This window comes from Pecten maximus, chromosome 9, assembly GCF_902652985.1.
Source record: "Pecten maximus chromosome 9, xPecMax1.1, whole genome shotgun sequence".
NCBI classification, from domain to species: Eukaryota; Metazoa; Mollusca; class Bivalvia; order Pectinida; family Pectinidae; genus Pecten; species Pecten maximus.
The window spans coordinates 33,867,446-33,939,534 of NC_047023.1; the positions used below are offsets into that span (position 1 = coordinate 33,867,446).

The following is a 72,089-nucleotide window of genomic DNA, read 5'->3' on the forward strand; positions in this document are numbered from 1 at the left end:
TTTTGTAAGGTTATCCCAAACAATGTTCCCATATTCAAAAATAGGTCGGATAAGAGTAAAATACAGAGTTTGAAGGGACGTACGATCTAAAGTGAATTTGAATCTGCGTAAAATATTCAATTTTGGTGAAACCTTGGATATGATCAAGTTGATATGATCAGTCCAACCGCCATTGTTGGACAGAGTCAAACCGAGATGCCTATGTGAACTTACCTCAGAAAGCAAAATATTGTTCATATGTAGAGGGGGATGAATTGGGGAATTAGTCTTTTTGGATATTAATAAGGTTTCTGTTTTAGTAGGATTGAAGTTAACCAATCAATTCACCGACCATTCATGAATTTTACGAAGATCGAAATTCAAATCGACTGCACTTATCCTAGGTGAGTCGATAATGACATACAAAGAGGTGTCATCTGCGAATAATTTTATATTAGCTCGTATGTCTTTCACAATGTCATTTATAAATAAAAGAAACAAAAGGGGGCCCAGTATCGAGCCTTGGGGAACCCCGGCCTTAATTTCAGACCAATTAGAAAATTTTCCGTTGATAACAACTCTTTGTTTACGATTGTAGAGATAATTTTCGAACCATTTTAGAAGTGAACCCCGAATTCCAAAACCTGAAAGCTTACTTAGTAGTCCCTTATGCCAAACGCGGTCAAAAGCTTTGCTAATATCACAAAAGACCATTCGTATTTCTTTACCATGGTCTAAAGCAGAGTAAATATCATGAGTTATAGCAAGAAGTTGATTAACGGGTGAGTCGCCGTGTCTAAATCCAGATTGGTGAGGAGAAAGTAGCGAGTGGGCATGCAAAAAATTGTGAACATATTTAAAAATGCATCGTTCCATTAATTTTCCAACAATAGATAATAAGGATATCGGTCTATAGTTTGTTAAGATAGACTTATTTTCTTTTTTATGTACAGGGGTTACATTAGCAGATTTCCATTCTGTTGGGAAAATACCAGATGTTAGAGATAGGTTAAACAGTGTGCTTAAGGGCTTACATATAATATCAACAGATTCTTTAAGCAATCGAGGATTCACAAGGTCGGGGCCAATGGCTTTAGAACAGTCTAGATTTAATACAGCGTCTTTTACATCAGTAGCAGTGATATGTATATTAGAAAGAGTGTGGTTACATTCGTAATTAATGTTTGGAAGTTCAGCGTTTGAGTCATCAATAGTTGACTGGGCACAGAAAAAATCGTTGAACAAGGAAGCTTTTTCGAAATCACCTGAAACTACAGTGTCATTGTGAAGAAGTGGTGGTATCGGGGATTTTCTATAATTTGGCAATAATGAATACAGTTTTCCACCACTTCCTCACATTGAGATTAGATGGTTTCTTGAGTGTACCACAGAGATCGTTAATGTATGCGGTTTTTGCATGTTTAATAGTGTTAATGCATTTATTACGAATGAGACGGAATTTAGCCCAATGATCATTGATAAGTGTACGTTTGGCTCTTTTGTGTGCACGTTTCCGTTTTCTAATTAGTCTTCGAATTTCATTAGACATCCACGGAGGCTCGTTAGATTTGACAGTAATATTTTTATTGGGGATACAAGTTTTTGCGATGTCAAGCAATGTGTCTGTAAAATTCTTAACCGAAACATTTATATCGTTAACATTAATCAATGCGTTCCAATTAATATGTTTCAGTTTATCTTTAAATACATTGTAATCACCATGATCAAAGAGCCAAACGTTACGCTTAAAAGTGTGCTTCGCCGGCTTCGTTACGTTAAAAGTACCGTAAGTAGGACAATGATATCTGACAGGTTGGTCAAGAAAACTTTCTCCAACTATGCATTTATTAATAACATTGATATCACTGGCACAAACTATATCTAACAGTGAAGACGAAGCTTCAGTATAAAATGTTGCGGATTCTACTAGTTGTGACAAGTTAAATAAAATAAGCATATCACGTAAGTGAGAAGACTGGTTTTCAACTAGTAAGTTAGCATTAAAATCGCCCGTAATTACAATATTAGATAAACCAGTGTTAAAAGCATATTCAATAGACTGAGAGATATAGGTCCAAGTGATAACAGGAGAATTTGGAGGTCTGTAGAAAGTGCCATATAAAAATTTCTCTGAACCAAGAACTATTTCTATCCATATACATTCTATAGTTCGCAGCTCTAGGTCATGCCTTCTTTTCGCAGATATATAATCTTTAACATATACAGATATACCACCACCAATACGATCGGGCCTACAATAACAGAATGGGTCAGAATAACCAGGCATGCTAAGTTCCGGGGAAATATCATTTTCATTTAACCAAGTCTGGGTGAAGGATAATATAGTAAATTTGTTTAGTTCAGTATACAGCACATCAAGCTTTTGTTTGAGACTTTGAACATTAAGATGGACAAATGAATAGTTACTGTCAGAAACAGACAGATCACTAATATTTGAAATCAAGGATGAATCTGATGAACTAATGGAAGAAGGACCAGGATTTGATTCAATGTCACCAGATAATGATAAGAGCCAGTGAATCAGAACAAAATATATAGAAATAACACTCAGAACGTCTACTGAAAAATAGAAAATGTGATAAGATGATTTATAATTGCAGCATTTATAAAGTGAAGATGTGCAAAGACTGACATAAGATAATAACAGGTATATAAATAGTAGTAATAGCCTTACACATAGTATGTCAAGGACGGTCACAAAAATCGCATAGTTTGCAGACTGTACACAGTTGTTAAAGACACCAGTTCGAGCACGATATATCGCTAAACTAATAGGCATTATGTTATGCCAAAACAAACAATGAATAAATAAGGACGATGTGCAGGAACTGGTACATCAGCACGAGGTAAAGTCAATGGCATAGTAAACAACAGAGTAGAGAGCTGGGAAAAGAAAAAGAACAGAAAATAAACCAGAAACAATGATTGAAAGAAGAACATCAGAGTGATATGGAATCAGAGCAGACCATACTAAATAGGGATTTAAAAGATTTACCTTAATTTCTCCTATTGGGCCCCACCCCTCCAGCCTCAGAGGAGCCACACCCTCCATTTTTGTTCAATGTAAGATCTCCTTGGAACAATAATGCTCCAGACCAAATTTCATCAAAATTCATTCATGCATTCAAGAGTAGTAGGGATTTAAAGGATTTGCATCAATTTCCCCTATTTGGCCTCACACTCTCCATTTGTATGTTAGATTTCTTTTACCAAATAATGCTCCAGCCCGAATTTCATCAAAATCCATTCAGGTGTTCAGGTCTAGTTGGGATTTATAAGATCTACCTCAATTTCCCCTATAAGGCCCTCCCCTCCGGCCCGAGAGGAGCCACACCTACCATTTATACAAATGTTAGATCTCCTTCGCCCGCTAATGCTCCAGAACAAATTTCATCAAAATCCATGTAGGCGTGTCAGAACCAATATTCATACCCTGCCTACACTGCCCATCTGTCAGAAATTGTCCGTCCGTCGTCCAGAGCTACATTATCGCAGCTAGGCTTATGTATGTTGGCATATCAAAGACTGGAACAACTCCAAAGTGATGGAAAATGAGGAAAAACTGGAAAATCAGAATATTAAAGAATCCATACAGAGACGAAGGGGGCCACCAGTTGAGACATGTCTAGGACCATATTTTAACATCCAATAAGGGGCAAAATGGATAGACATCTTCCCCGTCCCTCTGCCTACCTACAGTATCAGAGTGCATTTGGATGTTTACAAACTGTGACAGCTGACTTCGCTAGCTCGGCCTATTTTGTGTAGTGAGCTGATTTTAGCGGTCAAAACATTGACACTCGGCTATTGAACTCTTTGCTTGACAAAGGAAACAGATGTTCTTGAAATCTCGCAAATAAAGTTTTCAATTTCTGTCTGTGTACAAAACAAACATGTTATATATATAACACTGTAAGTTACTGTTGAATAATTCATATTTTCAAACTTGTCCAAGATCTTGTCGATATATTGGCTGCATACAAAATTTCATCAAACTTGGTTGATATATACTTCAGTTACTGTGCTCACAAGGTCCAATAATAATATTACAATGTCAATACCTCTGTAAGTTACAGTCAAATAATTCCCATTTTCAAACTCACCCCGAGATCTTGTTAATATCTGGCTGCATGCAAAGTTTCATCAAGCTTTGTTGATATTTACTCAAGTTATTGAGCTCACAACGTTATTGTTGACGGACTGACGGATGCCCTATGGCATGGTATGGTATAAGCTCACCTTAGTCCTCTGGACCAAGTGAGCCAATAATAAAATTTAAGACATTCCATCGTAATAAATAATTACAAAAGACATTCCATCATATTAAATACTGTTTATTCATAGCTAATATGTGGTATATCTACCCAAAACATTGATTTCTGTCAAATCCAAAACAAATATTACATACACATGCAAAACGAGTGTTTTAAATATATTTGACTGATGCACATCTTTTTATTCCAGCTTTCATATACATTTTACTTATTTTTTTGTCATTCGAAATACATGAAAAATATATGATTAAAATTAAACCAGGAAAGTCCATATTTTTGTAAAGAATTGTTTTCCTTTCATTTCTTCTTCAATGATTTGTCCAAGCCTATGCATCAACCAAATATACTAAAATTATAATGAAACGCATAGAAGCACCTTGATTCTCAAGTTTTTCAATTTATTCATATTTGAACAGCTATTTAATATTTCCTTATGTAACAATACCAAAATAGTATATATGCTGTACGTAAACTTTGAGAAAGTTTTAATCAGGCAAACTGTGACCATAATTCTTTGATAATTCTCGTATTTTGCATTATCTTTAAATCAAACTTGTTTTTAAGGATTTTTTTTTTAAAAACACTGGAATAGATCATATTATACACAGAAGCATTTACTATATATTAACACTGAAATACACTATAATCACAATACATTTATATATAAGTATAATTAAAAATAAATCAAAAAACAAAATAAAAAGTGTCAAATGTAAATAGAAGGAATTGCACCACAAATTTGGAGCTGTTTTACAATGAAGTTGGTGCATTATACCATGTATGTTTTCACTGTGGTATTTCACTCTGACATTTAATATCCAAACATTTTTTACTAGTATAATGTAGATACATTAACATTTTTTTTCATAATTGAATATCTTTCATTTATATTTTAATAATCAAAACGTCCCCACACAAAACAATTTAAATCTTTAAAGAAATTACTTGCTTTGGAATGCCTCCACTATTAACTGGGAAAGGTACTAAAGATTTAATCTAAACATATTTTTGTATCAATTTAAATGTCAGATTTTTATCAATGAATTATAAAACAAGAATGTTAGTAAATAAGGATTGTGTAAGTATCAATCTCCATCCAGAGTTATCATTCCTTAAACTTACTAAGCATAAGAAGTAACAACTCTAGATCGGAGTAGAACCACACCGACTTATGTACACCAACTGTACTGTTGGAGATTGCCCAGACTAATAACTGGACAGAGGTTGGTGTATGTATGTGTATATATGTGTGTGTTGTGTCAATCTCTATCAAGTTATTTCCATACTGTAACTTTTTTGAGGATGTACAGCTAAGCAATAACAACTCAAGAGCAGAATTCATTCTAAGTGTGTGGTGTGTACCGGTATGTGTGTATACGTGTCATGTTAATATGTGGTGTGTATGTGTGTCATGTTAATATGTGGTGTGTACCTGTATGTGTGTATACGTGTCATGTTAATATGTGGTGTGTATACGTGTCATGTTAATATGTGGTGTGTATGTGTGTTGTGTTAATATGTGGTGTGTATGTGTGTTGTGTTAATATGTGGTGTGTATGTGTGTTGTGTTAATATGTGGTGTGTACCGGTATGTGTGTATACGTGTCATGTTAATATGTGGTGTGTATGTGTGTTGTGTTAATATGTGGTGTGTATGTGTGTTGTGTTAATATGTGGTGTGTATGTGTGTTGTGTTAATATGTGGTGTGTATGTGTGTTGTGTTAATATGTGGTGTGTATGTGTGTTGTGTTAATATGTGGTGTGTATGTGTGTTGTGTTAATATGTGGTGTGTATGTGTGTTGTGTTAATATGTGGTGTGTATGTGTGTTGTGTTAATATGTGGTGTGCTCTTTGTTTCATTTACATCAAATGAATCTCAGGAGCAAGATCGCATTATGTTAAAAGTATTAATTTTCTATGGTTACTGATAAAACACAATTAAACTGCATCATTTTTGTTTTCATAAAAGCCCATATTCTTTATGGCAAGTACTTTTATATATGTATAATCTTGTCAACATTTCCAAAAGACATAATTCCCTTTTTGATCAAATAAGACTTATTATTATCATTTATCTTTTAACAACATTTATTTGTGGTTTTCATTCAGTTTTTAATGCAAGAGAAATAACTCTTATAAACGTAATGGCCATTTTAGTCAAACAAATAGAAATGTTTAAGGTGAAATGGCCAGTAGGTTTATAGCCAGATGTTCCTGGCAATTTTGTTTTAAAACACACGATTGTGATAAAAATGTTTCATCAATTCCCTTGCATCTTGATGAAACATATTTTACACATGTTCTTAAAAAGAAAAGATATGCCAATAAATAGTTTAAATAAAATTCAAACGTAAAATCATTGTTTCTTTAAAATTTCAGTTAAAACTATAAAGTTGTGAAAATTCTCAAAAATTTATAATATGTGTCACACTCGAAGGATTTATCAGACTGAAACATTTGTACCAGATAAGATTTTTTTTATTGGCATAAATTTTACTTGAAAATTCTCTCCATCTCTATTCCAAACAATAGAAAAATGAATTGTTTTTGAAAATTCTCTTTCCATCCCTATTCCTAACAATAGAATAATCAATTGTTTTGGACGAATCTATTGTATAAAAACAGGCATTACAAGTTGATACTCAGCAGTGATTTTAACCTGGTTTCTTCTCTACTGAGTATTAACTTTGGGACATAGTTATCTTCAAACATTTGTAAAGATCACATATCATTTGTCTTCCACTCACGGGATCAAGCACAACATAAAAGTTTCTCAGCCATACTAAACACACCTAGGTATCACTCTCTATAATGCCTGTTCAATTGTTTACAACAAACTTAACAAAAGTAATATTTCATTAATGTTACTACTGTTACACACATCAAAATGTCTTTTTTGGATCCAGATTCCTAATATTTCTTTGTGCAGTCTTGTACATTAATTTAAGTAATTTAAGCAACATACATTTTCTTAAGTTACCAGGTAATCATAAATCATTATCATGTATTGGCTGAAATGTTTAACTTTGGCTCAAACCAAGTCTAAATTATCTATTTTTGATGGGTTTTTTTAAAACAATACATCAATATTCTTCAGAGGAATCATCTTGCTCTCTCTCCTGGTTGAGCACCATTAATGTTATAACATATTAGTAAATCCTATCATCACTATCACACCAATAACCAAATATAAAATCATATCAACTGTAGTCACTATCTATAAAACACATAGAAGAAATTCACTGATTTAGTGTATTCAACCATACAAAGTTTGCATAGATTGAAACTAGTTAAGTACATATATCCTCTCTCTAGTTTAACATACAGTAATTCAGGTAGAATCATTACTCTAGGTCTTCATTTAATTACAATTCTTATTTATTTTTCACATTTTCTTTGCCATAATAGAACATAATATACACTTTGGACCCATAAAAAGATGTACTCACAAAATCTGGGCCTTTATTCATAAAACTGTCCTCAAGCTCATGTTTGTTCTTTAAATGGGAAAAAGACCTTTTAAGATTCTATATCATTTGATATTTTGTGGGTACTAATTATAATTTAGTTTAAACTTGTAATCAGAGACAGTTTTAAAATGTAAGACGTATTTCATCAGGAAAATAGTTTTATAAATATCAGCCCTAATCAGTCGCCAAAGTATCAACCATATATGGCGACATTTTAGAATCAATACGAATATTAACACAAATGGAATGAGTTATTTTGATTTTCCTGATTCGTAGACATTTTATCAAACTTTCGTAACTTACAGAATGTTTTCTCCATAGAACTCTATAGTGTTAAAAGCTTTCATCATCTATTCATGACAACAGTTTCATATCTTTTAAGTCAACTCCTCACACATATCAACTATCTTACAAACCGGGATACATTGTCCCACATCTTGATACATTTGCACATTGACACAGTCTCCATTTTAAAATTTGAAATCTTTCTTATCCAGGCAAAATAAGATCAGTACACTCATATGAACATCCATCGTCTGATACCCATGGTTGAATGCACTACGCTACGCTAGTGCATAGTGTAGTGAAATCAACCATAGCTATCCAATGAAGATGAACATCTCAGAAAAAAAAACGGAATAAAGGACAGCAGTTAAATTTTCTGCCGACTCTGGTATTAAATTGAGAGTACCATACCACGAAAATCCATTAACGGTTTAAACAATATAACAGATTTAACATTAATATTCTATTTCAAGTTTCACATATGATTTCCATTTAAATGCGTTTCAACTGAGAATGAAATTGTAACATTTTATTATTTTTATATTACAGTTATTGGTCTTTTAATTCATAGCACAATATAGTACTCAATATGCACATGCAAGAAACTGGTCAACAAAACCATTTCTGGATAAATCAACTTTGCCACCATTGCTAGAAAAAATACAAGTACAGTCTTACGCTTCAGTTTCCAAATGATGTCTGCCAAGAAAGCCCTAGTATAACTTACCTAGTATAACTTATATTACACAATTCCCATGTTTAGACAGGCAAATTTGAGCAATGATCTTTGTTACAGATCTAAATGTCTGTCGGGATGTGTAAATTGGCAAAGTTAAGAGCATTCCTGTCTCATATACAAGTTGTACACAAAGCACATCTCTGGTTTATATACATTGTATTGTCTTACAATCTCAATATTGGTTCTACCTTTATGAACTGATAACCAGTACTATGCAAAAATGATCTTTGACAAGACTAGCGCACACATCCCAACTTCAAGACATATCCGGTGTTCTCAAAACTCTACTGTTAATGTATACTGTAATGTACTAAGTTTAAAGCGCAAATTAGAAGTATTGATATACATGTATTAGCATTTTACATTATTTCAATGTATTCATTAATGGAAAAATGTGAATTGTAACAAAAGGCAAATTGGATGATAAAATAAACACTACAATAAACAAAAGGCACACCAATATCACGCTGTCCTGCGTAAAATCTCAAATCCTTCTTTGTGACACAAAAATATTAAAAGTAAATAAAAATAGTTCAAAGATATACAGGTTTGGTCATGATTTTTTATGATCAAATTTCTTTCTTTTTTTTTGTATTCAATAAAGGGTTTTTACTTTTTTCAACTTAGACATTTTAATGGTAAATAATTTTAAGTGTTATATTTTAATCAAATTATGCAATTTATCAGAAATACTTTTTTATTTTTTGTTTTAACTACATATTGTATCATCTCTTCTTATAGAAAAATAACAGATCTATCAAGCCATATACATATATACTGTACATATCATTGTGTCACTAGATGTGCTAAGAATTTCTATAACAAAAACTTTGATAAGGTAAAATTTAACTGCTTCAATACATGTAAATACATAGAATTTCTCTTCATATACTTTACTATTGTCACATTACGTAATGTATATCGTAAAATATGTCGCACACATCAAACGAAGGCATGTATTACCATATGTCACATACAGACACACTACCATTAACATAAAACACATCACTTTTGGACACAATTACTCTACATCCAGCCACACATATACTTTAACATTTTATTAACTCTCCACCAACTGTTTCAATGTCAATAATGCCCATTCTATACATTACGGCATTCAGTTGAACACACTATAATTCTCTTAACAAATATTTAAAATGTTAACATGGTTTAAAATATTATCACAGATGGCAAGCCCTTATTTAAAATGTGTGGATTCTTTCTTAAGTAAAATCAAGGTGAGTAAGATGATAAATAATAAAACAGTGGGATAGCTAATATGTCAAGGCGTAACAAAATTTGTTGAATCTTATTTTCTGTCAATTCCTATTGAAATGCCTCCCTGCTTTATATTACGACATCATCAGCTTATATTCATTATGTTATAGGTCAGCTTGGTGGCTTTCTGAACAAGAGAATTACATAACCACAGCTAGATATATAAAACTATGATATGTTACCGACATTAAAAACCACCTGCTCTTTAAGGGCTACTTTAATGATACTACAACTTAACCATATATACCATTACATCCAACTTCCTAACCTCTCCGACAAAATTGGCTGGAAGTGGAAATATATTGCTAACCATATTGCATCATTTCCAAACACAAACAAAAGTACATAATATGTTAAGAGACAATTTTTGTAGTGCTATGGTATTTCATACAAATAAGTCCAGTTTATATTTTGCTGGAATGATGTTCATGATTATGAAACCAAGCTGAATTTCATTTTAAATCTGGGATGTAGACAGTATACAACTTTCATCATAGACATCTCTAACATAATTGGTATCGGTAAAGATCAGCATACAAGTATCCGAAGGAAACTGTCCCAAAACCAGACTTGGATTTTCATCTATCTAGTTTGGTGTCTACCAATTGCAGTATAATCCTGATACTTTTAATGCCAACTATTGATGGAACAGGCCAAATGTTTATAAATACCACAACATAACTAAACACTGTTTACCATGACAACTCAACAATATTGACGACCTGCCCATATCAGACACCTCCTTTTCTGACTAACAGTACCAAGCAAGAACCAAACTACAAATGTACTGAAGCCCAATTTCTCATTATTTACCAAACCCATGTTAGGTAATACAAGCCCTACCCATCCTGAGGTCAAGTATCCATATGCATAATGGGTTCCAAAATTATCATTTCTCCCAACTGCTTATGTATACATCTGATCACTAACTGAATCCCTAAGAACCCTTCCCTGGATTCTTCAGCTCCACAATGACCACTCCTTGGTATTCTTTAGCTCCACAATAACCCCTCATAACTGAATTCCTAGATCCATAATGATCCTTCCCCTCAAATCCCTAGTGCCACAAAGACACCTCCCTTGAATCCCTCAACAGCAATGGATTCCTTGATAACTCCAAAATGATCCCTCCCCTTGAAACTCTTACCTCAAAAATTACCCTTCCCTGGATCCCTGAATAGCTCTGCAATGACCTCTCACCTAGAATCCAGTGCCATTATATCCCCTCCCCCTGGATCCCTCAGCTCCACAATGAACCCTCCCCTGGAACCTTAACACATATTTATATAACAACCCCTCCCCTCAATAATTCAGTCTCAGCTCTGCAATGAACCCTCCTCTGGATCTTAAAGTTTCCCAATCATCTCTCCCATGAATTCCTTGGCTCTTCAATGAACCCTCCCCTGGATCCCAGTTTCACTTTCACAATAATCTCTTCCCTGGTTTCAAACAATGAATCCTCGCCTCGATCGCATAATTTCACAATCATCTCCTTCCTGGACTCCTCTGCCAAACAATTAACCCTCCCCTGAACCTCATATTTTCACAATCATCTCTCCCCTGCATACCTCTGCTCAACAATGAACCCTCCCCTGGATCCTTTGCCTTTGTAGTCTCCCTTCCCTATTAGGATTCATCTTCCGTAACTGATGAATCCTACCTCTGAAGGATCTCTAAACATGACATACAGTCATCACTCATTACTTACAATCATTGTCATCAGCTTTAACTAAATCCTTAAAATCTGTAAATATGTTCATATTATTTATGCGTCTTCAGGAAACATGTATACAAATTATAACAAAAAACAGTATCTTGACAAACCGACATGACAGTCCTCAATGATAAGAATTTATGGAAGAACAATTACAGTGGAAACATGTTCCTACAATACTACCTATAATCTATCGACTTCAATAATCATCATATTACATCATATCAAAGACTGTGTGAAAATAAAAATTAATTCACAAATTTTCTCAAAGGAATCTCATGGTGATTGACATACACCAACATGGAAAATAAATTCATGAACTGGAACATATTTTACATTAGTTACTTTTGCCATATAATCAGTCAAAAGATTTAGTTTTTTGAGTTTAATATTACTAACTGGGAATCTGTACCATAGATATTGTTAAGGTCAATGTTATCAAAGTCTGATCCAAAAATAATATCAAAATCTATACCACACACAAAGCAGATTTTCTGGAGCATGATAAAACTGTTAATTAGATAATGGTAATGAGATGGCACATTTCTATTGGAATTTTACAAACAACAGCATTGTACACAAGAAAAAAAATGAAAACATTAATAACGGTACACAATGACTTGACCTTGAGAGTGAAGTGAGCTATATACTGCCAAAGTTTTATACAAGGCGACACTGTACCCTTACACAACCACATGTACACTGGACACGACTAGACTGGCATTATTTAGTCCCCTTTTCCACAGGAATATGTCAGCAGACCTATGTAAAATCTAAGACTTTGAACGTTAATCAAATAGCGTGAGTATGCTATATATTATACATAGGATCAATCAAATATCAATCATTTAAAACCAAACAACCAATCAAACAACACATTTAAGAGCAGTCAACCAATCAAACAGCATGACACATATACACGACATGGACTCATAAGGCAGAAATTCAAGGAAAACTCTAGTTATGATATATAATCTGAAAACAAATATAACCAGCCAATTAAACCACAGGAAACAACAGCCAACTGTATCATGTTACATTAGCACTCTTTGGTTTTGCTTGGTTTTTAATGTAATTTAACAATAAAGATATGGAATGCATTTAATTTATGTGAATACGCTCATATTCACATAGTGGTGATGCCGATATCACATACAGTGGATATGCTGATATCACATACAGTGGTGATGCCGATATCACATACAGTGGATATGCTGATATCACAAAGTGGATATGGTGATAAAGACATCAGTCAATATATTGTTATTCAACTTTGAGTTTATGTCGACACAACCAGATTGTCATACAATTTTTCTGATATTTGACCAAATTGGGTAAAACTACATAATTGATTAAGTGGTGTTGTTAACCGAAAGCTTAGAGACTCAATCTGAAATAGAGCATTGTATGTACTTACATGTGGGTGAAACATTAAGTTATGAGTACACCCTGTTCAACCATGAAAGTCATCAACACAAACAAATTTATATAATTATCATTATACCTCAGTAGAATTAAAAACAAATTTACCAGTTTGATTTCCAGTAGCATTTGTTAAAACAAAATTTAAAAGCAGCAAAAAAGAAGATTTTATGTCTCAGTTTGAGCAGTTACTAGGAGTGTATATCTTGACAAAAGATATACATATTTTTGTGATTTTTTGTGTGATATTAAATGAAAAAATATTTGGCACAAAATGGTTGATTCTATCTCCATAATTAGTATATATATGGTGTCTTAATTGCTATGGGTGTTAATGGAATTACAATGGAGGACGCTGCATGTACGTAGTTACAATCTATAGGAGCACCAAAAATATGCACATATTACATGAGTTGACTGACACATAATAAACAAAACATATTAAATGATATTTCGAGACAAATATCACTTAGTATACATATATAACAATATTAGTTTTTCAAGCCAATATATACATAAATTGATGAACAATTTCCTTAAACCCTTTAAAATAAATCTAGATTTTAATTGAACATTAGAAGTTTAGATCTTAAAAACATGGAACATAGCTATATAGGTTGATGGATGGTAATCGTGGATTTAGTTTCCAGGATGAAATGATTAGAAATGATAAATTTGTTAAACACTGGCCAAGATCTGATGCAAGAATGCTGTCTAGCAATGTCACATTATGTAACATTGTTATAATAACAATTCTGTTCTAGCAGCTAATTATTGTATATTAATGAGTTTCTAAGATAGTTGATAGTAATTCAAGTTTTCTGTACAGATAGGGACAAAACAATATCCTAATTAATATGCACCAGGAAAAAAGCATGGCCAACCCAACAACAAAAACATTTTTTATGGAGAAATGAAAAAGAAAATTTTGACCAAAAGATTGACTAGTCATGCTGATTAATTTTTCTACCCGATACATAGATGATTCAGTCATAGTGCAATATGTTCATCAAAGTACAAAGACATATATAGGGGTCACACCCATTACAGTGATTTTAAAACATGCCTGTTCCAGGCTATAACGCTGAGTCTTTGATTTTGATAATTGTTTCTTTCCAGCAGCATAATAGTTTCCAAATAATCATAATTTCTATGAAAACAAAACCTACACTTTTATACAAAGCAAATAATGAAAGTCCAACATATTTCATCACATCTGTTCTCTTTGGAATTACTTTAAAATAATAAAATAATATGAATTATTAATTAAAGTTTGTCCCCAACAGATTAATAGGTTGAATTTACAGTAGTAGGTTTGATAGCAAAATGATTTAGAATTCTATATCAGATAGGTGTGGAGATAATATATATATACCCTGAAGTATAGCTGAGGCTACCCACACTTAACATAATTACCACAAACATTGTTATAACCTCTCATTCTACTCTACCACACATATATAGCTTCTGTATTTTACATGCCAGCTTCGCATGGTTATATTGAATATCATATTACATACATGGTCTTGGTATATTATAATTTCCTATGTGAATGAAATTTTGAGATTGTTAAGAAGGGACTTTATCAATGTTACCCTTAAACAGTATCTTGTCTTTCTAATACTGATATAGGAATATAATCCTTAAGTCTTGAAGGCTGTCAGTAGATTGTATGGATAAGATTTATATTCACCATTACAAATAGAGTGATGGAACAAGGTTAAGTCCCATCTTAACTTACATCTGATACCTACTTCTGAATTGCTTATTAATTTATTGCAGATTTCTGAATTTATCACTGAATATACTGTACATTTGTGTTTAATCAGTACAAAGCACTGATGTTGGATTTTCTGACATTGATCATCAAAATAGTCAATATTAATTGCAAATTTCTATTACAAGCAACAATATAATACATACTGCACAATTTAAATATAGATAATTTGAATATTTCCTTTCTCTCACATTTTTTTCTGCCCTGAGACACTCATGAATTGTACAGATTTGTGATGGAAATGAAAACGGACATTGAACATGAAACATCTATTTAACAGGTTTCCTACTATACAACAGCAGCCAGGATTCATTCCCTATCATGGAGATCAAGAATATATTAAACATGATAACAAAAGAATAAATAGCATTTGACAATACTGGAGACAAACCAAATCCATATCCAAATTTTAATATTGGAGTCGGCTTTGAAATCATCAGAGACAAAAGAAAAAGTTCAAATCAAAATCCATGAACGGAATCAATCCCTTCATTGTAGTTAGCCTATGATTCCTAGGATAAAGGAGATTCGGGTGAATGATTGGTTTAAAACAATGTACAAAAACAATATGACATCCGTAATGAAAACAGGGTTGTCCACTAAAAGCAAGATGCAGTACAAATAAAGAAAAAAAATTCATAATACAGTGAACAGACAAAAACCAACATGGTTACACTCCCAACGGTAATAAGTCAACCATATTCTAGTGTCTGAATACAGTCACTCAACCACTATCAAAAGAAGGTGAGAATGCAAACCACAAATTATATATTCTCTTAGCATTTTGTACAGGTGAAATTACAATACAAGTGATCCTGGTGATCCTGGTGCCTCACCTATAAATTCCCAATACAAAATACCTGATCATCTTAAAATACCTGGCATATATGTTGATTCATAAGATGTAACCAATGCTTAAAGATGTCCTAGACTAGGAGTTTATATACAAACAAAATAGGAAACTATGTACAAACTTTGTACAGCCCTATACATAATGTATTCGGACAATTACGACTAGGATTAACATGGAACAAATAAACCTCTTTCAAATTTTAGAAAAATAGGCTTTCTAGTCTTATCTGACAATTTTTTTCCTTGTGAAAACAGTTAATTGTGACAAGTATGCTGCTGAATTGAATAATACATCTATAAGTGGGAATCATAATGATACTAATTTAAAACATTATTGCCCTATATTCCAATTCTGACTGGGAAAAGGTGTTAATAACAAAAATTCAAATGAAGGAAATCCCTATTTTTACTCTGAATACTGATCATGAGTTACACAATCATTACTAAGAAAAAATTACATTTGTTTCATGATAATTTCTTTTATCAAAGAAACTTGAGGATGGAATAAAATTGAAACCTATACTGCAATATTCTTAAAACAACACATTTTTTACGAAAAAACTTGAAACCGATTAAGTAATTCCTGGTTTAGGTATATTAAGGAACTTGACTCATGAAATATTCACAAATTTGTAGATACTGTTTTGTTTGCTCACTTCTTGAATATATCATATGTATACAGCGAGTAGAGTAAGACTGGTTGAAATCTACTCCTATATGAAGTGTTGTCTTGTAACTAACACTTACTGAATGGATATAATATAAAGAAAATGAAAAAAATAGTCAATGATGTGTTGTCACAATATAAGGGGATATTACGTGAACCAAAATACTATATACACTATTTTAAGCAACATCTGTACAAATTACTTTGCTATATTTTGACATGGTGTGAATATTTACAAAAAAAAAAAATTTAATGTGGGTGAACATTTCAAAAGAAAATACTACAGTAATTTTCAACAAAATTGGACATTATTTACAAAAAAACAGTTCCCCTTCCTCTTATTAACTGGAATTACATTGGTAAAATACAGAACAATTTGTACAAGCATGATGTAATATTGATTTAATCTGTTCATCCAAGTAAGACCGTCAAGTTGAGCTTGACTTAATGAAAACAAGCTAAAGGTCATTTTATAAGAAATCACTGGATGAAAGAATTTTAACAATGGGTGATATTTGGCAGTTTCTTTCTATTCATGAAGCACTTCCCTCAACAATGGCATATTCAAAGTGTACATATTGGAACACATTTAATATATTCACAAAGCATCAAGGTAAATTTTATCACAGAACATTTAACATTAAAATCCTATTCATTTTAACACTATTTTGTGTCTCTACACTTCCGTTGTTTAAAATTGTTTCAAAGAATGTTTAACCAACCTTTGAATTTCTTTGCTGTTTTCAAATGTCCCCATAAACCTATCATATCCTAATATACAATGTTGCTTTTCAACACAATAATATCTACATATTTTTCCATAAACATGTCTTCGACTTGATCAAGTAGTGAAAACATCTTGAATTGGATCGATGCAGTACTGTCTGTATCTCTAATCATTTAATATCTATGTCTTTAATTCTGTTTAAGAAACAGACGTGAATATTTTAAATACCTGAGCAGTTCCTATACTTATCAATTTGGTAAAATTGGCCTTCTAAAAATTGGAACAGTCTTTCAATATGCAACCCTATAATCCAATTTTAAAATTATGACAACTTAAAAGTAATTATTTAGAACTGACACTGTAATAGAATACAAAAATGACCAGATACGTCGACACCTTACTTAATCAGTATTCACAATAAGCTGAACAATTCAGGTTGACAATTGAACATTATCATTAAAACCATCAAAATTTTAAATCACAATTTTTCCTCAAATCACAGAAAATCCCTAACACTGGATAACAGATTTTAATGATACATGAATCAGAGTGGTATTCATGCAGAAATATCAAGAAAATAAAATCTAATCAATATCAAATGAACTGAAGGTGTGCTTTAGCACCTGATTACTGTTCTCTCCAGATCAGTCTAATCACTAGTTTTGAGGAAACAGGAACTTGATTTCTTCCTTCCACTTCGCAGGGGAATCTTCTTATTAAAATCATCCTGAATAATTAAAATGACTTATGGCTATTTAACAAATGAAATTCAGGTCATATAGAGATATATTATCAATGAATGTCATCATCTGCATTATGGACCAAGAATGGTCTCTTCGTTATTGGAAGCTGCCTTTAGCCCAACACATAGGTATCGGGCTGCAATTGTTCTCACTCCATGATAAAACAACATGATGTATTGCACATTCTCCAATGAAATCTGTGAGATCAATTCATTGTCTTTTCAAACATTACACATGGAACAAAAATAAACACCTTATTACCAAACAATCCAAAAAATAGGCTCTACTACCTTTTTAATTCGAGCCCAACATAGATGGCTTGAATGGAATTTAGGTCAGAAAAAATAAAATCATTAGGGGATGAGAAGGCTTACAATTGTCATATCGCACTCAGCCACATACCATTTATCCCTACCTTTAGCAAATGGACTTAACTTCCTTTTGATATGAGTTCAACAGATTATGCAATGTAGGGATGAAAACTTTCAGTACTTTTGATATGTTCCACCACACCCGTCATGATCTACACAACATGCACTTCAGTGACAAAACCCAAGTCTATACAGTTTCTTGGTAAAAATATCACATCTCCTCTTTTTGTTGCAAAAAGTCATCCATTCTACAAAGTTGTCTCTATAAGAGAAGGTTAATATCACGACTCTCTATTATGTCAATTAGTTATCAGAAGTTTCAAGCATTTTGATTTCATTTTGAATTAATTGAAATTTTTTTTTTTTCAGATCTGAAATTGCGAAATACTTTTTTTATTTATTTTACATTAAATGCAATTCTGTTTTGAATTCCGTGTTTCATATAAATTTAACTTCTTGACAAAATGTTTAGCCACTGTATTAGAACTTCAAATCGGAATACTGACAGTTCATGGCAAGTATTAAGCCAAACATAGCTACATTATTCCCCATTATTTCAACGATATCTGTCATATGTCAAAATGTAGACACATTAAAAAAACACTGAATCCATTTCTAAACCTTATGGCCGGACACATTCAACCTTATGACCTGAGGTGTAGTGGGACGACAAATTTGTGGCTGAATGGTGAGATGTAGCGAATTCCGACTTCATTGAAGACTTTCTTTGGAAATCCAAGGTCGCAGAGGTAGACCTGAGCACAGTTTCCAAGTAAAGGGAGTGGGAGTGAAATGCTGAGACACCACTTAAAGGTGACGGCGCCACAGTTGACAGGCGGGTCCAGTGCCAGCACCGGCGCCCTGTTCTGTCCCACCCAACATTCAAGTAGTTTGTACCAGGCCTGATCCCGCAGGCTGGTCTGTTCGTGGCTGTCCATGGCATTGATTATCATATCTACAGAACCAACTGGAAGATCTGTAGAAAACATAAGATTTCTAATTTAATAGGAAGATCTGCAGAAAACATAAGATTTCCAATAAGTAACTGTGTAGGCCAGCCAATAGAATTACATATAGTTTCTATTAAAATCTTGTTCACTAGTACTTTTATGTATGTAAGTAGTTGCACATGCCCCGAAATGAGTAATTCTGTTAAGGTTTATATCAATAAATGTACAGTCAAAACTGTAAATTCTAAATGAAATACTAAGTACATGTTGGAGATCCTACACAAAGTTACCTGAAGGACTAGAGGTCCTTTTGGCATCGCACAAGGCGAATAGCGACAATTCATCCTCCATGGCACGGATCATCTGGACACAGCTGGGTACAAATAGATGTACCTTAACGTTGTGATTGGATAACTGGCGGGCACAGCTAACTCCCTGGGCACCCTGGATGTGAGGACCACACAGCACTACCACAGTGGGAAGCTGATGACCATTCTTAGGGTTTAACCTAGCAACAAAAGGATTGTACTATAGTATAGTATGAATATATCAAGTCTAATAGTAGTCTTTTTAGGAATATATTTAATTCAGTTTTTAGGGCTACATATAGTGGAAGTAGACTACATTGTTCATATAAAACATAAGATTCAAAACTTTGTTTGTTACAAGGTGGTTTGTTATGTTATTAAATAATGAGTACATGGAAAAATTAACAGATAGCAACTGACTTATATTCAATACCTGCGTATTTCATGAAAACCCTTAGTTTCAATTCATATTCATTTTAACCAGATGTCTTGTGAATATTTACCTGGTAGACCCACCAAGCAACTGAAGTACCATCTCACTAGCAGAACGTCCTACCATCTCTACTTGACGGTCTGTCTTAAATCCATATTTCTCTGCCGTCGCAAAAAGACGACTTCTCAATTCATAGGAGATACTAGGTACCACCAACCCTTCATCTGATCAAAATATCAGACATTATTTTAAAAGCAGTATGAACAAGAATAAATGTTTTGTAGTACATACACTGCAATAATGAAACAAACTGAAACATTTTCTCTACAGAATGCATTAATTATATTGTTGTAAAAGGCAATGCAACTTTAAGCAAAATGAAAAATTTCAATACATAATTTGAAAATGCTTGGAAAAGTCTGAAAATTCTTACCTCTAAACATTCATCACTTTCTAAATTGCATCTTCTTCAATATTATTATAAGTAAAGATCAGCAGAATGCCACAAAAACTTAAATATAATATTGTTGAAAGATAATATTGATTTTTATTTTTTCTATATCAATTATTTTAAATCTTTTCAATAATTGAAGTAAATTATCCTTCCAAAGGGAATTGATCTATTATCAGCCACAGATGTACTATGTTTATCTCACCAGTAACAAACTGTTTGGCGTTGCTGTGACCTGTGGGCACTTTAATCTGTTGTAGCACTACTGGTTCTGATGCAAGAACATTCTCATCACATCTATATTTAAGTGGCTTCTTGGGTTCCGATAGGTTCACAGTCTTTGGCTGTGTGTTCTCTATCTCCTCAAACACAGCCTTCTTATCAAATAGAGCCAGATTAGACTCAAAGTCAAATTCCTGTAGCACTGAGTCACTGGGACAGCTAAAACAGTCTTCCCTCGACATCCCTTGCTTCTTGTTATTGCGACCCTCAATTTTCCTTGGTGTGGTGGACTTTTTGCGGACATCTGAAGCTGCAATAACAACCAAAATATTAGTAGTATATAAATGAGTCAACTTGTCAGATATATCTACTGATAATGAGTTAATGATGGAAAAAATATTACATATATAGACTTTGTAACTGCAGACAATCTAGTCATTCAACAGAGCTGTCCTCTATTTGACGATTTATAAAACATACAGGGCTTTTTCTGGGGCCATTAATGGGCCCCATTCCCAATTGAAATTATTTCATATTGAAGCCAAACTCCCAAAATTTTCAGTTTACAAAATCCTTCCCAATGTACCAATTTTCTTCCCAAACTGAGACAGAAAGGTTGTTCCCAAATCAGTGAGAAAAAGCCCTGACATATGAGAGTGATCATTTTATAATTAATTGCAGAAATCCCAGAAAATCATGGACAGATGTACATGTAGGGCAAACAATTCAAATAAACAAAGATGCAGCACTTCTTACCAGAATTCCTCCTAGGCCTCATCTGGGAATCTTCCTTGGTTGGTGTAAAACGTACATTTCTACCCTCATTTGTTGGAGTGTACCTGTGTCCTCCTGTCTGTCCATTAGTGTAGCCATTACCATTAGTCAGTGCACTTGGTGAATGTCTCTGACTAGCCCCATTGGCTTGCTGACAGTACCTTGGACTATATCTACCACCACTACTATAGTTTTTATAACAATTACTATTAACGTCCCTGGCTGAACCAGGCCGCTGAGTGTAGCCATTTTGACCACTGTGTCCGTTGGTGTAAGGAAGCTCACACACCTTGACTGGGGATGGACATCCCTCCCCATCACTGTTTTCAGGGGAAAGTTTAGAGGGTGTAGCCTCTTTCGATACAATAGCTACAGCCTCAGTAGGTGACTGCAGAATTTTAAGCTCTTTGATGTCTGAAGCACTAGAGAAATAAACATAAATTATTTAGCCAACAATTTTCATTTTAATGACTTTGATATTAATATATATGTCATTATGATTCTTGAATACAATATATATATACATTTAATAATTTTATAAACTCTTCATCGACACTCAACAATGAATGAACACTTAACTAATAAAGAAGTTAATAAACGATACATGCTAATTGTACAATACAAATTCAGATTCCAAACAAATAATTTCCATGTTTATAATTTATTCTAATGTAACTTAAACAGTCAATTAACATTCATGACAATATATATAGACTGTAAAAATAAACCACACTTACTTGAGAGTAATATTCTGTACCTCACACTTCAGTCCATTTCTGTAAGCTTTAAATATAGTGAGTGTTTGTGCTCTATTATTGACAGACTTCAACTGACCCTGGTAGGTCCCAAGGGGATCACCACAATCCAGAGACACAATACTTCCTATGAAATCTGATCCCATTTTCAATTTTTACCTGCAATATCATTAACGTCATTGATTATCATTTCAACATAATAAACAATACACATACATAAATAATATACATAAAAAGCTAAAACAGCAACTCCAATTTAAATCCAAAGCACCAACATTTTTCAATAAATAAATGCCTTTCCAACCTCTAGAAGTCAACGATATCTGGTCTGGAGTTGGTTTTTATAATCAGATCATGGTCAGTTTCAAAACATTCCAGAACTTTTACATACACGTACAGTCAATGATCATATGACAGAAAGTTGTGCAATCTATACATTCCTTATACACAGCTGGCATTGCATGATATATCTTATATATAATATTCATTATAAATATAAATATTATATATATTCTGTAATTTCATATTATACGAGACCAATAAAACCTTAGGCCTGCTTGCTTTACACATAGATACTGAGTTTAAAAATAACTGCAACATTTAAGAATACTAGATATGACGAGTTTAAAAATAACTGCATGAATATATTAATGCTCATTGTTCATTAATTAAATCTAAAATAGCGATTATAACGTTGATAAGACAGCGAGTTGATTTTAATTATCTGTAGCTTAACTTTTATGAGTGGTAATATAAATGCAGACATAGGCTATATATTTATCAACAACGCAACGACTGACCTACTTTGAAATTCCTAAGTCTGAATAAAACGGTCGTCTGGCGCAACATACGGGACAGTTTTAAAACAGAACCGCAATGTCATTTTCATGAATGCAAAGCTAAATGTATATAACAAGCAAATTCCAATTATTTCGTTTCAGAAATTCAACGAAATTCAGGTTATATTCGAAACATATTGGACTTTGTTTTGGTGTCTTTGTCTTGGCAATGGCTGCGGTTGTTTATCAACAGCAGAAAAATTTCGAGAAACAAAAATGTGACAGAGAGCAAGAGTTTCAATAGCATAAATATATGTTCGGAAACATGAATCAAAATACTTACCTAATCAAAAAATATTTTTTTAAATCAATTACTTTTCATACCCCAACAAAAAGAAAAATTTCGTCGCTTTTTCAATCTCTCTCTCAAATTTTCAACATGGCCTCCAATAAAAATGTCAGGACCGCTTACAACTTACACAATTTAGGTCATTAAATGTTAATTTAAATAAGCATTGCTTTTATTTAAAATACAATAAAATCACAATGTGTGAATATTCAACCAAAACGTAAATATCATAATCTAATGCATTGTTATGAAACTAACATTATTACGAAATTTATCTTAATTTATTTTTATGATCGCAAGGGACATATCCCATTTTCCCATCAGAAAGGTTACCTAACTGCACGAATATGTTGTCGAGATGCAGCAGCAGATCGCGGTTTTTGTACCAAGCGGTAAGAAAAATATCCAGAATAAGTTAATCTTAATAATGACAGTTTATTTCATGTAATTAAGAGTTTAATTTGCAATACAACTGCTCAAGAAACACTGATGACTTTGATTCTACACCAGGGATCACAGTCCACTCAAATCATCGTGAGTAAGCTGGGTGACAAGTAATAACTATGGGCTATGATGTTCGTACCAGATAAAACTGAAGCAATTCAACATAAATAAATATATACAAACGAATAAAATAATACAAACATAATTATGGGCCTAGGTAATTATATAATCACAAAGCTAGTGATCTGAAAATTATCTGCTGAGATATCAATCTAATTAAAATCTAGATGGATAATTTTCACTACGTTACATAAACATCTAATGACATCGCATAAGGGGTCACGTCGGGATGACCTTTGTTATCTCAATGTTTCACTTTCAGGCCGAATTATCAATTTTTTGATGTCATCGATCTCGCCCATTCATCACGTTGTACAATTGAAGCTAACCATTTTGGTACAGTATGTGGAATTCTCTTGACACCATTTGATGTCGCAAAGATTTTGGTGCAAACATAATAAAGTCCAGTGTGACATAACTCCTACCTTATATATATATATATATATATATGGATAGATGAGATATTTATTTACCCCAAAACATTAAGTTAGTCCCATATCAGTGTTATATTTTGTCCGTATAGACCCTCACTTTATGCTGGTCAACTGCACCCAATGATCTGTAAGAGGAAGCATCAGCTGAAACACAGAGGCAACATTTAACACTATGTATACATGTACATATGTCTGCTTCTTTTACACAACTCTGCCGTTTATCTTGAGATTTCTTAAATCTCAACAGAGACTCTCCATAGCACAACCCAAACATGTGACATTAGCATGGAAGATGCATTATATGTCTGCTAAGTGGCCCAACACCTCAGACAGATTGATAATCCATGCCTGTATTGTTTCCAACCCAATAAACATCACTTCTTTATAACATATTCAAGATCTGTCAGCTCTCCCAACTAGTAGTAACTATGTAGATATACCTTAAACTAAAATTAATATTGAACACCCCAGAACCATATATCTCTGAATACAATTTATATCAGTCACATCTGAATGATTTTATTTTGACAGAACTGCATGTTCCAAAGAAATGGAAGCACACTGGTGATTGCAGAACACGACAATGAAAAACTAACACCAGTCACTCTCAACACCATCACAGCTGCAAAGAAGTTGGGTGATGTGTCTTGTCTTGTAGCTGGCACACAGTGTGCCAAGGTAATTAATAAACTTGTTATTATCTATATAACCACTTCTGGTAGCAGTGTACAGTAAAAATGCCCCATTCTGAAAAATAAGGCACATGTTTAAGATATGTAAACATAGCCAGTTATATGAATACCGTGGTAATGACTTCAATAAAACCTTAAAAAAAATGTAAAATATCATATTTGACCCAAAATGACACAATTCTCTACACAATTTTTTTTCTGAAACCTATTTGAAATTAAATATCTCTATCTCAAAGATAGAATTAATCTTGTGTTGACATACGTTAACGTTGTACATTAAGTTTTCCTGCAATCTTTAATTACCTTCACTATGATGCATCATTTTTCGCTGTAGGCAAAAGTAAATTTCTCGGTGTAAACACACTGACGGAAAATCAAAAATCCGGAACCAATTTATTTAGTTAACAGTACACTACTGGCCCAATCTTGTCCCAACATAGTTTCTGCTTTTTTCATAAATAAATACCCATACCAATTACCAGGTTATGCTAAAACGATACATGGATTTTAGTGCAACTCTTTAGCATTTATAATCCATGTTAGATGATTCTGTTTTTTTAGAATGGAAAAACAATAGTTTTTCTTATTTCACAAGATATTACAGGCTATTGAGGAGAGTGTTTAAGCGGTTTATTTATTGTTTAATATACACTGTTCAGGTGATATAGTAGGCTGGTGTAAACAATAGTAAGACTACAATTGTCTACAAACAGGTAGCTGAGGAAGTGAGCAAAGTGGATGGTGTACAGAAGGTACTACTGGCTGACAATGAAGCATTCAAGGGATTTCTGCCAGGTAGACCAGACCAGATAGAGAAAAATAACTTATGAAGGGGAGATCACTTTCAATTGATTTTGAGCAAGTTTGATCTGATTTTGGTGTTTATTGAAGGAGCTATTACTCCCTTTGGTTAGATATAATGTGCATATGTAGAGAAATATGCACATGTCTGGTCAACTATGGCTTGACCAACAGATCTGCCATTGCATCCATATTCGGAAGCATGCAGTAGTTGTTTGTTCACAAATGTAATTGCATTCCTTAAATGAAACAGCCTAACTATAGTAAGTGGTTGTCGATTAAACTTGCACCCTAAATGAAATATTGAAGCTTTCTTGGATTAAATAATACTTTTTAATTTCATTTAATTACTCTTCTTTTAAATTTGCAGATAAACTACTACTGTTGTTTATAGTATATCTATACTTGATACATTTGTTTTAAGTAACTCTACATGACATTAATTTGGATTTGTGAAACCTGTCAGAATATCTATATGATATTTACTTTATAGAGTCACTAACTCCACTCCTCATGGCCACCCAAGAACAGTTTAAATTCTCACACATATTAGCTGGAGCAACAGCATTTGGCAAGGTAGGTATCACACTAAGAATGGAAGTCAGTACAGTTTGAATGTTGTTATCTAAGATCACTTTTATTTCACATGATTTATTTTGTTCAATAATTTATTAATCTTTTATAAATTCATGATATAAACAGAATAATTAAATCTTTCACCCCCTTGGTGAGACGGGAATCTCAAGGCAAAGGGAGAGATTCTTAAGTTGCCAAGTACATGGCTTGCCAAGTGTTTGGCAGCTTAAGTATCTTACTCCAAGGGTTGAGATTCCAGCTCACTTCCATGAGGGTGAATGATTATTTTTTCTCTTACCCTGTTTACCCTCTTATGTATCTAATATGGACATTACATCAATGCAAGGAAATGTTAACATGACATGAATGAATTGTTGATGTGACGATAATGTATTGTCACCGTGACGTCATATGGCATTGTTGACATGACAACATATAATTGTTGAGAACAGAGCTCATGTAGCTTGTCTCAACCCTAGGATGAGATAAGAAATTTTCTCACCCTGGACAGGGATATCTGCAGTTTTACGGGGATGAGATTTTCTTATCTCACCCTAGGGAAAAGACAAGCTACACATGCTCTTTGAACGTGTTCTTGTTCTCGATAGGGTGACGTCACTATGACCTGACCAGGAATGTTTGAATGCTAAATATCAATATTATTCACCAAAGAAATTAAAATAAGTATTAATTACCAGAGTTAACTGAGTGTTTGGTGTTCTTTTTGACAAGTTAATCAGAACTAAATTTTGTATGAAATCAACACCGTAAGGTGTAAAGCATCTGCTGCAGCCTTATCACAACTGTCATCTGCCGTCAACGTGTTGTTGTTTACACATACGTTTGGATTTGGTTTACACTTCGATTGGAAAACAAGGTAAGAGAAAAAAAATAATCATTAACCCCTTTTTGGGATGAGATAGGGGGATCTCAGCCCTCAGAGGGAGATTATTAAGTTCCCAAACACTCAGCAAGCCTCGTGTTTGGGAATTTGACAATCTCCTTCCTCGGGTTGAGATCCCCCAATCTCATCCCAAAAAGGAGTGAATGATTATTTTTCTCTCACCCCGGTAAAACTGTGGATATCCAGGTCCAGGGTAAGAGAATATTAATTCCCACACATTGATGTTTTGTATTAGAATTAATATCAACATATAATTAATAAGTCAGTTATACTGTTGTTACATTCACAGAATTAAGTATTCTTTATATATTTTCACTCTCAAATAGAGATTTGATAACAGAGACATACCCGGTAAGTACAGGAAGTAATTTTCACCGTCTATGATTATATAGAGGATATCTAACAGTGTCTTCAGTAATACCAAATATATTTCACAAGTGGGGCTAATATTTTGATATTTTTCACGAGTGCGCAGCACGAGTGAAAAATATCAAAATATTAGCCAGACGAGTGAAATATATTTAGTATTACTGAAGACACTGTTAGATATTCTGTTTATTACATTTTTTATCAACGAAAAACCCACCCCTTATGCTAACTAGGCCTACAGTTCCCTAAAAAAAGTAGTTCCCCCTGTCCAGGTGCTGACATATATGTCGGGCTTTCTGATTGGTCAATTATTTTGATATTTTCTAATCATTAATTTGATTGGTCAAATCAGCAAAAGTGATATTTTTATAGAATGAATAATTTTTGATATTTCACTGGTAAAAATGTAATAAACCTACCTATTTCACAGTCCATGTGAGGATTCTGTTTCAGAAAGTTCACTCGTCCTCCCCATTGGGTAAATTTACAGATACAGTATGTAATTGTGAATTAGTAACATTTAACTAATTACTTATGATATATGTTTGTTTGTCTAATTCATTCACTTTACATAGATAAAATTGATCCCTTTAAATGCTTTGCCCTGTTTTGTCATTGTAGAGTTTGATCCCAAGAGTGGCAGCCAAACTTGACGTCTCCCCTATTTCTGATATCATTGGGATTAAAAGTGAAGACACATTTATCAGGACCATTTACGCTGGTAAACAAAATCAGTTACAATATTGTTCACAATCTAATCTTATTCAAATGAACCCTTGAACAGATTCAGTTCATAATCACACCATGGTATCCTGATCACTTTCTTGTGTTCATTGGTCAAAGTTAAAGGGTCAAAGGTCCAATTCTATATTGTAGCGGATCATGGAGGAGTGGAAATTACAAATCTAATTTTTAATCTGAGACACAAACTATTTACAGTTCTGACTTCTTCTCTGAAATTGTGAATTATATAGTCCTAACCCCCATAAGGCCTGAGGGATGGGACAAAAAGGAGTCAAATTGACAGAAATTTCAAAAAAAGATTCTTTTCATGACCTAGATGAAGTAAAATCATATACTCTTCATTGATGGAAAGGTCTTAAATTGCTTTACTAAAATTTGAAATTCATTACCCTGTGGTCGCACGTTTCCTCTTTGGTAAACTTTAATATGGCTTATATAGGATAATATTTTTGAGCAATGTTTGTCTTTTCAATTTGTTTGGGACTTATTGTTTTTACCCCAATTCTTATTATTATGATTCTTCTATCCTCCTCTTCTTCTTCTGATCGATGGTAAGTCCTTTCTAATGTTTGTTAATTTTGGCTTTAAAGGAGTTCAAAGTTTTGGCACACACCACTTTATTTAGTAAGGCATTCCAGTTATTGACAACTCTCCCACTTTGGAATCTCTAGAGGGTGGCAACCAGGATGTATTTGTAATGCCTAGGATTGAGTTATTAGCCTTCTGTTGTAGTTGAAAGCTGTAGGCTTTTGTGCATATCTCATTTCAAGTACTGATCATGTATCAGTAGGTGTAGGTAGTTGAAGGGAATACTTACCGTTAATAAAATAAAATTTTCATTTCATTTATACAGTTTACATAACACATAGAAAAAATAAATACATTGTATAGGCAAGTTGCTTTGTTAAAGATCAATTTTGATCCAACTAAGCATTATTTGAATTTATATGTGCAGACCTGTAGGAAAAGTAAGTACATTGTATATGTATATATTTGTCATATCATGTTTATGAGATACTCGGGTAGTTTATTTTTAGATACAATGAAAGCTATATCATCAACAACAATTTTTGTGTTGCTTTGCACAGGAAATGCAGTACAGACAGTTAAGTCTAAGGACAATGTTAAGCTGGTGTCAGTGAGAGGGACAGCTTTTGAAGCAGCAGAGACGGAAGGAGGGAGTGCTACATCAGAAAATGGTATATTCATTAGGATTCATGTTGTCATCTCCATTCTTACAATGTTCTAGTATTAATTGTTTTGTCATATTTTACACCTTATTTGATTACTTTGATACTTTGCAGAATGATTTATCTTTTAATTTAAACTTTTTAATTAATACATAAAAATCAGTGACGATAGTTTTATTCTGTTTTAAGTATAATATAAAAAGAAGCAGATACCATTAAGGAATGTTACAAGTTGTGATATTTCGGTGCTTTTTACCTTTAATATTTAAAATGGTTTAAATTTTGTGTTTTTCAGTTATGACAGGTTTTAGGTGGTTTTCCATTGTGACATGATCAAATTTAGGTTTTACTCTTACAATGTTGAGATAAGTTATAAATTCAAATCATTTTAATGATTCAAAGAAATTGTTAAAAGTGAACAGAGATGTGTACCTCACAAGTTTATACTACACAGCCAGTTGTCTACTCATTGAAAAATATACTGACTTACGAGTAAATTTTAATTTGTTTTTATGTGTAGTATTGCGAGCCATGGTGAAAAGTTTTATAAAAATCTTTTATGAAATAAAAACAAATTTATGATCCTTAGAATTTGACATGGTTTTTAAGTCAAAATGTGGAGGACTGAATCAAATGGAGACAGCCATTTTGTTATGCCACTCACAATCATGATGTCACGTCATTGCCCAAATTTTGATGTCACAATGGGGTTTTGACTGGCATATCTAATAAAAATAACCTTGGGTATATTATAATAGTGACATGTATAAAGATATTACATTGGCAAATTCACTTAATAATAGGCCAATTTTATGATAACATGTAATGGTATTTACTGTTTGATAAATGCCAGTTGTATCAGATTAATATAAATATACATGTTATTTTTATTAACATGATTTAAATAAACTCATTAAGTGATTTCCTGACAGCTCCAACAGCTGACGTCAATAACACCATATCGGAGTTTGTTGGTCAGGAACTAAGTAAAAGTGATCGTCCCGAATTGACCAGCGCTGGAACAGTCATCTCTGGAGGTACAGTACACACTTGAAGTTGTCTCCTTTACTTCTCTTAATTTTCAATGGATGTTTATTTGACAAATGCATAACTATCTGTATAGAATGTTTACCAAGTCAGTATTGTAATACATGTATCATATTTCAAGATATTCTTCTATAATCAATAAAATAAATTATGTCTGACATTGTAAATACTCAATTCAATTTTCTGGATTGTATACATCTGCTTAATTTTCTGAAATTGAATTTAATAAGAAATTAACAGTCTCACATTTGGTGTGTATGTCTTGAAAAGGGATAATATATCCTCCTGAAGGACTGCAAAATGTGGCTTGTTACAAGTATATGGTACAGTTTCAATTAAATAACTTTTTTAGGTGGTCTGTGTTTGACAATCCCGATGTCTTCCATACTTGCCAACTTTTAAAAATTCTCATGGGGGAGAAAGTGTGTGAGCGATATTTTTGACCAGAAAACACATTTCACGCGCGACACATTTAGCAAACAAAAACTAAGGGGAGATCATTTGCTACTCCCTTACTTAAAAAAAAAGGGGGGGGGGGGGGGGGGGGGGGGATTATTTCAAGCTTGGCCAATGACCTTTTTTATTCAAGTTTGGAAAGATAAATATATAAGCAACAAGTTACAAAAAAAAATAGATGCAAAATTACATTATTTTTAATTATTTCTGGAAATTATTTAACTCACTGCTCTCTCTAAATAAAAATATTTACTTAAATATGTTCTGAAAAGTATGTTGTAAGATAGATGTCAGTCAGTGAATGCAAATTATCACAAGGATATCACTTTCTAGCAAGCTTTCTGTCAGTAAACTTCAAAAGAAAATACCTAAAATGTCACAATAAATATCTAGAGTACAATATAATTTCTGAATGAAGTTTCAAATATTTCTTTTGGTTTAAAACCAAAGACAATAATACAAACAATTAAAAAGGGCTGTACTAGCAGTTGTACTCACTACAACTCAATGCTTTGTAGGTGGGGACTGATACTTAAATTCTTAGTTTTAACATGACAGTATTTAGTTTAAGAAAGTGGGTATTTGTGGACATGTTTTTTGTCTTTCAAAATGTGAATTTGGAAAGTTTCTGCCGAAAAAGTCTCTGCTAATTGACACTAGGTATGCTGATGATACGGTGATTAACTACATGTTAGACTACCTACCAGCAACCAGGCCTTCGGTCTATATGGTCGTTATTGTGAATTTATTTCCTTGTGCTAATTATTTAAAGATCAGCCAATGTTTAAATGTAGTTAACATTTCAATAAGTTATCTGTCACATTAGATACTCGGTTGATAACATTGCCAGTGTTGTTTTCACTTTTTCTGTCCAAGATATCTAACGTGTCTGTTTATTGTCAAGTAGAGTTTACTGTCAAGAAGAGGTTGTTTATGCGCTTGACATCAAAGGCAGTATACGAAGCCATTTGCAAGGTGAAGCGTTTAATCAACCATCATCGACCTGCTACGAAACCATCACCATGGGTCCTCAGCTTAATCGGTTTTAATTAATTGTTTATTTATCGGGGTACTGTCAACCTTGTAGTCAATGAAGTGTCAGAATTTCGTTACGGTCTGTGAGCAGGCCAGTTAACTGACCAATGCCCCACACATATGTCTTTCACCAGCCAGCAAGCGTTACCTGTCATAGGCCTAAGTGAAACTAACAAGATGAATAGGGGCTCCATACGGGGTTATCAAGACATATTCTCCAAAATCGGGAGAATACCCTATGTTTTATCAATACGATCGGGAGATGGGTCAGGGATTTTTGAAATTTTTGAATTTTAACCAATCTTTATACAGGCAGAGGAATGAAAAATGGTGAGAATTTCAAGCTTCTGTATGACCTTGCTGACAACATGAATGCCGCAGTAGGAGCATCCCGTGCTGCTGTAGATGCTGGGTTTGTTCCTAACGACATGCAGATCGGACAGACCGGGAAAATTGTTGCTCCAGTAAGGTTATATGTAGTGTCTGTGATTTCAAACATTAGGGTGCTGCTGCACTTTAGCTATAAAGACTTGTGTAGGTGATAATTGTTTTTACTGTGAATTATTGTTGGAAAGGTATGTATAGTATTCCATATCCTGTGTAAATACTTGACTGGCTGTATGTTATTGATATTTGAGATCTATATATAGGCATTACAAGTCGATGTGTCATGTATATTATATATATGTTGAGTGGATTCTCTCTATACTGGACACTGTTAAGACCAGTTTGGTCATCGTGAAGAGACAATTGGGATACACAAAGGATTTTCTAGGCCTAATGTTTGGTCAGAGAATAGAAAGAGAGTTTATTGTAGCCTAGAGTTGATATGGAGATGCTTACCTTAGTGTTTACATGACTGTTGATGCTTGTTAAACCTTACATTGACTGTTGATGTTTGTAGAACCTTACATTGACTGTTAATGTTTGTAGAACCTTACATTGACTGTTGATGTTTGTTAAACCTTACATTGATTGTTGATGTTTGTAGAACCTTACATTGACTGTTGATGTTTGTAGAACCTTACATTGACTGTTGATGTTTGTAGAACCTTACATTGACTGTTGATGTTTGTAGAACCTTACATTGACTGTTGATGTTTGTAGAACCTTACATTGACTGTTGATGCTTGTTAAACCTTACATTGATTGTTGATGTTTGTAAAACCTTACATTGACTGTTGATGTTTGTAGAACCTTACATTGACTGTTGATGTTTGTAGAACCTTACATTGATGTTTGTAGAACCTTACATTGACTGTTGATGTTGTAGAACCTTACATTGACTGTTGATGTTTGTAGAACCTTACATTGATTGTTGATGTTTGTAGAACCTTACATTGACTGTTGATGTTTGTAGAACCTTACATTGATGTTTGTAGAACCTTACATTGATGTTTGTAGAACCTTACATTGACTATTGATGCTTATTGAACCTTACATTGATTGTTGATGTTTGTAGAACCTTACATTGACTGTTGATGTTTGTAGAACCTTACATTGATGTTTGTAGAACCTTACATTGATGTTTGTAGAACCTTACATTGACTGTTGATGTTTGTAGAACCTTACATTGACTGTTGATGTTTGTAGAACCTTACATTGACTGTTGTTTGTAGAACCTTACATTGACTGTTGATGTTTGTAGAACCTTACATTGACTATTGATGTTTGTAGAACCTTACATTGATGTTTGTAGAACCTTACATTGACTGTTGATGTTTGTAGAACCTTACATTGACTGTTGATGTTTGTAGAACCTTACATTGATGTTTGTAGAACCTTACATTGACTGTTGATGCTTGTAGAACCTTACATTGACTGTTGTTTGTAGAACCTTACATTGACTGTTGATGTTTGTAGAACCTTACATTGATGTTTGTAGAACCTAACATTGACTATTGATGTTTGTAGAACCTTACATTGATGTTTATAGAACATTACATTGGTATTTGTAGAACCTTACATTGATGTTTGTAGAACCTTACATTGACTGTTGATGTTTGTAGAACCTTACATTGACTGTTGATGTTTGTAGAACCTTACATTGACTGTTGATGTTTGTAGAACCTTACATTGATTGTTGATGTTTGTAGAACCTTACATTGACTGTTGATGTTTGTAGAACCTTACATTGACTGTTGATGTTTGTAGAACCTTACATTGACTGTTGATGTTTGTAGAACCTTACATTGACTGTTGATGTTTGTAGAACCTTACATTGACTGTTGATGTTTGTAGAACCTTACATTGATGTTTGTAGAACCTTACATTGACTGTTGATGTTTGTAGAACCTTACATTGATTGTTGATGTTTGTAGAACCTTACATTGATTGTTGATGTTTGTAGAACCTTACATTGACTGTTGATGTTTGTAGAACCTTACATTGATGTTTGTAGAACCTTACATTGACTGTTGATGTTTATAGAACCTTACATTGACTGTTGATGTTTGTAGAACCTTACATTGACTGTTGATGTTTGTAGAACCTTACATTGACTGTTGATGTTTGTAGAACCTTACATTGACTGTTGATGTTTGTAGAACCTTACATTGACTGTTGATGTTTGTAGAACCTTACATTGACTGATGGTGTTTGTAGAACCTTACATTGACTGTTGATGTTTGTAGAACCTTACATTGATTGTTGATGTTTGTAGAACCTTACATTGACTGTTGATGTTTGTAGAACCTTACATTGACTGTTGATGTTTGTAGAACCTTACATTGACTGTTGGTGTTTGTTGAACCTTACATTGACCTGATGTTTGTAGAACCTTACATTGACCTGATGTTTGTAGAACCTTACATTGACTGTTGATGTTTGTAAAACTTTACATTGACTGTTGATGTTTGTAGAACCTTACATTGACTGTTGATGTTTGTAGAACCTTACATTGACTGTTGATGTTTGTAAAACCTTACATTGACTGTTGATGTTTGTAGAACCTTACATTGATGTTTGTAGAACCTTACATTGATGTTTGTAGAACCTTACATTGATGTTTGTAGAACCTTACATTGACTGTTGATGTTCGTAGAACCTTACATTGATGTTTGTAGAACCTTACATTGACTGTTGATGTTTGTAGAACCTTACATTGATGTTTGTAGAACCTTACATTGACTGTTGATGTTCGTAGAACCTTACATTGATGTTTGTAGAACCTTACATCGACTGTTGATGTTTGTAGAACCTTACATTGATGTTTGTAGAACCTTACATTGACTGTTGATGTTTGTAGAACCTTACATTGACTGTTGATGTTTGTAGAACCTTACATTGACTGTTGATGTTCGTAGAACCATACATTGACTGTTGATGTTTGTAGAACCTTACATTGACTGTTGATGTTGTAGAACCTTACATTGACTGTTGATGTTTGTAGAACCTTACATTGACTGTTGATGTTTGTAGAACCTTACATTGATGTTTTTAGAACCTTACATTGACTGTTGATGTTTGTAGAACCTTACATTGATGTTTGTAGAACCTTACATTGATGTTTGTAGAACCTTACATTGATGTTTTTAGAACCTTACATTGACTGTTGATGTTTGTAGAACCTTACATTGACTGTTGATGTTTGTAGAACCTTACATTGACTGTTGATGTTTGTAGAACCTTACATTGACTGTTGATGTTTGTAGAACCTTACACTGTTGGTGTTTGTAGAACCTTACATTGACTGTTGATGTTTGTAGAACCTTACATTGACTGTTGATGTTTGTAGAACCTTACATTGACTGTTGATGTTTGTAGAACCTTACATTGACTGTTGATGTTTGTAGAACCTTACATTGATGTTTGTAGAACCTTACATTGACTGTTGATGTTTGTAGAACCTTACACTGTTGATGTTTGTAGAACCTTACATTGACTGATGGTGTTTGTAGAACCTTACATTGACTGTTGATGTTTGTAGAACCTTACATTGACTGTTGATGTTTGTAGAACCTTACATTGACTGTTGATGTTTGTAGAACCTTACACTGTTGATGTTTGTAGAACCTTACATTGACTGTTGATGTTTGTAGGACCTGTACATAGCTGTTGGTATATCGGGAGCTATCCAGCACTTGGCTGGGATGAAGGACAGTAAGGTGATAGTTGCCATCAATAAGGATCCTGATGCACCAATATTCCAGGTGGCTGACTATGGACTGGTCCAGGATCTTTTCAAGGTAGTCAAACCTGCTTTTGTAACCTTCTGAATTAAAAGACTCCTGTATCATATAATATGGCCATAATTTCTCCTCCTAATGGTATTTGCTATACTAGTTACCTGTTCCTGGAATAAGAGACCACCTATCTCATGCAACCTTTTTATTACCTCCCTTGGAAGGTTGCATATAACATAATTTGACCGTATAGTCACATTACAAACATTTGTACCCAAAAGTTTCCAGGATTTATTTCATGTAAACAAAATTACATTGCTGATGGAACTGCTGTTTTTCAAATTGAAAACAAAAAGATTCACAGATTAAACAATAATGATTTTCATTTAGAAATTTAGAAATGGGATTGTTCTGGAATAACATCATCTGTCGGATAGGCTCAGATGTGTCTGTACTCCAAGTACTGGGACAATAACATAAGTCCATGTTGTCTAACTTTGTACATAGATACATCTTCAGGCCTAGGTTTGGTTTGTTTAATATTATTTAGATTCATATTTCAAAACACACCCAAGTCATTTAAGGATATCATAAGTTCAAATGTAGGTCACTGTTGCCCATATATTTCCACATTACTGAATTCGTCGAACTGCTTAGTTTCATTCCTTCAATGTGCCTATGAGCGAGGACAAGTATAATGTAGATGTTATACACACATTCTCTAGATGCTGATTCTTCAACTAAACAGTTCATTTAAACATTACTGATACAGATTATTTTGCATACAGGCTGTTCCAGAAATGACTGAGCTGACGAAGAAATGATGTGAAGTACCAAAATAGATTTGTGGATTGAACCTAATTAACATATGTTATGGATATGGATATTTTTCATGGAGACATGAAATTTGGGAACAAAAGATACAGATTTGAAAACATGTGATGTTACAATGATTCATGGTTTGGGAGTTATATGGACTTGGTTTGAAATGTTGCTGTATGTTTGTAATTTATAATGAATAAAAATGTTTAACAATCCTTATAGTCATTTCTTATATTTTACTGATATAACTTTAAAATGGCAGATTTTTTCAAGGCTATTCCAGAAAAAAATCAGTACCCTGATGGACTTGGTTTGTCAAACGGGGACCACCAACACAAGTGATTAAATTAGAACAATACTTTAAAGACACATTTTCTCCTGTCTTCACCATGCATAGAACTCCTTTATATCTAGAGTCCTCCTATGTCATACACATATTACTGGAGTTAGTTTATTTCGAGTCTTACATTTCAGACAACACCAATGCAAGAAAAAGATACATTTGGAATAACATTCATTGTTTTGTATTTTTTATCCCATTTAGCTCGCCTTCCAAAAGGGAAAATGGTGCAACATCTGTAATCCAGCTGGCTGGCTACTTCCAAGGCCACAGGGGTCGAAAGTTCCAAAACTTTTGAGATCCAGGCTCACAATATCAGGCCAGTAGCCTGCTGGGATGAAGGGCCATCAAGTTTGTTAAAATCGATGAGCTTGACCTACCGGTACTTTTCAAAGTCACAGGGGTCACATGTTGAAATCTTTATATGCCTTGTTGACATTATCAAAAGGCCTAAAATATTGATATTGGACCATTAGAAAGCTAGGTTGAAGGGATACTTGACCAAGTTTGTTCAAATGAATGACCTTGACAAATTTCGAAGGCCACATGAGTGAAATGTGCTTAAATCTTTAAAACAACTTCATCTTAATGACCAAGAAGTGTGTCTAATTTTTTTCTGAATAAGCATGAGAGCTAGGGCCATATTTGGCCAACAGTATGCTTGGGTGAAGAGCTACAAAATGTCTTTAGACTTGGACTACTCTTATATTTAATAAAGCGTTGCATAAGAAGCAGGTGAGAAATACAGGCCCACAGACCTTTTGTTCATGTAACTATTTTTTGTAGTACATATGTATACTTATATACATATATATTAAATAAATGAAAGAAAACTGTACAAATGTTTAACTTCACAAAATATTTTAATCAACAACTATGTATGCTTTTAATTTTAAAGATACTAAGGGTACAGATATTCAAATATGTTGAATGTTTTTAATCAATAATGTCAAGTAGTTTTGCATATATCACAGACCTGCATCAATATGAAAAGATAATAGATAAGTTATTTCTGAGCCTACATATACATATACATATACATTAGATGGAATCAGGAGTTATTTCTGAACTTATACAGGTACATTAGATGACATCAGGAGTTATTTCTGAACTTATACAGGTTCATTAGATGACATCAGGAGTTATTTCTGAACTTATACAGGTTCATTAGATGGAATCAGTTATTTCTGAACTTACTAAAAAGGTACATTAGATGGCATCAGGGGTTATTTCTGAACTTACACAGGTTCATTAGATGACATCAGGAGTTATTTCTGAACTTATACAGGTACATTTTGTACATTAGATGGAATCAGTTATTTCTGAACATAAAAAGGTACATTAGATGGCATCAGGAGTTTTCTATAAGAGCAAGAATTACATTATCAACATCAGAGAGTGTGGAATCACCAAGATAGCTTTAAAGAAATGGAAAGAAATATCATAATCCAATGCGATTACATGTACATGTTTTAAAGGTGGCATATATCCCTATTTTTGTTCTATCACAGTCCAGACCAGTATATAACAGTAAAAATATATTTATCACAAAGACTTTATCAATACATAAATACAGAACTAACAGTAAATCTCTTTAAAAAATGCCTGCAAACAAAAACAACCATTTCTAAGATAAATAGTTACACTTTTAAAACTAAACATGTTTCTTTATTTCATCTGAGTTCATCTGTTTGACTGTCTAAAGTGTCTTGTTTAATACGGAAAGATACCTATCTATATATAGTATACAGTAGACAAATCACAATATTGTTGTATAAGCATTTTACAAAGAGGTTATACATTTGTAATTGTGGTATATCACAGATAATGAATAATGTTTGATTTGTAACAATAAACAGATTATATCACAGATAATGAATAATGTTTGATTTGTAACAATAAACAGATTATATCACAGATAATGAATAATGTTTGATTTGTAACAATAAACAGAGAAAACAACATGATAGATCTTTATAACAGTAGAAAATGAATAACACAAGTGTATTTACTTACCTAGGAAATTAACGATACCTAGGTAGTACATTTATCAAAAATAGAAAACACAACAGTATTTGAAAATATACTATGAATAATAAGGAAATATTAATGTCCTCTAACAATTAAGGTTTATTTCTGCCGTATAGTTTTGACAAAGAATATTTCAGCATTTGCAAATTCATTCAAAAATGACAATTCAATTTCAAAGTATGTTTTAATTTTTTAAAATGTACTTTCTTTAAACTAATTTTGTCGTTTATGAAATCCTTTTGTTCAGTGCAGAACTTTTCATAAATTTTCAAACATATGCTTCATGCCCTTCTGTTCTTGCCCCTCTGTACTGATTGTAATGATTAGGATCATTCATTTCACTTGTTACTTTCTCTCTAGTTGTCGATATCTCTCTGGGATGGTTACTCAATGATCTCGGCATCCGACCTTGTTGAATGAGCTCAATTGACCTTGAACTTGAACCAGTAACGGATGGCAGAGTGTGTACCACTGAACTTCCACCTGATGATGCATTGCTCCTTACACTTGAAATCTGATCTGATGACTCTTGTTTCCTGACAAAATTTGGAGATCTTGGACCTTTGTTATGCATATTTTCCTGATGAAAACTTTTAAAGTCATTGCTCTGGTTCCCTGAAGAAGGTGACCTTGACCTTTGGTCAGACAGTGTATTACTTTTCACCCTGGGAATTTGTTCCCTGTGTTCTGCCTGTATATACTGGGGTCTCGGACTGAAGCATTTCCTTCTCTTTTGTTCATTGTCAAGACATTTAGGATCATTAGATGTGTTTAAGTTACAACGAGCTGGTGAAATTGACCTTTGATCTACATCAGTATTTACTCTCTTTTCAGGAAAAAGCTCTTGTTTTACAGTAGGATTTTGAACTACTGATTCTTGAAATGCTCTTGCACTCCAACCTGATCTTGGACTTGTGCATTCATTCCTTGACCTCTCACCTTTCATCTCTGTTGACCAGTTACAGTGGTTACCTTGTGTCAGAGGTGAGGTTGTGCCTGTATCCTTATAATGTGTATTCCTAACAGGTGGTGGAGACCTATGACTTGATGGAAGTTGTCGTCTGTATATCGGGATTTCTACAGAGGTCAAATGTGTATGACCTCTGACCCCGGAAGGTTGATATGTCTGGGAATCAAGTGAGGCTGGTGGAGGTTGACACTTTAACTTGACATCCTGATTAAACTGACTCCAGTCTTTCCACATGTTGAAATTTTGTCTGAAGCAGATCTGTAAATATATAAATGGTATTACAGAATAAGATCAAAAGTCTCCCAAGGTGCCTATCATCACATCATTAGCTTCCCTTGGAGCACACTAAATATACCATAAGTAATATTTTTGAAAAATTTACACTCAAAAGTGGTGATGGGATGAGTAATTTAACAATGACTCATCTGATAATCAATTGTTATTTTGTTATTATTGATCATAGATATAATGATATTGTCCATGTGTTTTAAATCAAATATCACAGCGTGTATACAAAAATGCATAATACAGATGTTAACTTTTAACACATTTCATTCATATATATATACATGCAAATTCTAGGCATGTAAGATTTACAAAGAAAAAGTTAATATGACTTATGTTTTAAACACACATATGTGTTTGATAAACTACATTGAAACACTTTTCTGGTTATAACCAATAATCGATTATGGATTTGCAGCCGTTGTCCCATCACTAGTCGAACACATCCAGACTTTAATCTTTATAAAGACTTTGGTAGTACACTTACAGTTGTCCATACAAAAAAAATGATAATGAGACACAGGGCAAGGGAGACGAGGCCTGCACTTTCCCACACATGGAGATTTAGTTGGACAGCATTGGATATACACAGCCAGGCAGTGGTGATGGTGAGAGGCATGAGTAGGGAGAAACAAACCAGATCACAAATCATGTTCCTCTTGTCACGTGGAGACCCAGGATTGGCTAGAAACTTAAAATCAAAGCAGATTTTGAGTTTTTGCCTTCCAAGAAAGCAATCATATTGATTTTGTTGGGGATGAATATCAATATCCAGGGACTTATCTATCCTTTTTTGGGGAAATCATGGCTACAGACCCAAAATTTGAAAATTTTGTTGCATTTTTGACAGCTTTGGGAATTTTAGTGGATGGTTTGAAAGCAAGTGTAACGCAAATACAAATACATGTATATATGTAATCAAAACATACATTTATTTTGATAACAATCAAAATGGTTTAACTTTATGGTAAAATGGGAAGGTTAAAAGCAAGAGGGCAGCCCAAAGGACCTGTATCACTCACCTAGTTCTACAGCAACTTTGAAGTTTTACTGCAGAAACTATGCTGATAATTACCACTTTATTCAAATATCAGAGCAGGCTAGGTTTATTCTTGTCAATAGATTTTCTTCCTTCATTCCAGCATACTATTGGCCTATTATCAGGTCTTAAGTCTATTGGCTATCGAGAAATCATTGTTTAAAAAAATATGCCTATTTGACCCCTGTGAGCTTGAATGTAGACCAAGGTCATTCATTTGAACAAACTTGATAGCCCTTTATTCCAGCATATGCTACAAATCCAATATCAACTCCCTGGGCCTCTAGGTTATTGAGAAGAAGTTGTTTAAATGTTTAAGCCTATTTGACTCCTCTGACCTTGAATGTGAGTCTAGGTCATTCATTTGAACAAACTTGGTAGCCCTTTACCCCAGCATGCTACAGGCCCAATATCAACTCTATTGGCCTCTTGGTTATTGATAATCCATTTAAATATTTCAGCCCTATTTGACTCATGTGACCTTGATGTAAGTCAAGGTCATTCATTCATTTGAATGAACTTAGTAACCCTTCATCCCAACATGCCACAAGACCAATATCGGATCTCTGTGCCTCAAGGCTATTAAGAAGAAGTTGTTTAAATGAAAAGTTGAATCTGGACAGACAGACGGATGACGCTCCACAGCATTAGCTCACTAGCTTGCCCTTCAGGCAGGTGAGCTAAAAAAAACAGGAAAACTTTTCATAACTGAAACATCCATTGTTTGAGCTTGCATTTGAAGGAAAATGGAGGTTTAATCTGCTTCAGGGAAAATAATCAGTTTTGGAAATCTATATGAATAAAAAACTGATAAGCATCAAGAGCTGAATATATATATCACTATTATTATTATTATCAGCCCAGGAGAGATGACCCTAGTTAAGTCCCTGATTTCTCTGAAATTATTTTTATAAATTGTATCAATATGAATACTGTAAAACTTACCTTTTTGAATGGTTTAGTTTTCCTTTTGAGAGTAAACTGAAAGTCACATATTTCGCACCTAGTTTTGTTAGAACTGCCCAACCATCGCTGCAGACATGACAGGTGGATTTTACCCACGGATCCTGAACAGTAACAGGGAGACAACAGCAGCTCAGAACTGTTACTTCCATGGCAAATACGACAAACATCACGCTCACTGAAGGAGCTGAAATTTAAATTATCATTATTTTTAAAGTAAAATACATCCCAAAAAAGGTTGCCCAGAATTGTTTCACTCATACTTTTGATACATCACATTAAAAGATCACCTCTGTAAGAATTCACCATGTACTAATTCCATAACATGTACTACCAATATATCCAATTCAGTAAAATTAAGAAAGAAAAATAACCTCCTTTTCCCATAAAAAATCAACCTCAAAAATTGAAGCAGATACTATGTGTTGCAGAGTTAATAGAGTACTGTATAAATGGGTAATTAGATATATAATTCATCAAGTCCATTTGGTCATCGGAAGATGTACACCAAATTTAGTCAAAACCCTTAAGCTATCTTGGACTATTCTTTTTAAATTGTCATTGTCTGTTGTGCCATGTATATAGTAACATACCTGTTCAAACTTGACAATTGACATCTTGTAGAATCTCGTTCAGTATGTGGTGATGATGAAACTCTGCTGGTGATTGGTGAAAAGTTGGGAAGGGTACTTGGCACATAATCACACTTTGGGGAACCCCTCCTCCCTTTCTGTGATGGTGACTGTGCATTACACCTTGTAGATGTTGATGGTGTTCTACTAGTACTAGCAACTTCCAGCTATAAACCATCAAAATATTATATTCCTCAGTAATCAATTAGTTAAAGCATTGATCCAACATTTTAGAGGAAAAAGTGAAAATTTATAACTTTATATAGACCAAAGGACTTTTCTTTTGGAAATATTGAAAATTTGTATTGTGCTGAAATTCCAGAAAAAATATCTGGAGGCTTAAATTTGATCTTTCAGATGGTTTCCTATTTATTATCCATTAGTAAAACTATAAAATAGGCCTACATGTGTAATAGGAAGGAGTAATTAATGAAAAATATCCTGCCCACGCTAGGGCTCGAAATAGCCACTTCACACTCTCTAAGCCAAACATCCTAAGGTGACCGTATTCTCTCCACTTTTACACTACTCCCTCCTTCAAAAAGTCTTGGCCCCTGAAGACAATCACAACCCAGGTTCTATATCTCCAAGGAAGCCTCTCAATCTCCTATAGCTTTCACTTGAAGTGGTCAATGGCACCAAATCTGTAATAGGAAGAAGTAATGAAAAATACCCTGCCTGTGCTGTGGCTGGAACCAGCGATCTCTCACTCTCCATGCAAAAATCTTACCACTAGCCGACTAGGCTATTTAAAGGGAGATTCCTGCTAGTCTATGCTAGTAAGGTGACCTTATACTCTCCACTTTTACATTGGACCTCTAAACACAAGCTGGATGCTGCCTGGTTGCAGATGATCGACCTGGTCCAGTTCCTCTACACTCCTCCCTCCCTTTTTAATTCTTTGACCCTGAAGATCTAACAATTCACAACCATAGTTTGGGTATCCCCTTGTCAAGAATTATCCTCACTTGAATTAGGAGGAGTAGGAAAATGCACGGCCAAACCAGGGTTGGAACCGGTGACCTCCAAACACTAGCCGGATGTTCTACCAATTTGAGCTTTAACCTGGTCGCTGATGGTCGACCCGCTCCAGTTCTACTACACATGTAGTCCAAATTGAGCCCAGGATCAATGTTTTACCTTCTGAGACTTCTATAAAACACTTAGTCTGAAAATTATAATGATAATATTAAATATTCAAACTGATTTGTTGCGATTTTACCGAGTTAATCAGACATGCTGTATATGCACTTATGGCAAATTTTATTAAAGTCCTTGTGATATCGTCACTAGGTGCCTAGTCCTACTGTAGTAGGCTATTGTATGACTTTGCAAACGCCCGATACAATTGTAGATATGCCTAGGCCTATACCCTATGACTTGTTTTTTTAACTCATAGGCCTAGTGATCTATTTTTGTAGGTAGTCTAGTAGACACCAATGTAGGGTACCTAGATGGTAATTTTAACGTCAAACTTCTGTGCAAGAACGCCAGTCCCGTGCTCTCTCGCGTTTCCTTTCCAGACTTTCTCGATTTTAGGAGATTCAAATAGGTATTTCTCACCTGAATATCCGTCATACTGTCTTTTCTACTGTTGAACCTACTGTATGAGTGTTATCGCTAACATCAATCATGCAGCTTTGTGAGCAACACTAGGCTTATTTTGTTTCAAACTTGTCCGCCATAGAAAGGTTCTCCTCGCCAGGTGGCGTTGCTACAGATCTTGGTTAGCTTCATGCTTTTTAGTATAGATCGCTACATCGTCCATCGAATCTGCTGATAAGCCGAAAGCACAAATGCCAATTAACTACTAAACTAAACATGAGATCCCAGAGGAATCTTTGCGCCCAGCCCACATTGAATTATCTTTATTGTTAGATCTATATGTCAGACTGATATTCTCTACTCTTCTTTGTCAATTAATGGTCTGATAAAATGCAAGAACAAGTACTATGTATACATACGAAGTTTGAGGAATATCCCTTCAGTTCTTTTCAAGAAATAAGCGATGACAATTTAACATATTGATATATGTTTAACTAATAATTTACGAAACTAAATACTATAAATATTTCAATGTGTATGCTAGATCTATGATATATCATGTATACATATTGTATGTTTTTGAGTTCAGAGTAGAGGATTAATAAATCCTGGTCTGGAAAATAAACTTAACTTAAACTTCAATTCTCAAAAAACAAGATGGTCACAGAATCAGCAATTTCGTATTCCCGGTCAAAAACCTAAGTTAGCCTGGCACAACTAGAGACCCAGGGGAATCAATACACGAAGTTTGAGGAATACCCTTCCAGTACTTTACAAGAAATAGAGAAAACAATCTTCAATTCTAAAAATCCAAGATGTCCACTTCTCGGCCATTTTCTTTTTCTTATTTGAAATTTAATTGCATGTACACAACAAGGGACCAAGGGGAACTGACACGTGATGTTTGAGGAATATTCCTCCCAGTACTTTTCAAGAAATATGGATAACAAATTCAATTCTCAAAATCCAAGATGGCCGCCTCTCGGCCATTTTGTTTTTCTGATCAAAAATCTAAATTGAATTGGCACAATTTGAGACCAATTGGTACCTATACATGAAGTTTAAGGAATATTTTCAAGTATGATAGCGATAGCAAGGACTGTTTACAGACTGGCGACAGACGACCTACGGACACGGACGCAGGGCGATTTGAATAGCACATAATTTGATGACAATGGGCTAAAAAAAAACTATATTGTGGGGTTTGCACATGGATATTAATCTTCTGTCTACTTTGATTGGCTTACTAGCACAATTGATGTAGTGAATGGCTACTTGCTGTCACCATTCGGTGAGGTACAATTTGGTAAATAAATCAAAATGTGATCAATGAAATCAGAGATATCCAAATGTTCATGTAAGGTTGTTAGATATTGTTCTGCATTTTCATGCATTGCATGGCTGTTTGGTTATCTGATAATTCAGTAGTGTGAAAATCAAAGACTTAATTGTCTTTGAGCCAGTAAACGTTTTTGATTTGATAAGCCTAAAATCAAAAGGGCACAACTTTAAGGACTAAGGGGAATTCTCATATGGAATTTTAGAAAGGTTCTGGCTATTGTTTAAATAGAAAACTAGACATGTCCCTGTGGTACATCTAAGAAATAGTGATAACAAGAATTGTATAAGGACTGACGATGGCCGAAGGACCACAGACGCAGGGCGATTTGAACAGTCCCACTCCGATGATGGCGGTCTGAAAATAATTTTATGTAGGTCTATATCGTTTGAAATTATGACTGGAAAAGGACTAATGACAGGATGAAACCTATCCCGGCCATACACTACACGATGCTCTGAGCGTAACAGGAACAGAACAACCGAACAAGAAACCTGATTTAAAAGATTTTTTTTTATTCTTTTTCTATTATTTGATCTTCTCGATCTTGAATGAAGGTCAAGGTAAATGGAATGTAACTTCTTTTGTAGCCACTCTTACATAGTATTGTTGTGCTAAATATCAAGTATGTATGTATGTGTAAAGATGAATGAGCTGAAACATTTAAGTGCATTTTTGTCTGTTTTTTTTTTTTTTTTTTGCGGAAAAACTTTTTTTTCAAAAAGCCACATCTCCGTCATCTTTCATCCGGTGACCAAATAATTTGTACATTCCATCTCAACGGATCATTCTTTTTCATATGCGATAAAAAAAAAATTACGCAATTGGTCTTGACCTCGACACATTCTCTGATAACATGTCGAAGAGAAAAGTTAGCTCCAACCATGAACTACACGACACACTGAGCGTGCATAAAATAATAATATTTACATTTGTCTGACATTGTCACTATAGTCTGTTTGAGATCTCTGGCGTTGATGTACGTTTAAATGCCATCCATCACGCGCTACACTTATCAGCGTATTAATACAACACAAACCGGAACTACAATATCCAGGATAACTAAGTTTCACGACTAATTATTTTGTCTACATTATTTGTTATAAAAAATGCACGCGACCATGTTCCGGCTGTTCCAACGACTGACAAAAAGTCTGCTGACTGTCGGTAAGGCAGGAATTATGAATTTTGAATATGAATTATAGCATTTGAAAGATAAAAAAAAAAGTAAAAGGAATGTAAATATAAGCGTTGCACTGTTTTTGCATGGTATTTATGATCTATTTGAATGCCAGAGCTTTGCAAGCAAACAAATCATTATGTTGTTTGCTTGCAAAGCTCTGGCATTCAAATAGATCATAGATTACATACCATAAAAAACCCAGTTCAATGCTTAAATAAAAAGAAAACCTTGCATGGTGAAGTTGTGGTCGTTCAAAAAATATCTGTGACCTTGACCTTTGAACTTATGTTTACCGAAATGTTAATGAAAGGATCAGCTCGATGTCCGCTACCATGTGCTATAATATGAACGTTTTGGAATGAAAGCGTTATCAAGAAGAAGAAGAAGAAGAAGAAGACGAATATTATGTTCTGTGGCTACCTATATACAGAACATAAAAAACATCATAAATAACATATTTCCAGGTCCCTGCGTTTGTGGGTAGTACCTTGGGATCACAGGGACTTGGCAAAGATTCCAAACGAACAATTCTTGAATTAATTACCAATACATTTAAATGCACCATAGGTTTGCAATTTTTGTCAAGTCTATGCTTTGGGTTTAGGTTCCGGAGGAACAATGTACTATGCTAATAATTCAGTTTTTTTTTCTGAATGTATATTTCATATTCTAGAACCAATTTACTTATACTGGTATAAATATCACTTACTTATACTGGTATAAATATCACTCCACTTACTTATACTGGTATAAATATCACTTTCTTATACTGGTATAAATATCACTTTCTTATACTGGTATTAATATCACTAGCTTATACTGGTATAAATATCACTGTCAATTATACTGGTATAAATATCACTGTCAATTATACTGGTATAAATATCACTGTCACTTACTTATACTGGTTTAAATATCACTTCCACTTACTTATACTGGTATAAATGTCAACAACTTATACTGGTATAAATATCACTAACTTATACTGGTATAAATATCACTTCCACTTACTTATACTGGTATAAATATCACTTTCTTATACTGGTATAAATATCACTTTCTTATACTGGTATAAATATCACTTCCACTTACTTATACTGGTATAAATATCACTTTCTTATACTGGTATTAATATCACTAACTTATACTGGTATAAATATCACTTTCTTATACTGGTATTAATATCACTAACTTATACTGGTATAAATATCACTTCCACTTACTTATACTGGTATAAATATCACTTACTTATACTGGTATAAATATCACTTACTTATACTGGTATAAATATCACTTACTTATACTGGTATAAATATCACTTTCTTATACTGGTATTAATATCACTAGCTTATACTGGTATAAATATCACTGTCACTTACTTATACTGGTATAAATATCACTTACTTATACTGGTATAAATATCACTTCCACTTACTTATACTGGTATAAATATCACTTTCTTATACTGGTATAAATATCACTTTCTTATACTGGTATTAATATCACTAACTTATACTGGTATAAATATCACTGTCACTTACTTATACTGGTATAAATATCACTTACTTATACTGGTATAAATATCACTTACTTATACTGGTATAAATATCACTTACTTATACTGGTATAAATATCACTTACCTATACTGGTATAAATATCACTTTCTTATACTGGTATAAATATCACTAACTTATACTGGTATAAATATCACTTTCTTATACTGGTATTAATATCACTAACTTATACTGGTATAAATATCACTTACTTATACTGGTATTAATATCACTTACTTATACTGGTATCAATATCACTTACTTATACTGGTATAAATATCACTTTCTTATACTGGTATAAATATCACTTTCTTATACTGGTATAAATATCACTTTCTTATACTGGTATTAATATCACTGTCACTTACTTATACTGGTATAAATATCACTTTCTTATACTGGTATAAATATCACTGTCACTAACTTATACTGGTATAAATATCACTGTCACTAACTTATACTGGTATAAATATCACTGTCACCAACTTATAATGGTATTAATATCACTGTCACTAACTTATAATGATATTAATATCACTGTCACTAACTTATAATGGTATTAATATCAGTCACTAACTTATAATGGTATAAATGTCACTGTCACTTATACTGGTATTAATATCACTGTCACTTACTTATACTGGTATAAATATCACTTTCTTATACTGGTATAAATATCACTGTCACTAACTTATACTGGTATAAATATCACTGTCACTAACTTATACTGGTATAAATATCACTGTCACTAACTTATAATGGTATTAATATCAGTCACTAACTTATAATGGTATAAATGTCACTGTCACTTATACTGGTATAAATGTCACTAACTTATACTGGTATAAATATCACTTACTTATACTGGTATAAATATCACTAACTTATACTGGTATAAATATCACTTTCTTATACTGGTATAAATATCACTGTCACTAACTTATACGGGTATAAATATCACTTTCTTATACTGGTATTAATATCACTGTCACTAACTTATACTGGTATAAATATCACTGTCACTAACTTATAATAGTATAAATATCACTGTCACCAACTTATAATGGTATTAATATCACTGTCACTAACTTATACTGGTATAAATATCACTGTCACTAACTTATACTGGTATAAATATCACTTTCTTATAATGGTATAAATGTCACTGTCACTTATACTGGTATAAATATCACTTTCTTATACTGGTATAAATATCACTGTCACTAACTTATACTGGTATAAATATCACTGTCACTAACTTATAATGATATTAATATCACTGTCACTAACTTATACTGGTATAAATATCACTGTCACTAACTTATAATGGTATAAATATCACTGTCACCAACTTATAATGGTATTAATATCACTGTCACTAACTTATAATGGTATTAATATCACTGTCACTAACTTATAATGGTATAAATGTCACTGTCACTTATACTGGTATAAATATCACTTTCTTATACTGGTATAAATATCAGTCACTAACTTATACTGGTATAAATATCACTGTCACTAACTTATAATGGTATTAATATCACTGTCACTAACTTATAATGGTATAAATGTCACTGTCACTTATACTGGTATAAATGTCACTAACTTATACTGGTATAAATATCAATGTCACTTATACTGGTATAAATATCACTGGCACTTATACTGCTTTAAATATCACTGCAACTTAAACTTCTATACATATCACTGGCATTTATACTGCTATAAATATTACTATCACTTATACTGCTATAAATATTACTATCACTTATACTGCTATAAATATTACTATCACTTATACTGCTATAAATATTACTATCACTTATACTGCTCATTCATACTGCTATACATTATCAATGTTATTTTTTTGTTTCTTGTTTTGTCACTGGTAAATGTTTACATCATACGCAGGCAGTTATGTTTCAGATCCAATCTGCTTTTTATCCTTTTTGGCTTAAAGGAGGAGCAGCATCTTAAAGCAAGATTTCAACCAAGTTTCCATTTTTGGGGCATGTCCCTCTGTCCCTATGGGTCGGACAAGCCTTATTTATATCAATTAGGGATTTCCCTTCCCCAATGATGTTTCATACTAAATATTGTTGTAATCAATTAAGGCAAGAGGAGTAGCATTTAAAAGCAATATTTAACCTAAGTGCTCCTTTTGGGCGCCCCATCCTTCTTTCCTCAGGGCTCAGACCTGTCTCATTTATATAAATTATGATTGCTGTTCCCTTAAAATGTTTCAAACCAAATTTGGTTGTTATCAATAAAGGCATTAAGAAGGAGTACAATTTTAAAGCAAATTTTTTGTTAAGTTCTCCTTTTGGGGCCTTGATCGCCCTTCTGTCCCCAGGGGCCCCATAAGCATCTTTTACAAAAATTGTGATTGCCATCCTCTTATAATAATTCAAACCAAATTTGGATGTAATCCAACCAAGGGTTAAAGAAGAGTAGGGTTTTAAAGCAATAATTTACCAAAGTTCCCCTTTCCCAGATGACCTAAAAACCAAACCAAAGTTTTACGATACAAACAAACATTGTGTCAACAAAATAGGTCATACAAATAGAAATGTAATATTTATTTTAAAATGTAACAAACTTAATATTCTCTTAACAATCACCATGCCTTTCTCTGTTTTTCATACATTTCTTTTTTACCATATATCTACTAACCTGTATTAACCTCCATAAGTTACTTTCCTTTGTAATAATATAAATGTATAACCAATGTTAACACACACTGTACAATAAACAAATTAAATTAAAACAGTATTCTTAATTAGAATTAAATTAAATACAAATTTACTGCTGTAGTAGTCAAGTTATATGTTCTAGAGACAGATATAAAATTCTACATCACAGGGATTTGAAACTAATTCATAATCCACGGTTCATATAAATTATAGATTTATATATATACTTGTAATATATGTATATATGATATGAATCATGGGTTAGAAACGTATGTCTGTGCTTTACATAATATGGTATATAGCCGGCGGCATAGACTCTCGCCATCTACGATCGGGTTATAGACAAAGAGTCTATAGTAGTCTACTATTATCACAGCACTACACTTATTAGTTATTCAGAACAAGTTATGTAAAGATTGTAACACATTTGACCCATGTCACCTTGAAAGTCTATCAAGGTCACTGATTATTTCCAGAAAGTTGAAACATTCATCCCAGTATGCTACTGGCCCAATATAATGACTCTGGTCTCTTGGTTATAGAGAAATGTTGTTTGAGTGAAAAGACTGACACTGAACCAACAACCATGAAATCAAGGTATACATTGTAGTAAAAATACATGTACAATGCTTAACATTTCACTGAATTAACACTCACAAACAATAAGGCAAAAAAACAAACAAAAAAATGACCTGCATAATATGAGTATAAACATCAGTATGAACAGAACAGATGTCTTCTTAGCCTACTGAAATAAAAACAATGATATATAAATAAAGCACTTGAAATCAGTCCCATGGTACTACGTAGAAATTGAGCAAATTGTATCAACACACAATTAGCAATTCAGTTCAGTTTCATCCATGGATTGCTAAGGATTCATACCCTGTTTAACAGTATTTTCAAACTCTAATAATGTGCACTCAACATCACACATGGATATTTTCATACTCAGTCAATGTGCGTTCAACATCACACATGGATATTTTCATACTCTGTCAATGTGCGTTCAACATCGCCCATGGATATTTTCATAATCTGTCAATGTGCGTTCAACATCGCCCATGGATATTTTCATACTCTGTCAATCTGCGTTCAACATCACACATGGATATTTCATATACTCTGTCAATGTACGTTCAACATCTCCCATGGATATTTTCATACTCTGTTAATGTGGGTAAAATATCGCCCATAGATATTTTAGTATTCTGTCAATGTGCGTTCAACAACGCCCATTGATATTTTCGTACTCTGTTAATGTGCGTTCAAATTCTTTGAGGTTGACTCTGTGTTTCATCAGATACTCCCCATTGAAGTGGAACACTGGTATATCGTAGCGGTACTTCAGCCATTCCTTATTGCTTGGTGCTGTGATGTCAACTTCTTCTAACTGAAACTAGCAAATGAAAAATTGGTAATTTTTTCTTCCCACATATTCAAATCTTTCATTGTTTTCATATTTGCTATGTAACTACGAATATAAATAACAAATATTATCGTATGTAATATTGTTATATCATTGTTGCATGGCCTGGCTAACCACGAAACTTTGTACCTATGAGATAATTTGAAAGCACCAAACCAAAAGTCACATGAACATTTCATGTTATATGTATCACATTGACCCCATATATTGGTGATTGCTTGTAATAGTAATCAAATGTACAGTAAATCCTGTCATAAGAAAAAGCTATGTTCACAACTGTTCCAGGCAGCTTTAGGGTCAAGGGGCTAGTATTTTTTTCTGTAAGTACTAAATAGATACAGATGCCTGTGCTAGAACTGAGGAAGAAAGGCCTGTATTTGATTTAGCATTATACATTATCTTGTTATTTCCATGTCGTTAATTATCAAATTACACTTAAAATATAAAATAACTAATGAAGTTTGGATTGAATTGAATTTTAATCTTAATGTCCTCTGAACAGAAGAGAAACAAGACCCTACCTGTGTTGGGGGTTGGGTTCCCACAGCAAGATTCCTTTTATGGCATGATATGAAATATATCATCAAGACTAAATACAAATTTTATTACTGTAGTAAGTTTCATATTCCAAAAAGAAAACTTAATTTCAATTAATTAAATTACACCCTGACCTTGACGATTTACATCTTTTGAATAGTAATTACTAATACATATTGTCATCAGGAACCAGTCTCTATCTGCTGAGGATAAGAGATAAGTTTAACTCACCCTATGACTAAGGGGTGCAAGAGGAACCTGTCTTTACGTGATGAAGATTAGAGATAAGTTAGACTTACCCTGTGACTGAGGGGTGTGAGAGGAACCAGTCTTTACGTGATGAAGATAAGAGATAAGTTAGACTCACCCTGTGACTGAGCCTGAGGGGTGTGAGAGGAACCAGTCTTTACGTGATGAAGATAAGAGATAAGTTAGACTTACCCTACAACTGAGGGGTGTGAGAGGAACCTGTCTTTACGTGATGAAGATAAGAGATAAGTTAGACTTACCCTGTGACTGAGGGGTGTGAGAGGAACCTGTCTTTACGTGATGAAGATAAGAGATAAGTTAGACTTACCCTGTGACTGAGGGGTGTGAGATCGTCTTTCGCCTCGTCACAAAGTTGACAGTTATCTTTGGTATATAGGGTAAGTACAGGAAGCTTTGGTACATCAGCTTCACTTGATCGTTGTGACATGGAGATCCTCTGAATATAACGCCCTCCTCCTTTGGAAAGGGATGACATTACTCTAGGAATTCTCCACATGATCATGTGACTTGTTTCTATATTCAGACCTAGAATGATAAATCAGATGAAACAGTTTGTGTCCTTCCTCCAAACATGTAAGATTATATATAAATGACTTATACCTGTCTTATTATATTTCTTACTTTTCTTTTTACCTTGATCCCTACTGAGACAGACTGGGAAGCTTACCTGAAAGTTGCTGGTTCAATCTTGGTACAAACATGTACAGTGACTTTCAAGAACAGTATATAGCAAATGGCCATGACGTACATACAATCGTATATAGGCTAGCCCATAGGCACTTGTATCTGGTCATTAACACCAGAGTTAAAATTATCCTCGATACACTGTATGTATGTACTATAGTATCTCTGATGTCAATGACAAGATACAAGTGCCTATGCTTAGCCCTTTAGTTCCTTCTGATCCTGACACCAGGTTAAATTAGAGGCGTTTTAAGATTTGAGACATTCTGACCGATATATGTACATCGATCTGGATCTGTCAAAATGTCTCATGTTGGTTACGCAGCAAGACATTTCATTGACATTTTAGCCGAGTCGTGTCCTTCAAATCAGCTGATTGACTACTTACGTAACAAATAACGCTATACAAACTGATTTATTAAATTAATAAACAAGTTGAACTCTATTCACAGCATGCAAAAAATACGTTTGATACTACTGCACATACTTACGTTCGATACAGTAACCAAATATCACCACCTAGCCCGATTCAAAACAAACACACGTGTTATTCAGTTTCCGGAACTGGAAGATGTTGTCGCAACTTTGCGCATGCGTTAATGAACACGAAGAACCCGACTGTTCGAAACCGCGTGAACATATCAAATTATCTGTTTTTTGTTTTGTTTTACTTTTGCTTTTTTTCCTCTCTAACATAGGCCTTTATATTGATATAAACGCATAAACAGAGACATATGTAACTATCTATTCTAACATAATTTTACAAAATTTGATGCTGACACTTTTTTGTTCTTCGCTAGATCTAACTACACTTATGTCTCTGCAGATACAGTACAAGTCTCTGGTCTCTGCTAGTGCTTTGCATTGATTAATTTTCAACTCTAGAATGTTATGTTAATTACAACAGCATATCTTCAGCGGCATGTGTAAGAGATAAGAATGGAATGGATTATGTACTATAGGTCAGGGCAAACTAAAATAGAAGGATATGAGAAAACTATAGCAATAAATTACGATTGTCACTGTAACTGAATACACATAACGCTATATATTGACTTCATTCCGAAAACTTCCTGTCAATGTTTACAAACAAAAACAAACAAACGTATCATTCAATTCTCTGTTACAGAGATGGGTGTCTGTTTTATCTAAATATAATTTTGAGATGGGTGTCATTTTTATTTAAATTATTACAGAAACATATATTATATAGACTAACAGCTTTGTTATAACGTTATATGTTTCTGATTATTATGATAATATTTGAGATGGATGTTATATTTATTTGAATATAAGTAAATTTCGGTCTTTTTTGAAAACAAGTTTCATATATCTGATACTGTATAAGAATTAGAATCTATGGAACTTATAAGGAGTTCGGTAAATATGATGTTATAACGACCAGGTATACAATCTGAAATGTTGATACCAGGTTAGTATAACACCATATTAACCGAACAATAAGGTTAGTATAACACCATATCAACCTCACGAAAGGTCCGTATACTTGATAAAATGAAAATTACGGACCTTTGATTCGGTTCATATGGCGTTATATACCAACCTTATTGTTTGGTTAATATTTGAGTCTACCAGGCCTGTAATTGGGAATTCACCAAAGGTTCATAATTGATAAAATCATATATACTGTTCAGAAAGTTATACCCGATGCAGAGAATGACCGTGGTTATTACTGTACATGTACGCTTAAACAATTACCTAGATGTGGGCGTTGTTGGTTATAAAAAAAAAAGCGTATTAACAACGAAAGACGGGCGAGATAAGATCACACAGAGTAACAGGGAAATGGCTGGTATCACATAGTACAATGAATCTATATAATGATTATGATGTGTACACATATACGCTCAATGATTTGTCTAAACAAAAACAGATAATGTTGTTAACGTTTCCACGATGAAATGATGGTATAAATTGATTTCATGTTTAGATTAGAACAGCCCCTTGTTTGGTTTCACAGGACCCGAACCTTCTGGTACAGCTATCATTAATGTTAGCAATTGTTATAGCTAATCCTCCTCGCTGCCTGATTATGTTTCCATATCATGTTTATTTCACCCACGTGCGGGTGACATATAGCCAGAAAGCCGTTTGATATTTGTAGACTGATGTTGACATATCAATACACAAATGGCTTCTGATCTCTTTAGTGGTGGACTGTCCACACTGATCTCTCTAGTGGCGGACTGTCCACCCTGATCTCTCTAGTGGTGGACTGTCCACCCTGATCTCTCTAGTGGTGGACTGTCCACCCTGATCTCTCTAGTGGTGGACTGTCCACACTGATCTCTCTAGTGGCGGACTGTCCACCCTGATCTCTCTAGTGGTGGACTGTCCATCCTGATCTCTCTAGTGGTGGACTGTCCACCTTGATCTCTCTAGTGGTGGACTGTCCACTCTGATCTCTCTAGTGATGGACTGTCCACACTGATCTCTCTAGTGGTGGACTGTCCACCCTGATCTCTCTAGTGGTGGACTGTCCACTCTGATCTCTCTAGTGATGGACTGTCCACCCTGATCTCTCTAGTGGTGGACTGTCCACCCTGATCTCTCTAGTGATGGACTGTCCACCCTGATCTCTCTAGTGGTGGACTGTCCACATTGATCTCTCTAGTGGTGGACTGTCCACCCTGATCTCTTTAGTGGTGGACTGTCCACCTTGATCTCTCTAGTGATGGACTGTCCACCCTGATCTCTCTAGTGGTGGACTGTCCACATTGATCTCTCTAGTAGTGGACTGTCCACCCTGATCTCTCTAGTGATGGACTGTCCACCCTGATCTCTCTAGTTGTGGACTGTCCACCCTGATCTCTCTAGTGGTGGACTGTCCACCCTGATCTCTCTAGTGGTGGACTGTCCACCCTGATCTCTCTAGTGGTGGACTGTCCACTCTGATCTCTCTAGTGATGGACTGTCCACCCTGATCTCTCTAGTGGTGGACTGTCCACCCTGATCTCTCTAGTGATGGACTGTCCACCTTGATCTCTCTAGTGGTGGACTGTCCACCCTGATCTCTCTAGTGATGGACTGTCCACCCTGATCTCTCTAGTGATGGACTGTCCACTCTGATCTCTCTAGTGATGGACTGTCCACACTGATCTCTCTAGTGGTGGACTGTCCACCCTGATCTCTCTAGTGATGGACTGTCCACCCTGATCTCTCTAGTGATGGACTGTCCACTCTGATCTCTCTAGTGGTGGACTGTCCACACTGATCTCTCTAGTGGTGGACTGTCCACCTTGATCTCTCTAGTGGTGGACTGTCCACCTTGATCTCTCTAGTGGTGGACTGTCCACCCTGATCTCTCTAGTGGTGGACTGTCCACCTTGATCTCTCTAGTGGTGGACTGTCCACCCTGATCTCTCTAGTGGTGGACTGTCCACCCTGATCTCTCTAGTGGTGGACTGTCCACCCTGATCTCTCTAGTGGTGGACTGTCCACCTTGATCTCTCTAGTGGTGGACTGTCCACCCTTGATCTCTCTAGTGGTGGACTGTCCACCCTGATCTCTCTAGTGGTGGACTGTCCACCCTGATCTCTCTAGTGGTGGACTGTCCACCCTGATCTCTCTAGTGGTGGACTGTCCACACTGATCTCTCTAGTGATGGACTGTCCACCCTGATCTCTCTAGTGGTGGACTGTCCACCTGATCTCTCTAGTGGTGGACTGTCCACCCTGATCTCTCTAGTGATGGACTGTCCACCCTGATCTCTCTAGTGGTGGACTGTCCACCCTGATCTCTCTAGTGGTGGACTGTCCACCTTGATCTCTCTAGTGGTGGACTGTCCACCCTGATCTCTCTAGTGGTGGACTGTCCACCCTGATCTCTCTAGTGGTGGACTGTCCACCTGATCTCTCTAGTGGTGGACTGTCCACCCTGATCTCTCTAGTGATGGACTGTCCACCTTGATCTCTCTAGTGGTGGACTGTCCACCCTGATCTCTCTAGTGGTGGACTGTCCACCCTGATCTCTCTAGTGGTGGACTGTCCACCCTTGATCTCTCTAGTGGTGGACTGTCCACCTGATCTCTCTAGTGGTGGACTGTCCACCCTGATCTCTCTAGTGGTGGACTGTCCACCCTGATCTCTCTAGTGGTGGACTGTCCACCCTGATCTCTCTAGTGGTGGACTGTCCACCCTGATCTCTCTAGTGGTGGACTGTCCACCTGATCTCTCTAGTGGTGGACTGTCCACCCTGATCTCTCTAGTGGTGGACTGTCCACCCTGATCTCTCTAGTGGTGGACTGTCCACCCTGATCTCTCTAGTGGTGGACTGTCCACCCTGATCTCTCTAGTGATGGACTGTCCACCTTGATCTCTCTAGTGGTGGACTGTCCACCCTGATCTCTCTAGTGATGGACTGTCCACACTGGTCTCTCTAGTGGTGGACTGTCCACCCTGATCTCTCTAGTGGTGGACTGTACACCCTGATCTCTCTAGTGGTGGACTGTCCACCCTGATCTCTCTAGTGATGGACTGTCCACCCTGATCTCTCTAGTGGTGGACTGTCCACCCTGATCTCTCTAGTGATGGACTGTCCACCTTGATCTCTCTAGTGATGGACTGTCCACCTTGATCTCTCTAGTGGTGGACTGTCCACCCTGATCTCTCTAGTGATGGACTGTCCACCCTGATCTCTCTAGTGATGGACTGTCCACCCTGATCTCTCTAGTGGTGGACTGTCCAACTTAATCTCTCTAGTGGTGGACTGTCCACATTGATCTCTCTAGTGATGGACTGTTCACCCTGATCTCTCCAGTGGTGGACTGTCAACCCTGATCTCTCTAGTGGTGGACTGTTCACCCTGATCTCTCTAGTGATGGACTGTCCACCCTGATCTATTTAGTGATGGACTGTCCACCCTGATCTCTCTAGTGGTGGACTGTCCACCCTGATCTATTTAGTGATGGACTGTCCACTCTGATCTCTCTAGTGGTGGACTGTCCACCCTGATCTCTCTAGTGATGGACTGTCCACCCTGATCTCTCTACTGGTGGACTGTCCACCTTGATCTCTCTAGTGTTGGACTGTCCACCCTGATCTCTTTAATGATGGACTGTCCACCCTGATCTCTTTAATGATGGACTGTCCACCTTGATCTCTCTACTGGTGGACTGTCCACTTTGATCTCTCTAGTGGTGGACTGTCCACCTTGATCTCTCTAGTGTTGGACTGTCCACCCTGATCTCTTTAATGATGGACTGTCCACCCTGATCTCTTTAATGATGGACTGTCCACCCTGATCTCTTTAATGATGGACTGTCCACCTTGATCTCTCTACTGGTGGACTGTCCACTTTGATCTCTCTAGTGGTGGACTGTCCACCTTGATCTCTCTAGTGTTGGACTGTCCACCCTGATCTCTCTAGTGGTGGACTGTCCACCTTGATCTCTCTAGTGGTGGACTGTCCACCCTGATCTCTCTAGTGGTGGACTGTCCACCTTGATCTCTCTAGTGGTGGACTGTCCACCCTGATCTCTCTAGTGGTGGACTGTCCACCTTGATCTCTCTAGTGGTGGAGTGTCCGCTCTGATATCTCTAGATGTGGACTGTCCACCTTGATCTCTCTAGTAGTGGACTGTCCACACTAATCTCTCTAGTGGTTGACTGTCCACCTTGATCTCTCTAGTGGTGGACTGTCCACCTTGATCTCTCTAGTGGTGGACTGTCCACCCTGATCTCTCTAGTGGTGGACTGTCAACCCTGATCTCTCTAGTGGTGGACTGTCCGCTCTGATCTCTCTAGTAGTGGACTGTCCACCATGATCTCTCTAGTGGTGGACTGTCCACCCTGATCTCTCTAGTGGTGGACTGTCCACCTGATCTCTCTAGTGGTGGACTGTCCACCCTGATCTCTCTAGTAGTGGACTGTCCACCCTGATCTCTCTAGTGGTGGACTGTCCACCCTGATCTCTCTAGTGGTGGACTGTCCACCCTGATCTCTCTAGTGGTGGACTGTCCACCTGATCTCTCTAGTGATGGACTGTCCACCCTGATCTCTCTAGTGGTGGACTGTCCACCTTGATCTCTCTAGTGGTGGACTGTCCACCTTGATCTCTCTAGTGGTGAACTGTCCACCTTGATCTCTCTAGTGGTGAACTGTCCACCTTGATCTCTCTAGTGGTGGACTGTCCACCCTGATCTCTCTAGTGGTGGACTGTCCACCCTGATCTCTCTAGTGGTGGACTGTCCACCCTGATCTCTCTAGTGGTGGACTGTCCACCCTGATCTCTCTAGTGGTGGACTGTCCACCTGATCTCTCTAGTGGTGGACTGTCCACCCTGATCTCTCTAGTGGTGGACTGTCCACCCTGATCTCTCTAGTGGTGGACTGTCCACCCTGATCTCTCTAGTGGTGGACTGTCCACCCTGATCTCTCTAGTGGTGGACTGTCCACCCTGATCTCTCTAGTGGTGGACTGTCCACCCTGATCTCTCTAGTGGTGGACTGTCCACCTGATCTCTCTAGTGGTGGACTGTCCACCTGATCTCTCTAGTGGTGGACTGTCCACCTTGATCTCTCTAGTGGTGGACTGTCCACCTGATCTCTCTAGTGGTGGACTGTCCACCTCTGATCTCTCTAGTGGTGGACTGTCCACCCTGATCTCTCTAGTGGTGGACTGTCCACCCTGATCTCTCTAGTGGTGGACTGTCCACCCTGATCTCTCTAGTGGTGGACTGTCCACCCTGATCTCTCTAGTGGTGGACTGTCCACCTGATCTCTCTAGTGGTGGACTGTCCACCCTGATCTCTCTAGTGGTGGACTGTCCACCCTGATCTCTCTAGTGGTGGACTGTCCACCCTGATCTCTCTAGTGTTGGACTGTCCACACTAATCTCTCTAGTAGTGGACTGTCCACCCTGATCTCTCTAGTAGTGGACTGTCCACCATGATCTCTCTAGTGGTGGACTGTCCACTCTGATCTCTCTAGTGATGGACTGTCCACCCTGATCTCTCTAGTGGCGGACTGTCCACTCTGATCTCTCTAGTGGTGGACTGTCCACCATGATCTCTCTAGTGATGGACTGTCCACACTGATCTCTCTAGTGGTGGACTGTCCACCTTGATCTCTCTAGTGATGGACTGTCCACTCTGATCTTTCTAGTGGTGGACTGTCCACCCTGATCTCTCTAGTGGCGGACTGTCCACCCTGATCTCTCTAGTGATGGACTGTCCACCTTGATCTATCTAGTGATGGACTGTCCACCCTGATCTCTCTAGTGGTGGACTGTCCACCCTGATCTCTCTAGTGGTGGACTGTCCACCCTGATCTCTCTAGTGGTGGACTGTCCACCTTGATCTCTTTAATGATGGACTGTCCACCCTGATCTCTCTAGTGGTGGACTGTCCACCCTGATCTCTCTAGTGGTGGACTGTCCACCCTGATCTCTCTAGTAGTGGACTGTCCACCTTGATCACTCTAGTGGTGGACTGTCCACCCTGATCTCTCTAGTGGTGGACTGTCCACACTAATCTCTCTAGTAGTGGACTGTCCACCCTGATCTCTCTAGTGGTGGACTGTCCACCCTGATCTCTCTAGTAGTGGACTGTCCACCTTGATCACTCTAGTGGTGGACTGTCCACCCTGATCTCTCTAGTGGTGGACTGTCCACACTAATCTCTCTAGTAGTGGACTGTCCACCCTGATCTCTCTAGTGGTGGACTGTCCACCCTGATCTCTCTAGTGGTGGACTGTCCACCCTGATCTCTCTAGTAGTGGACTGTCCACCATGATCTCTCTAGTGATGGACTGTCCACCCTGATCTCTCTAGTGGCGGACTGTCCACCCTGATCTCTCTAGTGGCGGACTATCCACCCTGATCTCTCTAGTGGTGGACTGTCCGCCCTGATCTCTCTAGTGGTGGACTGTCCGCCCTGATCTCTCTAGTGGTGGACTGTCCACCCTGATCTCTCTAGTGATGGACTGTCCACCCTGATCTCTCTAGTGGTGGACTGTCCACACTAATCTCTCTAGTAGTGGACTGTCCACCCTGATCTCTCTAGTGGTGGACTGTCCACCCTGATCTCTCTAGTGGTGGACTGTCCACCCTGATCTCTCTAGTAGTGGACTGTCCACCATGATCTCTCTAGTGATGGACTGTCCACCCTGATCTCTCTAGTGGCGGACTGTCCACCCTGATCTCTCTAGTGGCGGACTGTCCACCCTGATCTCTCTAGTGGTGGACTGTCCGCCCTGATCTCTCTAGTGGTGGACTGTCCGCCCTGATCTCTCTAGTGGTGGACTGTCCACCCTGATCTCTCTAGTGGTGGACTGTCCACCCTGATCTCTCTAGTGGTGGACTGTCCACCCTGATCTCTCTAGTGGTGGACTGTCCACCATGATCTCTCTAGTGGTGGACTGTCCACCATGATCTCTCTAGTGATGGACTGTCCACACTGATCTCTCTAGTGGTGGACTGTCCACCTTGATCACTCTAGTGGTGGACTGTCCACCTTGATCTCTCTAGTGATGGACTGTCCACACTGATCTCTCTAGTGGTGGACTGTCCACCCTGATCTCTCTAGTAGTGGACTGTCCACCATGATCTCTCTAGTGATGGACTGTCCACCCTGATCTCTCTAGTGGCGGACTGTCCACCCTGATCTCTCTAGTGGTGGACTGTCCACCCTGATCTCTCTAGTGGTGGACTGTCCGCCCTGATCTCTCTAGTGGTGGACTGTCCGCCCTGATCTCTCTAGTGGTGGACTGTCCGCCCTGATCTCTCTAGTGGTGGACTGTCCGCCCTGATCTCTCTAGTGGTGGACTGTCCACTCTGATCTCTCTAGTGGTGGACTGTCCACCCTGATCTCTCTAGTGGTGGACTGTCCACACTGACCTCTCTAGTAGTGGACTGTCCACCTTGATCTCTCTAGTGGTGGACTGTCCACCCTGATCTCTCTAGTGGTGGACTGTCCACCCTGATCTCTCTAGTGGTGGACTGTCCACCCTGATCTCTCTAGTGGTGGACTGTCCACCATGATCTCTCTAGTGGTGGACTGTCCACCCTGATCTCTCTAGTAGTGGACTGTCCACCATGATCTCTCTAGTGATGGACTGTCCACACTGATCTCTCTAGTGATGGACTGTCCACCCTGATCTCTCTAGTGATGGACTGTCCACCCTGATCTCTCTAGTGGTGGACTGTCCACCCTGATCTATCTAGTGGTGGACTGTCCACCCTGATCTCTCTAGTGGTGGACTGTCCACCTTGATCTCTCTAGTGGTGGACTGTCCACCCTGATCTCTCTAGTGATGGACTGTCCACCCTGATCTCTCTAGTGGTGGACTGTCCACACTAATCTCTCTAGTAGTGGACTGTCCACCCTGATCTCTCTAGTAGTGGACTGTCCACCCTGATCTCTCTAGTTGTGGACTGTCCACCTTGATCACTCTAGTGGTGGACTGTCCACCCTGATCTCTCTAGTTGTGGACTGTCCACCTTGATCACTCTAGTGGTGGACTGTCCACCCTGATCTCTCTAGTTGTGGACTGTCCACCTTGATCTCTCTAGTAGTGGACTGTCCACCTTGATCTCTCTAGTAGTGGACTGTCCACCCTGATCTCTCTAGTGTTGGACTGTCCACCTTGATCTCTCTAGTAGTGGACTGTCCACCCTGATCTCTCTAATGGTGGACTGTCCACCCTGATCTACTGGAGGACTTTATCTAATTATGCCCGTGTTAAGTCGATTTGAAGACGCTGAACAACACTAAAAAACGAGTCGGAAAGTTGTTGAAAAATAGAACCTAATTAGAATTTATTTAACCATCCATTGAAATGTGCCCTGTTGAAATGTGAATCACTTACCCGTACGTGCGGTATAGCTTGCTAAAGAATACCTGCAGCGATAACCCCGCTAGCTCATCGTGGCATTTTATCAAAAATGAGACTTCAAAACTTGTTTCGTTTTTAATTTTGTATTTACACATTTACACAGAAAAATAGAAATGAAGGAAACCATATATTGTTGTCACTGACAGACCACATTAATCTCACGCATCTATCCACACGGAACCCGTTAAATTGGACTTGTCTTTTCGGCTCTGTATCTACGAAAACCTTATTTCTAGACAACGTGGAATGATATTTCGTGTTAATCACCATACTTCTTCACACAGAAATGGATAAAGGCTGTCACAATTAGCGCTATAGAACTGCAATCTGAAGAAGGACAGACACGAGCCAGTCCCGGTAAGATCGTTGAAAACTTGGTGCCAATCATTCAGACTTTGGTTGAAAACTTCTCCAGTAGACGGAAAGTACCACAAGCCGTCTTTCAGCGAGCCTGCAACCCACAGTCGTTCAGCTACAACACAGATACATATGATAGTTAAATCTCCCATATAAAGAATTATAAGTGTGGTGGTCGGGCTCAGTGATAACGCCTGTCGCTAATTCGATCAGAGTTCAATCCCATGACATGGAAAGGAATGGAGGTCACCTGCCCGACCACATGGATTTTCCTCGGGATTTCCTCCCTAGTGTTATTCCATTGCACACTTCTTTTCATCCAAAAGTGTTATTAAGGTTGCCACACTACCTGGATTGAATATACATTGTATATAAGTAAATGTTTTTGAGTATCATCTTCCTTTAATTATATATAAATAGCCACTTGACTTTGATATTATATCCTTGGTGACAAAGGATGGATATGTCGACTAGGCTAGTCCGAATCACAGGCCCTTGGCACTAATTCCTAACCCACGGTCCATATGTATACGTATGTAATGACCATAATGCATATACGCCGACGGTTGGTTAGGAATTCGTACCTCGAATGAAGCGGACGATATCGTCGGCTACCTACAGTATCATTCGGACTACAGTTAGGATTCTATGATGTCTGATTTAAATAGAGTATCAAAAGGGCTGTTTTGGGGAAATTAATATTTCTTTTTACATGGTTATATATATATGACATAGATAGTTTTAATTTGATTTACCTATGTTAACCTTTAGATATTGTATACCTACTGAAATAGATGCCAATGAAGTTGGTTTTCACGTAAGTATATTTATCAAAGGTATCCAGCACGGCCAGTTGTCCTCCATTTCCCTGACAGACAGTCTTTGCTCCTGACCAGCTACTTTTAGGATTGGTCACAAGCTGGACACACCAGTTCAAATAGGCCACAAAGGTATAGTTATCACCGGCACAAACTCCTGAAACAGGGAAAGAAAACAGTAGACACTTCAAATCAGGAAAACAATAACCGGAAGTAACACACACGTCTAAACCTAGTGAGGTATTCAAGTTTAACTTTATATTTATAAAAAGTATAGACGATATACCACACCTAAAAAAACACTATACTATTTAATACTGCGGTCGGATTAAAATACAGACTCATTATGCACAACTTTATATTCTATCAGATTGTCAATGCTAATAAAACTATCGGAGATTATATTGTCAGAACACAGTTGTTAATATATATTCAACTCCGAAGGCATGAAATAATCATCACAGCTGTTGAATAACGTTCAGTTTATACCACGCGTGGAATAAACTCTTAAATATTTTTGATTTGGTTAACACGGTGGCCTTTGACCCTATTATTTATGCACGTGGTTCAATGCGTTTTGATTGGCTAACACTTGAAGCCGCTTCACGAGGTCCCGGAAATGATAACGCACAATAAGTAGTTTGCAGTTGGTTTTGTCATATTTTTGAAAATATATTTATAGATTTCTATCAATTAAACTTGCTTATTAATTCTTATGATCCGTAATAGATTGCTATATTTTCATACATTTCCGAAATTTTGCATATTAATTAGCGGCATTCATTTTAGGTCATATTCTTACACCCCACCTGATATGGTGAAATCACTTATTTCTCAGAATAGCTTTTCTATTGTGGTAGAAACAGGTCACACAAACTCGTGGTCGTGGTATATGGTATTTATTTTAGACGTGTTTAATTTGGTGCGTTCAAATTTAGGGTATAATCAAATTAAATCAGATTATCGCAATGATGTATCGATATATACGCAACATAACGGGGTACCTTTACCGCCAAAAAAAACACTCCAATAACGTAACAGGTCAAATATTTTCATGAACAGTACTTAACGATCACAGTGATCCGTTAACTCCATTTCAAAACAACATTGGTTATGAAAAATACTAACTTTTCATAATTACGGTGGCATTTGCCGTAGGGCTGGATGTTGTTGAGATCGTCGCAGTATATCCAACGTTCCAAAACTGGTTTGGTGCCGTGTTTGAGATCAGGATGGAAGCATGCCCCATACATTGTTTTGCTGATTCATTGTATGCTACCACGTCACATCCGGGAACCTCCGCACATCTTACTGTGCATGATAGTTTGGAAGGCATTTCCGTGTCGAACAGGGCTGGTGTTTCCATTTGGTTTACATATTGCGGACTTCTTAACCATGCACTTCTTTTTATTACAACATCTGAATAATCAAATAGATCACAACGTCAAAGCACATTGTCAAATCAGACAACAGCGCAAACAATACAACTATTGACATTGTGTGGTCTGAACAATAATCACCGAGACCGAAACTGAAGTAAAGTTTGTTTGATTTATAAGACATTTCACAATTAGATTTATCATTTTTCATGTCATGAACACACTTAAGTCCATTTGGAGTACTTCAAATACAATAACAAAACATTTAAAGTCAATATTGAGTTAATGACGTTATGCTATTGTAACGTCATAATTCCCGTCATAATTATTCATGCGTGTAAAAGTTTTTACAGACTCATCACATGACGTCGCTTTTTCAATGAGGGCTGGGAGTTAGTGCAAACCACAAAAACAGCGTAAATGGACGTCAACGTTATTAAGATCAGGCAACAGTGTTTGTACACTAAGAGACATAACAAACTAACCTGTCAACGTATAAGGATAAAATGGATACAGGATACAAGATACAGGAAACGTTATGTCACGTCGAATATAAACGCTGTTGATACCCCATTAGACTAACAGCCCCTGTTGATACTCCATTAGACTAACAGCCCCAGCAGATACCCCATTAGACTAACAGCCCCAGTAGATATCCCATTAGACTAACAGCCCCTGTTGATACTCCATTAGACTAACAGCCCCAGCAGATACCCCATTAGACTAACAACCCCAGTAGATACCCCATTAGACTAACAGATCCTGTTGATACCCAATTAGACTAACAACCCCAGTTTGTACCCCATTAGACTAACAACCCCTGTTGATACCCAATTAGACTAACAACCCCAGTTGATTCCCCATTAGACTAACAGCCCCAGTAGATACCCCATTAGACTAACAGATCCTGTTGATACCCCATTAGACTAACAACCCCGGTTGATACCCCATTAGACTAACAACCCCAGTATATATCCCATTAGACTAACAGCCCCTGTTGATACTCCATTAGACTAACAGCCCCAGTAGATACCCCATTAGACTAACAACCCCAGTAGATACCCCATTAGACTAACAGATCCTGTTGATACCCAATTAGACTAACAACCCCAGTTTGTACCCCATTAGACTAACAACCCCTGTTGATACCCAATTAGACTAACAACCCCAGTTGATTCCCCATTAGACTAACAGCCCCAGTAGATACCCCATTAGACTAACAGATCCTGTTGATACCCCATCAGACTAACAGCCCCTGTTGATACCCCATTAGACTAACAGCCTCTGTTGATACCCCATTAGACTAACAACCCCAGTAGATACCCCATTAGACTAACAGCCCCTGTTGATACCCCATTAAACTAACAACCCCAGTAGATACCCCATTAGACTAACAGCCTCTGTTGATACCCCATTAGACTAACAACCCCAGTTGATACCCAATTAGACTAACAGCCCCAGTTGGTACCCCATTAGACTAACAGCCCCTGTTGATTCCCAATTAGACTAACAACCCCAGTAGATACCCATTAGACTAACAACCCCAGTTGATACCCAATTAGACTAACAACCCCAGTAGATACCTCATTAGACTAACAACCCCAGTAGATACCCCATTAGACTAACAACCCCTGTTGATACCCCATTAGGCTAACAACCCCTGTAGATACCCCATTAGACTAACAACCCCAGTTGATACCCCATTAGACTAACAACCCCAGTAGATACCCATTAGACTAACAACCCCAGTAGATACCCCATTAGACTAACAGCCCCAGTAGATACCCCATTATACTAACAACCCCAGTAGATACCCCATTAGACTAACAACCCCAGTAGATACCCCATTAGACTAACAACCCCAGTAGATTCCCCATTAGACTAACAAACCCTGTTGATACCCCATTAGACTAACAACCCCTGTAGATACCCCATTAGACTAACAGCCCCTGTTGATACCCCATTAGACTAACAGCCCCAGTAGATACCCCATTAGACTAACAGCCCCAGTATATACCCCATTAGACTAACAACCCCTGTTGATACCCCATTAGACTAATAAACCCCAGTAGATACCCCATTAGACTAACAACCCCAGTAGATACCCCATTAGACTAACGACCCCTGTTGATACCCCATTAGACTAACAACCCCAGTAGATACCCCATTAGACTAACAGCTCCAGTTGATTCCCCATTAGACTAACAGCCCCTGTTGATACCCCATTAGACTAACAACCCCAGTTGATACCCAATTAGACTAACAGCCCCAGTTGGTACCCCATTAGACTAACAACCCCTGTTGATACCCCATTAGACTAACAACCCCGGTTGATTCCCCATTAGACTAACAGCCCCAGTATACACCCCATCAGACTAACAACCCCTGTTGATACCCCATTAGACTAACAGCCCCTGTTGATACCTCATTAGACTAACAGCCTCTGTTGATACCCAATTAGACTAACAACCCCAGTTGATACCCAATTAGACTAACAGCCCCAGTTGGTACCCCATTAGACTAACAGCCCCTGTTGATACCCAATTAGACTAACAGCCCCAGTTGATACCCAATTAGACTAACAACCCCAGTTGATACCCAATTAGACTAACAGCCCCTGTTGATACCCCATTAGACTAACAACCCCAGTTGATACCCAATTAGACTAACAACCCCAGTTGGTATCCCATTAGACTAACAGCCCCTGTTGATACCCTATTAGACTAACAGCCCCAGTTGATACCCAATTAGACTAACAACCCCTGTTGATACCCAATTAGACTAACAGCCCCTGTTGATACCCAATTAGACTAACAACCCCAGTTGATACCCAATTAGACTAACAGCCCCAGTTGGTACCCCATTAGACTAACAGCCCCAGTTGATACCCAATTAGACTAACAGCCCCAGTAGATACCTCATTAGACTAACAACCCCAGTAGATACCCCATTAGACTAACAGCCCCAGTATACACCCCATTAGACTAACAACCCCAGTATATACCCCATTAGACTAACAACCCCAGTATACACCCCATTAGACTAACAACCCCAGTAGATACCCCATTAGACTAACAACCCCTGTTGATACCCCATTAGACTAACAACCCCAGTAGATACCCCATTAGACTAACAGCTCCAGTTGATTCCCCATTAGACTAACAACCCCAGTAGATACCCCATTAGACTAACAGCCCCAGTAGATACCTCATTAGACTAACAACCCCAGTAGATACCCCATTAGACTAACAGCCCCAGTATACACCCCATTAGACTAACAACCCCAGTATATACCCCATTAGACTAACAACCCCAGTATACACCCCATTAGACTAACAGCCCCAGTAGATACCCCATTAGACTAACAACCCCTGTAGATACCTATTAGACTAACAACCCCTGTTGATACCCTATTAGACTAACAACCCCAGTATATACCCCATTAGACTAACAGCCCCAGTATATACCCCATTAGACTAACAGCCCCAGTATATACCCCATTAGACTAACAGCCCCTGTTGATACCCCATTAGACTAACAGCCCCTGTTGATACCCCATTAGACTAACAGCCCCTGTTGATACCCCATTAGACTAACAACCCCTGTTGATACCCCATTAGACTAACAGCTCCAGTTGATACCCCATTAGACTAACAACCCCAGTTGATACCCCATTAGACTAACAACCCCAGTAGATACCCCATTAGACTAACAGCCCCTGTTGATACCCCATTAGACTAACAACCCCAGTAGATACCCCATTAGACTAACAGCCCCAGTAGATACCCCATTAGACTAACAGCTCCAGTTGATACCCCATTAGACTAACAACCCCAGTTGATACCCAATTAGACTAACAGCCCCAGTTGGTACCCCATTAGACTAACAACCCCTGTTGATACCCCATTAGACTAACAACCCCAGTAGATACCCCATTAGACTAACAACCCCAGTAGATACCCCATTAGACTAACAACCCCTGTTGATACCCCATTAGACTAACAACCCCTGTTGATACCCCATTAGACTAACAACCCCAGTAGATACCCCATTAGACTAACAACCCCAGTAGATACCCCATTAGACTAACAACCCCGGTTGATACCCTATTAGACTAACAACCCCTGTTGATACCCCATTAGACTAACAGCCCCAGTATATACCCCATTAGACTAACAACCCCGGTTGATACCCTATTAGACTAACAACCCCTGTTGATACCCCATTAGGCTAACAAACCCAGTAGATACCCCATTAGATGGGAGCTTCCTGAAGAACAGGGCATGTGGTAGACAGTCAAAGGCCTTGGAGAGATCTATAAAATGGCCCCAACCTATAGCTAGTTGTGACCAGCAAATATATTTCGCTAGTCCTCACGCATGCGCAGTAAAGTGGTTTGGCAAACAATAGAACATTAGCATTGATATTATAACAAAATATATAGAGGATATTGAATGGTTTCCCGTTTGATATAGCATATATTTCACCAGTGTGACAGAATATCGATATTTTCACGAGTACGAAGCACGAGTGAAAAATATTGAAATATTCTGTCATACGAGTTTTTGATCAACGCGTTTTCTGCTGTTATCGGAGAATCTGTGCATGGATAGCTAACGTCAAGTGAGAATTTTGTCAAAAACAAATCTGAATACTTCAGATAAACAGAAAAATAACGAAGTTATCTATCTTCGCGTCGATTAGGAAAATCGGCAAGTTTCAATGAGATGAATACAAAGGTTCGCTCTGATTGGTCAAGAACGAAAACCTTATATTTTCACTGCAAAATCTTATATTTTCAAGGCAGAATGTTATATTTTCACTGCTCACTGCTCACTGCAGTGAAAATATAAGTTTTATTAGCTTGATAAATTTATATTTCACTGGCAAAAATGCAACAAAAAGCAATAATACACAGCAAAATTGACAGTAGATCTAGCATCTTAGATAATAAACATATTTTAATCAAACCATAATACCGATATGGATATATAAATGTCTTACCTTCTGCAGTAAGTATGTGGTTTTGGGTTAATGTTACGACAATTGCCAACCAATTCAATACCATGCCTTCTCCTATAGTGTC

The 72,089-nt window shown here is 36.3% G+C and overlaps 4 protein-coding genes across 4 annotated transcripts; 1 reads left to right on the forward strand and 3 right to left on the reverse strand.

The window, feature by feature from the left end:
* Positions 1-6,238: 6,238 nt before the first annotated feature.
* LOC117335155 (enhancer of mRNA-decapping protein 3-like) lies at positions 6,239-23,464 on the reverse strand. Its single transcript, XM_033895113.1, has 7 exons — positions 23,337-23,464; positions 22,197-22,373; positions 21,442-21,881; positions 20,669-20,995; positions 20,083-20,236; positions 19,562-19,779; positions 6,239-19,297 (listed from the first exon to the last, which is right to left on the reverse strand). The coding sequence occupies exons 2-7, from the start codon at positions 22,358-22,360 to the stop codon at positions 18,966-18,968; spliced, it is 1,635 nt and encodes a 544-aa protein (XP_033751004.1). The 5' UTR covers positions 22,361-22,373; positions 23,337-23,464; the 3' UTR covers positions 6,239-18,965.
* A 180-nt stretch (positions 23,465-23,644) lies between these two features.
* On the forward strand, positions 23,645-37,315 carry LOC117334850 (electron transfer flavoprotein subunit alpha, mitochondrial-like). Its single transcript, XM_033894675.1, has 10 exons — positions 23,645-23,734; positions 24,872-25,018; positions 25,746-25,827; positions 26,327-26,409; positions 28,304-28,403; positions 29,515-29,625; positions 30,549-30,653; positions 32,467-32,618; positions 36,195-36,341; positions 37,067-37,315. Exons 1-10 carry the CDS (start codon positions 23,690-23,692, stop codon positions 37,100-37,102), a joined length of 1,008 nt encoding a protein of 335 aa, XP_033750566.1. The 5' UTR covers positions 23,645-23,689; the 3' UTR covers positions 37,103-37,315.
* Positions 37,316-38,293: 978 nt separating this feature from the next.
* LOC117333862 lies at positions 38,294-45,099 on the reverse strand. The gene is made up of 5 exons (XM_033893282.1): positions 44,924-45,099; positions 43,322-43,527; positions 42,711-42,915; positions 41,214-41,417; positions 38,294-40,699 (listed from the first exon to the last, which is right to left on the reverse strand). Exons 1-5 carry the CDS (start codon positions 44,936-44,938, stop codon positions 39,740-39,742), a joined length of 1,590 nt encoding a protein of 529 aa, XP_033749173.1. The 5' UTR covers positions 44,939-45,099; the 3' UTR covers positions 38,294-39,739.
* A 19,417-nt stretch (positions 45,100-64,516) lies between these two features.
* LOC117333854 lies at positions 64,517-67,037 on the reverse strand. The gene is made up of 3 exons (XM_033893270.1): positions 66,753-67,037; positions 65,593-65,781; positions 64,517-64,921 (listed from the first exon to the last, which is right to left on the reverse strand). Exons 1-3 carry the CDS (start codon positions 66,988-66,990, stop codon positions 64,713-64,715), a joined length of 636 nt encoding a protein of 211 aa, XP_033749161.1. The 5' UTR covers positions 66,991-67,037; the 3' UTR covers positions 64,517-64,712.
* Between the last annotated feature and the right edge of the window lie 5,052 nt (positions 67,038-72,089).

Excerpts from the sequence above, each read along its gene's own strand:
- LOC117335155 (XM_033895113.1), bottom strand. The coding sequence starts at position 22,360 with ATGGGATCAGATTTCATAGGAAGTATTGTGTCTCTGGATTGTGGTGAT. Across the intron at positions 21,882-22,196 it reads GTACAGAATATTACTCTCAA|TGCTTCAGACATCAAAGAGC; the intron begins GTAAGTGTGGTT and ends TTATTTCTCTAG. Across the intron at positions 20,237-20,668 it reads CGCCAAACAGTTTGTTACTG|ATGAAGGGTTGGTGGTACCT; the intron begins GTGAGATAAACA and ends TATTTTGATCAG.
- LOC117334850 (XM_033894675.1), top strand. The coding sequence starts at position 23,690 with ATGTTGTCGAGATGCAGCAGCAGATCGCGGTTTTTGTACCAAGCG. Across the intron at positions 23,735-24,871 it reads CGCGGTTTTTGTACCAAGCG|AACTGCATGTTCCAAAGAAA; the intron begins GTAAGAAAAATA and ends TTATTTTGACAG. Across the intron at positions 30,654-32,466 it reads TGGAACAGTCATCTCTGGAG|GCAGAGGAATGAAAAATGGT; the intron begins GTACAGTACACA and ends ATCTTTATACAG.
- LOC117333862 (XM_033893282.1), bottom strand. Across the intron at positions 42,916-43,321 it reads CAATTGTCAAGTTTGAACAG|CTCCTTCAGTGAGCGTGATG; the intron begins GTATGTTACTAT and ends TTTAAATTTCAG. Across the intron at positions 41,418-42,710 it reads AAACTAAACCATTCAAAAAG|TTTCTAGCCAATCCTGGGTC; the intron begins GTAAGTTTTACA and ends TTTGATTTTAAG.
- LOC117333854 (XM_033893270.1), bottom strand. The coding sequence starts at position 66,990 with ATGGAAACACCAGCCCTGTTCGACACGGAAATGCCTTCCAAACTATCA. Across the intron at positions 65,782-66,752 it reads TGCCACCGTAATTATGAAAA|GAGTTTGTGCCGGTGATAAC; the intron begins GTTAGTATTTTT and ends TCCCTGTTTCAG. Across the intron at positions 64,922-65,592 it reads CTTCATTGGCATCTATTTCA|CTGAACGACTGTGGGTTGCA; the intron begins GTAGGTATACAA and ends TCTGTGTTGTAG.